Genomic DNA, 60948 nt, shown 5'->3' with positions numbered 1-60948 from the left:
GCCCCTCCACTGCTAGCTCTCTCTCTCTCTCTCTCTCTCTCTCTCAAAAATGAATAAACTAAAATGAATAAATTTTTTTTTAAAAGTCCACTGGAAAAGAGGCCCAATGAGAACATCAGAACGAACAAGGGCTTGGAGACCAGACAGACCCGTCAAAATCTCAGGGGCTTGAGGACTGGGGGAAATGACCTCCCTGGCGCTTAGCTCTCATTTATAAAATGGGTTTGAAAATCTCTGGCCCTCTGGGTTGCCGTGAAGGCTAAGCAGTGTACTAACCACCCCATACTGACGCTACTGAGTGGTCGCTGAGGCGCGCACCAGCCTGGAACTGCCCTGAGACTGCCGGCGTCGAACACAGTGCCTAGCACTAGGCGAGTCCAAGTGCAAGTGTGGAATCCGCGGCGGTGGCTTCCATTCCCACCCTGCCACCCTGGACTTGTGCTGTCTGAGCACCCAGCACTCCTGTGCATAACCCGGGAGCGCAGCAGGAGGGTAGGGGAAGCGCAGGCACAGACAGACCCGCACCCAGGAGGCTCCTCTCCCCTCCCCGTCCCCCCCTCCCCCGGCGGCTCCCACCTCCCGGCTGCTGCGCGGGTCGCGCTCCCATCCGGTCCCTCCAGCCCCCACCCTGCGCTCGCGCTCGGGCTCCCGCTCCCGCCCCACTTCCAGCCCTCTCCACTCCCACCGCTCCTCCCTCCTCTTCCTCCCTCTTCTTCCTCCCTCTTCTTCCTCCTCACACCTCCTCCCGCTGCGCGCGTCCGCGTACCTGTCGCCTCTCTAAGTCCTGGGGGAGTCTAAGTCTCTAACCGCGGCTTCGCTGCGCCTCTCGCCGCGCCTCTCTCTATCTCGCTGCTTCTCTCCGCTTCTTTCCCCCTCAGTCTCTGCCTTTCTCAGGCTCGGTTCTGTCTCCGTCGGTCCCTCGCCCGGCAGTCTGGTGGCCCGAGGTGGCAGCGGGCCCGGCGCGGGGCGCGATGAGCGGTGCCTGCACGAGCTACGTGAGCGCCGAGCAGGAGGTGGTGCGTGGCTTCAGCTGCCCGCGGCCGGGGGGCGAGGCGGCCGCCGTCTTCTGCTGCGGCTTCCGCGACCACAAGTACTGCTGCGACGACCCGCACAGCTTCTTTCCCTACGAGCACAGCTACATGTGGTGGCTCAGGTACCGACCGTGGCCCTAACCCCCGCTAGAACCCCACTCCAGTCCTAGCCCCTTCGCGCACCCTCGGCCCAGCGCGGGCTAAACCCCCGGTCCTCACCCAGGTGCCGGCCCCAACATCAGCATGGACCATACCCGCCATTTAGTCCCTCAGGCCCAACCCTGACCTTTGCCCTCATCCTGTCACCAACTCAACTCCCTCAGTAACCTCTTTCCCCATTCAGATCTAAGCTTGAACCTCACCCCAACTCCATCCCTACTTCCAACGTCATCAACTCCATCCCAACATCATACTCTACCGCCCTCAAACCAGCCCCAGATTATATACATCTCCCTGACACCATACTTCTTCTCCTGCATTCACAGGAAACCCAAACTCCGCCCCCCATCCAAATGCAAACCAGGGTCCCCATCTTAACATCAGCCAACATCATCCCTGACTTTACCCACTCTGCGGTACTGAACACCAACCCTAACCTCCCCCACCCAATCCTCCAGGCAACCCACCTCAGCTCTTCTCCCCAACCCTGACTCCAAACATAGTCTGCCCTACACCCAGATATCAGCCCCAAGTCCTACTCCTCACCTAATACCATACCCTGAGTCAATCCCAGCTTAGCCCAGCCTCAACTCTTTCTCCCCCCTCATATTTAGTCATTCTTTCAGCTACCCCTTACTGAGCACTTAGCTGTGCCAAGCTCTGGGGTGGGTACTGGGGATGTACTCCACTCCCGAGCTAAGGCAGGAGACCAAGGGATTAGAGCTGCCTCCAAGTTCATCAACAGCACAATGCTACAGCAGAAGCCAGCTAACGCTATATTAACAGAAGTGTAATTTGGGTGGATCCCCACTCATAGGACCTTAGTTTCTCTACCTGTTTAGGGATGGGGGTGCATAGGGCAGCCTCTGACATTCCTGGAACCGAAATGTGGTGCTAAGAGGACAATGGGCCCCAGTCTGTCTCTGTCTCTAAAGGCCTCATCCAGAAAATAGTACATGATCCTGAGCCTGCTCTGGAAAACAAGCATCAACAAAAATGGAGGAGGCCATCTCAGTAGACAGTGACTTTTCTGTTCCTGGAGGTATGTGACCGGAGGCTGCATACCCTTGATATGGGAAAGGACAGTCTGCTGCAGAAGCCACTCTGAGCCTCTGTCTTTGCATCTATCAAATGAAGAGCATAATAAATGATTGCCCCAATTTCTGACTAGGACCAAATGAGATAAAGAGGTGAAATCACCTTGGCATATGCCACTGACAATTACAGATACCACTCTTTCTAGACTGCTCAATCTATAATTCTGAAATCATTTTCAGATGGCCAGGTTTTCTGATCCTGCACATTTGGCTGCTATCTGTAACCTGAGGAATTATATTAATTTATTCTCTATTCCCCCGTATATTCATTCATTCATTCATTCATTCATTCATTATAGCCTTTGCTTTGTGCCAGGTGCAATGCTAGGCAATAGGGACACAGAAATCAATTATTCCCTGCCCCCAAGGAGCTCATAGTCCATTCAGAGATACAAGACATGCACCTAGAGTGTAACAATGGAGGGTTTGCTGAAGACTCGCTGTGTACTTAGCACTAAGCTGGGTGCTGAAATATGGCAGTGCTGACCTCCCTTCGAGGTACAGAGACAGTGTAGAACTTTGGGGGTGGTTAGAACTCCGTCCAAACCTTGGCTCAGTCACGTAATAGCTACGTGAATTAGGGCAATTTATCTCTGAGTGACTCTTTTTAAAGTTTATTTATTTTTTTAGTAATCTCTACATCCAACATGGGGCTTAAACTAATGGCCCCAAGTCACATACTGCTCTGACTGAGCCAGCCAGGCACCCCTCCAAGTCTCTTTTTTCATCTTCAAAATAGCAATAGGAATACATATCTCATGGAATTGTTGTGAGGATTCAGTGAAATAATGCATGTGAAAATGACTAATATATATTGCAGATGCCCAGTAAAAGGAAGTTTCTTTCCCCAGTTCATAGGTAGGGAAAGTGAAGCTTGGAGAATGGAAGTGAATTGTCCAAGATCTTCTAGCAATGTATTGGTAGACTGAGGTCTAAAGAACAGTACCTAAGATCAACTAAGAGTCAGATGAATTCACACATTCACAGCTCTGGCACATCTTCTCTCCATTTTACAGATGAGAAAATTTGCAAGGAGCTAAGTTACTATCCAGGAATGCCCTAGTGAGAGCAAGTGGCAGAGCTCAGGCCTGTCTGGCCCCAAGTCCAGGCCTGTGGCACAGCTGTTTAAATCTGGCTTTCTCATAACCCGCTCTACTCAGATCATTTGAAAAGATACTCATTGACCCTCTACTATCTTCTGGGCACTGTGTTAGCTCTTGGAGACACACAGCCCATCAGCACCTAGCCAGACCCCATCCCTCTTCTAATAACTCCTTCCCTGTACACCCCTGTTGTCCTTCCTGTTGCCTTGAATGCTTGTGATATGTGGACTGCTTTAGTGGCTCAGACAATGAGGTAGAGAGTTGGACGGAGTGACCTCTAAGCATGTCAATGTGCTCACATTCTGTGACCTCAAGAGCAGTTGAAAGGTTTAGTGTGCAGGGCTGACTCTTCCTAGGCTTGGACATAATGTGGTTCATAAACATCACAGACAGTTGCAAAGTGGAGGGGAGGAACTGAGGGTCTCCCCAGGACATCCAGGTAGTCAGTGTACTCTAACCCCTGAAACGACCCTCTGGTGTGCTCTTCAGAGTCCCACCATTGCAGAGTGGAGAGCCTTGTTTGGCTCTAGATTCCATTTGGCCTTTTTCATGAAAGTTGGCCCTTAAAAACATAAAAATCTCCAGGTAAACAATTGTTTCCTTGAATAGTGCTCAAGGAGAATTGCTGTCTTTAAAAGTGTGTCTCAGGAAGTGAAGACTCCCTGTGGAGAAGCAGCTGGTGCTATCACATGTCTGGTCCACTTTCCAAACACCCTCTATTAGTAGCTCTGTTTTTTACCAGAATGTGAGCCAAAAGGCAGCAGCCTTGCAGCAGGACAGAATTGGTTGTCAGGCACTGTATATACACCACCTCATTTAATCTTTATGGACACCCGGTGAGAAAGGAAGCTCTGCAAATAAAGAAAATGAAGATCAAGAGATGAAGGGCTTTTCAGTTTATATGTGACAGAACCCAGATTTGAACTTAGAACTGCCTGACTCAAAGGCCCTACCAAATGTTAGACTACCCTTCCCATTCTTTCCTAGAGGTCACAGTGTGATCTTTCAGAGTTATAGATCTGTGAAACCCTACAAGGCTAGCTAGCAGCTCTTCAGGGCAGGAAACTCCAACTTCACTGAAAAGTGTACTCATCCAGGTGTTCTTTACAAATTGATGCAATCGTAGAGAACTTCTATCTCTTGAGGCAGTACATTCACCTGGGGACAACGCTAATCATTTAAAGTTCATCTTATACCGAGCACACATTTCCGCCTTAGAGCCTCCCCTGTCATTTCTGGCTCTGTCCTTGGGGCCGGTTCCTCTGTCCCCAGACAGATCATCAGAGACAGTGCCTGCTTCCCGACTGATCGCTAATCTAGGATATATTCCCCCTGCTCTCTCGCCCATTCTTCAAACGATCCTGCTTTTAGAGGTAGCCGCAGATGCCCCAGGTAAAGTGTGGGGTCCCAACTGGAGCACAAGTCTTCCTTATAAACAGTGATGATATTTCAAAAAGGAAATAATGTTTAATTAAAGTACTTATAAGAAATAAAAGGTACTGCATGCTCAATGTGGAAAATGCGGAAGGGACAAGAGAAGCAAAAAAGGAAAGAAATCCTGGGAAATCAGGCGTCTAAGCTCAGATCCCCCGAAAAGACTCAGAAACGAAGATTTGAGGGCAAGTAGTTTATATGGAAAGCCATCCTAGAAAACATTGGTAGAGGGTGCGGAGAGAGGCCAGGAAGGGTAGGAGCAAATGATGGTGTGTCACCACGGAGGGTCCCCGGAGTGTAAACCTACTGAACTCTGCCAGCCATTGCAGAAATTATACCTCTGGGGTGCCTGGGTGGCTCAGTCGGTTAAGCGTCCGACTTCGGTTCAGGTCATGATCTCACGGTTCATGGGTTCGAGCCCCGCGTCGGGCTCTGTGCTGACAGCTAGCTCAGAGCCTGTCGCCTGTCTTCAGATTCTGTGTCTCCCTCTCTCTCTGACCCTCCCCTGCTCACGCTGTCTCTCTCTCTCTCTCTCCTAGAAATAAATAAAACATTAAAAAATTAAAAAGAAAAGAAATTATACCTCAGAGTAATCCCACCTGAGAACCAGGAAACTGGGTATTTATATACGTATTTCTGTCAGTCACTGCTTGTATGCTGATGAGAGAAGGAAGGCATTAAATTTTCCTGTACTTCTGACCTGCTTTGTATACAGACAAAGACTGTTCTGCCCCAAGAAAACTCTCAGGCAAAAGGATGCAGATGCTGGCATTTGAAATTCTGGCCAGAATATTCTACAATTATAAGACCCAATGGGACACAGACAGGACATCCACAGCCTGCACTACTCCCAGAGGGAGGCTGTTAGCAATTTGACATATTTCTATCCAACCTTAAAGAGGTATAATTTCGTATATGTTTATGTTTATTTAAGTTGGGATTATGCTATATATTTAGTAGTGTGTCCTACTCTTTTCACTTAACATTTTCCCATCAGAATTTATTCTCAATCTTAAATAATATTTGAAAATCTGTTTTTAATGGCTCTGTACTATTCCACTGCAGGAGTGTTCAATAATTTAGCCAGTGGTGCCTGGGTGGCTCAGTTGGTTAAGTGTCCAACTCTTGGTTTCAGCTCGGGTCATGATCTCATGGTTTGTGGGTTCAAGCCCTGCATCTCAGAGCAGAGCCTGCTTGGGATTCTCGCTCTCTCCCTCTCTCTGCCCCTCCCCCCCGCCCAAATAAATAAATAAACTTAAAAGTAATAATACTTTATTTAGCCGTGGGAAGATAGATTCCCCAAAGCTCTGAGGTGTTTCTGTTTAGTGGAAGTTAGCCATCAGCTAGGTGGGAAATAAGTCATCAGCTTGCTGGAAGCAAAATCTGGCAGAAGTGGCACGGGTAGGAGTCAGGGGCTGGGGTCAGAGAGAAGGGTGGGCAGAAAAGCTGGAGAATGAATCATAGACGGGAAGGGCACACAAACAAAGCCTGCCCCCTACCTATCTATCCCCCACTGCTAGGAGAACATCTCACAGTGCCTGACGCACAGTAGATCCTTGGTAATATTTACTAAATTCCTACTATGTGCCAGGGCTTCTACAAGGGGAGGACAACGCTGATTATATATGGTCTGACTCTGCCTTCAAGGAACACATGAGGAATATGTTGAACACCCACTATGTGCCAAGAATATTATATATATTATTCATCCTTACTACCATCTGTGAAGTACTGTGTTTTGATCATTTTCACTTTTCAGACAAAGACGCTGAGGCTCAAAAAGTATAATAATTCATCAAGATCTCAGAGTGAGTTGTTACATACCTGGCTTCTAACCCAAGTAGGTTTGGTTCCAAAGCCCTCTGCTCAGGGCTGCCTGAAGTACTAAAGGCCCTGAGTAAAGTGTTCTGGATGGATTGGCCTGGATGGTTGGGTGGGGGGAAAGATGGCCAAAGAAAGCATTGTTGAGGAGGACACATTTGAGATGGTCTTTCCAGGACAGGTAAAATTCTAATGTGGGGAGATGATGGGGAGGAATCATGTGAAACAGGAAAGAAAGTGGCTCCAAAATGAGCCAGGAGGTAGTTGTCTGGAGACCAGGTAACTAAGGCTTGACTTGGGGCAGAGGTGGTGAGGTTAGAGGGTGAAGGAACAGCAGTGAGGAGGTATTCTAGACATGGAATCCACACTGGTACGATGACCCTACTGGAGGGTGGGTCAGAAATTATCTTGAGCCTGGAAGGACAGCTGATTTTTAACTAAGGGTTACTATGTGTATTGATTTTTAAGTAACAGTATCATGGGGAGGGCTCTTTAAGACCATCTCCAGCTCCCTGGGGAGAAAGCAAGTTGAAGAAAGTAGAGAGAGAAGGAGAAGAGAAGAGAGGGAACATCGGGCGCCTGGGTGGCTCAGTCGGTTAGATGACCGACTTCGACTCAGGTCATGATCTCATGGTTCTTGAGTTCAGGCCCCACGTCGGGCTCTGTGCTGACAGCTTGGAGCCTGGAGCCTGCTTCAGTTTCTGTATGTCTCTCTCTTCTCCTCCTGTGCTCAAGCTCTGTCACTCTGTCTCTCAAAAATAAATAAACATTAAAAGAAAAAAGAAAGAGAACACATACTGAGTCCCAACTACGTGGGGGCACTGAAGCATGTCGTGTTACATATATGGTGAGTACTTGGCATATAGCTAATGCTCTCTCATGCTTAGGTGCAGAAAGTCTAAGACAAGTAGAGACAGAATAAAGGTTGAAGCTGATTCCTACAATATCTACAACACTTCTCATCTAACAGGCTGCCTCCCAAGTCCCTTCCCAACACTCAGCTCCCTCCTGTGTTCTCTCCCCAGTATCGGAGCTCTGGTGGGCCTGTCCATAGCAGCTGTGGTTCTCCTGGCCTTCATTGTCACTGCCTGTGTGCTCTGTTACCTGTTCATCAGCTCAAAGCCCCACACGAAGTTGGACCCAGGCTTAAGCTTACAGCCTACAGGTAAGAAACAGGCCTCATGATTTCCTTGTATTGAACAGGCAAGCACCTTTACAGAGAGGAGATATTTAGAAATGACATATGAAACATTTGCTTCATGAGTGTTACTAGAATATCCTGAAGCAGCAGCACATTTTTAGGAGGTTCATGGTCTGAACGTTTTCATCCCAAGCTCACATGTGCTCAGTGTTTATCAAAATAATTTGATATAGTCAAGATTCTATTTGTCACACAAAGATTAATCTGTCTTGTGGATTTTCTAAGACAATGTTTTCATCTTAGCCTTAGGGAATGAAAACTGATTTTAATATTATCCCAAACAAAATAGAATTAAGAAGAAAAATTTGCTGCTCCCCAAACTCAGTTTGTTCAGAAATTAAATAGTTATTTTTTTGATAATCTGAATTTTTGGACTACCCCTTCCTTCATTAGCACAAGCCATCTAGAGTCTCAAAGGTCCCCCACCCCAAAAAAGTGTTGCTTTTTCATAAGTCTTTATTGCACACATTTTTACGATCTCTACAAGGTATTGTGAAAGATACAAGTCCCTACTGGCAAATGATCTTTCTGTATAGTTTGGCAAAAAACGCTCAAAATGAATATTATTATCTCCATTTTACAGATGAGAGAATCAAGGCTAAGACAGATTAGATGACTTAATTCAAAGTGTCACAAGTAATAAATGGTAAGGCTAAGTGGGTGTCTGGCTGGCTTAGTAGGTAGAGCGTGTGACTTTTGATAATGGAGTCCTGAGGTCAAGCTCCACATTAGGTGGGCAGCCTCCTTTAAAAAAAAAAAATATATATATATATATATATATATATATTTTAAAGGTATGGCTGAAATTCAGCTCATGTTTTTCTACCTTGAATCATGCTCTTTCTTCTGCCCACCCAAACGGGAGTAGATTTGAATGAGTGCTGAGTTAGCAAAGTTGTTGGTTGGGTAAAAGAAGAAAAGGCATTCTGGGTTAGGGTAAATAATGGGTAAAAGTGTGTGGGCAGTTCTGGGTAAGAGTTATGCAGTGACTGGGTCATTCACCATGAGGCCCCACAGGAAATAAGGCCAGGCAGGACAGGGGAGGAATTTAAGCTAAGCAGAAGAAGCGAGGGCGGCAATTATCAGGGACGTAGAAAGGTGGGTAGTAGCTAACTTTCAGAAAAGACAGAGAGGGCTTTTTCAGTTGTAAAAGATAAGTTTTGCAACTTAACTTATGTAACAAACAACAGCATAAGAACCCTTCTCTGGTCTTGATACAATGAATAATCCTGCTGTTTGCTGAGCAATGAAAAGCAGAAGGGATGAGGGTAGAAGGATTCTTCTGGTTCCTTGTAGTCAGGAACATGGGAGGCAGTGACAAGGGAATAGGAAGAAAGCCCTGAGCATAGACCCAGACAGCCCAGGGAGACCAGAGACATCCCAGGCTTTAAATTTTACAGAGAAAAAGCATAGAAGTTAATGAAAGGCATGAAAGAAACTACCTCATGAGATATGGCATGTATGTGGAAAGGAAGGCTCAATATCATAGACATATCAGTTCTTCCAAAATTAATCTATAAATAAAAATCTCAACAAAATGTTTTATGGAATTTTTCAAGTTAGTTCTAAAATTAATCTAGAAGAATAAAGGGAGAGACTAAACAAAACAATTTTGGAAAAGAAACAAGAAGGGCACCCAAGTGGTTCAGTCAGTTGAGCAACCAACTCTTGGTTTTGGCTCAGGTCATGATCTCATGGTTCATGAGTTCAAGCTCCACATTAGGCTCTGTGCTGACAGCTTGGAGCCTTGAGCCTGCTTTGGATTCTGGGTCTCCCTCTCTCTCTGCCCTTCTCTCACTCACACGCGTGCGCACGCATGCTCACACGCTCGCTCTCTCTCTTTCTCTCTCTTAAAAATAAACATTAAAAATTTTTTTTAAAAAAAGGAAAAGAAAGGAGGGACGTAACCCATCAGATAACAGACATTTTAAGAAGATACATTGTCCGCTTGATATTGGCACAGCAACTGACAGAATTAGCAATGCTGTGCTAATTTGCACATTCGTCCCCCAGGGACATTTGGCAATGTCTGGAGACATCTTTGGTTGTTGCAACTGGGGAAGGTATCTCTTGATAGAGGCCAGCGATTCAGGGATGCTATTAAATATCCTACAATACAGAAGACAACACTCCACAATAAAGAATTATGCAACCCCAAATCAAATACTGCCAATGTTGGGGCGCCTGGGTGGCTTAGTCGGTTAAGCGTCCGACTTTCTCTTAGGTCATGATCTCGTGGTTCGTGGGTTCGATCCCTGCTTCGGGCTCTGTGCTGACTGCCAGCTCTGAGCCTGGAGCCTGTTTCAGTCTGTGACTCCCTCTCTCTCTGACCCTCCCCTGTTCACACTGTCTCTCTCTCGCCTAGAAATAAATAAAACATTTTTTAAAAATTGCTAAATACTGCCAATGTTAAAAAAAAAACCTATAATAAAAAGAGAGTCCAGAAACAGATTGATTAAAATGTAGGAATTTGACTAAAACACTTAATTTTTTTAAATAAGAGAATTGGCAAATTTGCCTTCATCAAATCCAAGTAGACATGAAATAAAAGTAAGAGAAAAGTGGAGCACCTGAGTGGCTCAGTCAGTTAAGCGTCCAACTCAGTTTTGGCTCAGGTCATGATCTCACACTTTTGTGAGTTCGAGCCTCTGCACTGGCAGTGTGGAGCCTGCTTGGGATTCTCTCTCTTTTCCTCTCTCTCTCTGCCCCTCCCCTGTTCATGGTCTCTCTGTCTCTCTCAAAATAAATAAATAAACTTAAAAAAATTGTTTTTAAAAAGACAAAAGATATATAAATAACATTACAAAACAAATGATGACTGCAAAGTTATTATAAACATAAAGATAAATACACACATATAGACAATCCTACTTGCTAAAATTTATCTGTAACCTCAAAATCAATATTTACAGTGTTTTGGAGGTCATTTGTGGATGCGGACATGTGCAGAGCAGCAAAAAGTTTGAGTTCTCCCATCAGACCCACACCCAGCTGAGGTTAAACAAGGCTATACTCTGTCTTGTTTTCAGCTCTCATACTGTAAACAAGTATATATTTAGTGCCATATGTTTTGCATTTTTGTGATTTTTGTTAATTTCACTGTTTAAAATGGTCCCCAAATATAGTGCTGAAATATTGTCTACTGTTCCTAAGCATAAGAAGGCTGCTGTGATGTGCCTTATGGAGAAAACACATGTGTTAGATAAACCTTGTTTGGGCAGGAGATATAATACTGTTGGTCATGAGTTCAATGTTAACGAATCAACAATATATATTAAACAATGTGTCTTCAAACAGAAACACACATAAAACAAATTTATGTACTGGTCAGATGACAAAACTGCTGTGACCAGAGGCTCACAAGAACCTAACCTAGCATTCCCCCAGGAGCAATGATTCAGTATTCATTAATTCAGCATTTGTGATGACTTTATAGAATATAACTACTACAGGGTGCCTGGGTGGCTCAGTCAGTTGAGTGTCCAACTCTTGATTTTGGCTCAGGTCATGATCTCGTGGTTGTGGGATCAAGCCCCCATTGGGCTCTGCACTGTCAGTGCTTGGAATTTTCTCTCTCCCTCTCTCTGCCCCTCCTCTGCTCACGCTCTCTGTCTCTCTCAAAATAAATCAATAAACTTAAAAAAATAAATGTGAAAAAAAGTTTAACAACTGAATTATGAGAATCAACTATATATAAAATAGAGATGAGGTCGATATCCAGAATATATAGGCATATCTTTAAACAAATGAGAACAACATAATCTACAAAAAAAGAAATACAAATGCTCAGTACACATGAAAAGATGCTCAGCCTGACGAATAACCAGAAGAATGCAACTTAAGAATGATGTAACTTTTTAAAACAATTACATTGGCGGGGTGCCTGGCTGTCTCAGTCAGAAGAGCATGTGACTCTTGATCTCGGGGTCGTGAGTTCAAGCCCCACATTGGGGATAGAAATTACTAAAAAAATAAATAAACTTAAAAGATCAATTACACTGGCAAAAGTCCAAAAATGGATCATATTAATAGTGAGAAGTTGGGTATGAGGAATTGATAGTGTCATATGCTACTGGTAAGAGAATAACTTGGGGCACCTGGGTGGCTCAGTCGGTTAAGCGTCTGACTTTGGCTCAGGTCATGATCCCACGGTTTGTGGGTTCGAGCCCCATGTCGGGCTCTGTGCTGACAGCTAGCTCAGAGCCTGGGGCCTGCTTCAGATTCTGTATCTCCCTCTCTCTCTGACCCTCCCCTGCTCACGCTGTCTCTCTCTCTCTCTCTCTCTCTCAGAAATAAATTTTTTTAAAAAATTATTTAAAAAAAGAGAATAACTTGGTACAACCACTTTGTGGAGCAATTTGGCAGTATCTATTGAAACTAAAATATGCATATATATACACTATACTCTATAATTCCACTACCTGCCTTAGAGAAATAGTTGCACTAGGAGAGGCTTGTAAAGATAGATCTATGATAGCTTGTTTTATTAGAAACAAACTGTCCATCAGTAGAGGAATAATGAAATATGATATCAATATTAAAAGGAATGAACTAGCTCTAAATACACCATCTCATTTGCTCTTCACAATAATGGGGCAGAGCCCAAATCTTATTGCTATCCATTTTACAGATGAAGATTTTACAGACTGAGGCCCTAAGTCACCTAGTGAGTGAGTGACAGAGCCAGCTCAACCTCCACCCTCCTTTCTCTCCTTATCCCTGTGCTGTGAAAGGAAAGTCCTCACCATGTGCCAGACACTGAAACTTTACATGCACTCTCTCATCTAATTTTCCCAACTAGGTTAATTATTGTCACCCCTTTTACAGATGTGAACACCAGGTCTCAGAGAGGTTAGATGACTTACCCAAAGGTTTATAGCTTGTAAACTGTGGAACTGGAATTCAAATACATGTGTCTTTCTACCTCCTAAGTCCTACTCTTTCTGTGTTGCCAGGCCAGGTCTGTGAGGTGTTCCTGCTTGTGAACTACTCCCCTCACCTCTCCCTATTTTATCCCCCTAAACCTTTCTGACTCGAAGGAAATATAGTTCATCCCTTGGCCGTGTGAATGAAAACTACCCTTCTACTTTTCACAGCTCAGCCACCGGGTGGTCTATTCAGTCCCTAGGGTTTGAGACAATTGTGTTCTTGCTTTTTGCTTCTTCTTTTTCTTTTCTTTTCTTTCTTTGTTTCTTTTTTAAGATTTCATTTTTGAGTTATCTCTACATGGGGCTCAAACTCACAACCCTGAGATCAAGAGTCACATGCTCTAAGAGAGTGAGCCAGACATGCACTCCTTGCTTATTTTTAAGATGGAAATTGCATTTCCTGACCTTTTACTAAGTGATAGCTTTCAGCTCTCTCTGCACTTTTCCCAAACTCAGCTCTTAGTTCCTCCCCTTCTTCATTAAGTGCTATGCTCTCCTTCCTCCCAACATACAGCGTGTACCCAGGAGCTTCTCGTCCCTCCTGCATCTGAGACAGTTAAAAAAAATTTTTTTAGGGGCGCCTGGGTGGCTTAGTCGGTTAAGCGTCCGACTTTCGCTTAGGTCATGATCTCGTGGTTCGTGGGTTCGAGCCCCGCGTCGGGGTCTGTGCTGACTGCCAGCTCAGAGCCTGGAGCCTGTTTCAGTCTGTGACTCCCTCTCTCTCTGACCCTCCCCTGCTCACGGTGTCTCTCTCTCTCTCTTAGAAATAAATAAAAAACATTTAAAAAAATTTAAAAAAATTTTTTTAATGTTTATTTGTTTTTGAGAGAGAGATAGAGTGTGAATGGGGGAAGGGCAGAGAGAGAGGGAGACACAGAATCCAAAGTAGGCTCCAGGCTTCGAGCTGTTAGGACAGAGCCCAATGTAGGGCTTGAACCCATAAAATGTGAGATCATGACCTGAGCCCAAGTCAGATGCTTAACTGACTGAGCCACCCAGGCACCCCATCTGCATCTGAGACAGTTTATAGGCCCACTGTCTTACATTCATCAGAGCTTTACCCTTACAAAGAAAGATTTTTCACTTCTGTCTCCTTCTCTGGTAGGACCTGTGGAGAGATCATTAGCCCCATTTTACAGCAGAAGGAACCAAGGCTTAGTCAAGGGAAGTGAATTAGCCAAGGCCGCACAGCTAGTGAGCTTGTGTTCCTGAGGTATTAAGCCCAGTCTCCCAGACTCTAAAGACTATGATCATTGCACTATATTTTGGGGCCATGATACCTGACTGTGGGGACAAGGGCAGCGTAGGGAGTGAGTACCTTAGTAAGAGCAGAGTGGAAATGGAACCGAGCTTCTGAAAATAGGTTCTTTTTGCTGCCCAGGCATTCTATACTATCCTAGCACACCCACCCCAACCCCATCCCCCACATTCAGGATGCAACAAAGACCATAACTTTCTTACTCTGGTACTTTGGGAGGAACTAGCTTGATCAGAAGGGTGACTGAGTTCCTACTGTTGTGCTGGGCGCTATGCTTTAAACACCTTATCCCATTTAACCTGCTCAACTACTCTGTCAAGTGGTTATTATCAAGCCTATTTTGCAGATGAGATGAATGAAGTGAGTTTAGAGGTGATATTCCAACCTAGATACATTTAATAAGATACAAAAACGGGGGAAATGAGAGACAAGAGTTCAATTCTCCCTCTAAAAGGTGTTAGAGGGAGATCATTAATCACTCACTCTCATCATCCATAAACTTGGTGTTTTCATAAAGTTAAACATATACTTATTGTACGAATTAGTTTCCTACAGCCCCTGTAACAAATGACCACAAACTTCGTGGCTCATCATAACAGAAATATATTAATTATCTCACGTTCCAAATCAGTTTCATTGGGTTGAAATCAAAGGTTCCAGGTGAGAATCTATTCTCTGCCTTGTCCGGTTCCTGGTGACTGCCAGCATTCCTTTTCTATATCACTCCAATCACACACTACATGTATCTTCACATCACTCTGTGTGTGTCCACCTCCCTCTGCCTTTCTCTTAAAAAGGCAGTTGTACTGGCATTTAGGACCCACCCGGATAATTCAGGATAATCTCTTCGCAAAATCATTAATTTAATCACACCTGCAAAACTTTACCATATAAGGTAACATTCACAGGTTTCCAGAGATTAGGACCTGATATCCTTGGGGGCCACCGTTCAGCCCACTATACCATACAAATCAGCAATCACACTCCTAGGTGTTTATCCTAGAGAAATGAAAATGATTGTCTGCACAAAACCTATACACCAATGCTCATAGCAGCTTTGTTTGTAATTGATGAAAACTGGAAACAACCCAGTTATCCTTCAATGAGCAGATGGTACAACGATACAGTGGGACACATGCAGCCATAAAAAGGAATGCACTATTGATACATACAACAACTTAAATGGATCTCAAGGGTATTATGTCAAATAAAAAAAGCCGATCTCAAAAGGTGGTATACTATATATTTCTATTTATATAACACTTCTGGAAGGACAAAATTATAGTAATGGAGAATAGGTTAGTGGTTACCAGGAGTTAGGCTTAGGAGGAAGGTCTGACTATAAAGAGATAGCATGAGGAAGTTTTTCTGTGGTGATGAAACAGTTCTCTATCCTGACTGTGGCAGTGATCATATTTCTATATATGTGATAAACTTTGACAGTACCATATACCAAAAAAAAAAAAAAAAAAGGGGGGGTACATATAAAAACTGGTAGAGACCAAATAGGATTTGTAGTTTAATTAGTCATATTGTATCAATGTCAGTCTCCTAGCTTTAAAGTTATTCTGTGGTTATTTAAGATGTTACCATTGGGGAAAGCTAGATGAAGGGTAAACTGCAACTCTCTACTATTTTTGTAACTTCATATGAGTCTTAAATTATTTAAAAATAGAAAGTTCAAAGGAAAACAAAGGAAATCTATTAGCTCTGTAGGTGAGAAGTCCAAAAGTCAGGTGGGCTTTATGCATGATTTGAATAGAAGTTCACTATGTTTTTAGGCTTGTGTCTCCATCCCTAAGATTTTCTCAGCTCTACCCTCTATTTTGTGTTGGCCTAATCCTCAGGCTGAGTTTTCTTATGGTAGTAAGTTGGCTACCAGCAGTCCCTGGGACCACTAGCTTTTTGTTTCCTTCTAGCCAGGAAGAGGAGGGAACTATCCCTTCTTTCAAGGAGGAAGGTGTGAGCTCTACTCTTATTGGACCATTCAGGTCACGTGTCCAACCCTAAACCAATGCTATGCATCCATTGCCAATCCATGTGGCAAAGGAATGGGATTACCCAATTGGCTCAGACCAACCAGGCCCCACTCCTGGAGCTGGGATAGGGCCAATACCACCCAAATATAATTGCTATTAACAGGTGGGAAGAGGTGGAATGTATGTTAGGTAGCCAACTCCAATGTCCAATACAATTTCCTTCTTGAAATTCACCCTTCCCTTAGTTTTGAAGGCATCATTCTTCCTGGATACCCCCCACTGATGGGTCTTAAAACATAGGCATTTTCTAGACAGAAGATATGAAATGTCATTCTAATCAGAAGAAATAGCATAAGCAAAACATCAGAGATGTGAAGGAATGGAACTATTTAGGGAACAATGAAAACCTTGGTGTCCCAAAGGTAGAATTCTTAAGGGAATGATGAGAGTAATGAAGCTAAAGAGAAGGAATTGGATTAGTACATGAAGAGCCTTGGATGCCACCCCAAGGATGCAGGTAATGGGAAGACATTGAAGGCTTTTGAGAAAAAACAGTACATGCACCCACTTGACTTTAAAAAGTTCTCTCTGGCAACAAACTAGAGGATATACTGGAGGGGGTCTAACTGAAGGCTGTTCCACTGGTCTTGGAGGAAGAAGATGAAAGCCTGACTGAGGTTGGTGGCCTTGAAGATGTAGAGAAATGGGTGAATATGGAAGACGGTGATTGGTGGAATCTGCAGGACTCACATTTCTGGCTTGAACACTTGATACAGTTTTCTTAAAGTTTATTTGTAAGTACTCTCTATACCCAACATGGGGCTCAAACCCACAACCCTGAGATCAAAAGTCACATGCCCTACCAATTGAGCCAGCCAGGTGCCCCTGAACACCTGATGCACTTTTTATTCAAAAAAGCAGGAATGCTCAATTGTGTCAAATGCTCCTGATAAGTCAAGGGAGATAAGGATTGTAAGTGACCTCGACATTTAGTAACAAAACATTTTGAGGCATGTTGGGGCAGAAACCAAGTAAATTGCAGCAGAATAAGTTATGAATGGGAAACAGGGAATACTAAGGCCAAGCGAGCCTTCTTTCAAGCTCATATACAAGAAGAGGAAAGAATAAAGCAGTAGCTGAAGAGAGTCATGGAATCTGTTCTTAAAGAAGAGAATAATGTATATTTAAAATTTTTCCAGCACTTGTCTGCATTCTAGCTGTGTAGTCAGCCTGTATATTCATCTATAAAATGAGTTTTTAATAGTACCAACCTTATGGGTTTATGGTCAAGTCTTCATTTTTCCTAACAAGTGTGTATTGTCTGTCTCTCCCAGTAGACTTTAAGTTCATTAGAAACACTGATAGCTCCTAGTGAATGATGTAGTATGTTAATAAATATTTGTTAAGCGAATGATGAATTCAAAACTATGAGAATAGTCCTCCAAGGTAAGCACTCAGGGAAATTAGCCAGGGTGTATGTGACTGGGGGGAGGAAGGTCTGCACGAGGAAACCCCATGCCTTCAGCCTGCTGTTTTCCAGACCACAAGGAGGAGGCACCCCCTGACTTCCATGGTGGGAAAACAGGCGATTTGATGGAAGTGCAAGGAGTGAGCACCCATGGGCAGAATCACCCTTTCCTGAACCCACAGCTGGACTTCAATGAGGAGCAGGCTACGGACCCCAAATGCCTTCTCCAGCACTGCTTCATGGCCACAATGACTGCCAGTGACATTCCAGGCAGCCCTGAGGAGGCCTCTGTCCCAAACCTAGACCCATGTGGACCAGCCCCATAAATATCCAATAAATGTCTCTAAATCATCCTTTTCTGGAGCCTCTTTTCCATGAAAGGTGGGGGTGGGGTGATCAAAGGGACCTTGGAGCCTGGGAGGATAATTGAGGGCTTTCCCCAGCAATCCCACCCAGGCCCTGTTTTGCATCCACTTATACTGCTGTGCCTGGCCTACTGTGGGCCTAAGACAATTTAGACATGAGTCCCAGGGAAATGGTCAGTAACAACTCCATGGAATCAGAAGGAAGCCTGGGGCCTCTGGAGGCTCAGAGGAACCCCTCACCTAACTTAGGAAGCAAGAGAAGTCTGACTTGGTCTTCCTGTCACAGAGCAGGTGTACCTAGGCTGCCCCGGAAAAAAGGCTGGGACCCAGAGGCAGGTGACTTCTACCTCTCCTGCAGCTCTGCCCCAAGGAACAGAATGAGAGGGAGTATAGAGTACTCCCAGCCCAGCCACATTGATTATCACTTAATTTCTTAGTTGGATGAAAGAGTGAATAAACAAGAGAGGGAAGGTGTGGTTAACAGACTGAATATAGGCTGCACAGTGTGGACACCTGTCCTGTCTGGTCTTGATAAAGTCCCTAACTCTCCCTCAGCCTCAGTTCCCTTGCTGGGTTATGGTGAGTGTTCAATGAGATGATGGTTATGTTCTATCTTCATAAACATGGAAGTGCTACAAAGACTTTTTTAAAACTACAGATAAGTGTTTTTCCATATAATATAATAAGTAAGAGCAGGGACTCTGGAACCAAATGCCTGTCCCTGCCCTTACTTGCTAGGTCACATTTGTGCCTCCGTTCTCTCATCTATGCAAGCAGGTATAATAGTAGGACCTGACTTATAGAGTTTGAGGGAGGATCAAATCACTTAGTCCATGCAAAGTACTTAGAACAGTGTTGGCAAATGGAAAGCACTATGTATTAGCTATTGTCATTATATTGTTATTATTATTATTATTATTAATTTTATTGTTAAGGGATCTTAGGGCAGATGGCTGACTTCACTCTTCTCCTGGCTGTTCTCTTTATCTTAACTTTGCAAGTGGCTTTATTTTAGGCTTTGCCCTGGGAGTGAAAGGCAAGGATCGAGGAGATCTGGTGGCCACTGAAAGCAACTCTTGACATTTCTGAGAGTGACATGAACTGCTGCTAGATTTGGCAACAGGGGGATGGCCACTCTTAGATATTTGCGCATGGGGCCTGAGCCAGCCAAGGGCACATGGTGGGGTGGCAAGGCAGAGTGAGTCACCTGCAGAAGTGCCCTAGACTGAAAGTCAAAAGACCTTGGTTCTGGTCTTCATTTGTTGTCCTATGTGTGCATGCATGTCTGCTTGTGTATATGTCTATGTGAGTGCACATGTGTGAGTGCATGTGTCTTTTATTTTGTGTGTGTGTGTGTGTGTGTGTCTTTTATTTTTAGCACTCTGAACCCAGCACCTTTATCCACTTATTGTATGTATATCCCTCTATTCTGTGCCAAGACCTGTGCAGGTTGCCAGAAACAAAAAGGAATCAGCCACAGCTGCTGACCTCAAGGGGCTCACCTGGAGAGCAAGGAGAGCCAACAAAAGGCAGTGGGCCCAATGGTGGCCCTTAAGCAGTTCGAGTGAGGAATTAGTGATGTCTGAGCCAAATCATCAAAGATGAGTCAAAGTTTCCAGGCGAGACAAGGTCAGAAGACATAATGTTCAGAGTACAACCTGTACCAAAACAGAGAGAGCCTAGCACATCTCAGGAACTTCAAGTCATCTGTTGGAGAGAGAGCTTAGGGTACTTTTTTGTGTGTTTGTTAAGTGGGAGTGGGTGACAGACGGGAGTTTTAGTCACTGATGTTTTGTATGACCTTCCACAGGACAGATCCTGCATCTCTCCTTAGTATCCCCAGCAGTAAATTTCAATTTTCCTCTGAACTTTCTGTGCTGGGTCTTTTGGGAAGTTACAAGGGAGAATCCAATACTGCCTGTGCCTTTAGGCTGCTCATGGTCTGACAGGGGGACATAATCTGTAAATTCTAAAAACTCAGGTGGTCATCAGTGGCCTAAGCAGTGGTTCTCAAACTTGAGACTGCATCAGAATCAGATGGAGGGCTTGTTAAAACACAGACTGCCAATGAGAAACAATGAAATCTGGCCATGTGTAGCAACATGGATGGACCTTGAGGGTGTTATGCTGAGCGAAATAAGTCAGGCAGAGAAGGACAAATACCATATGTTTGCACGTATAGGAGGATTAGGAGGAACTTGACGGAGGACCAAGGGGGAGAAGAAGGGCGGAAAGGGTGGGGGAAGGGGAGAGAGGCAAACCATGAGAGACTCTTGAATGCTGACAAAAACTGAGGACTGATGGATGGGGGGGGGAGGGGGGGATGGGCATGAAGGAGGGCACTTTGGGGATGAGCACTGAGTGTTATGTAGAAACTAATTTGACAATAAACTATTTGTAAAAAAAAAAAAAAAACAAACAGACTGCCAGTACTGCCTCTCTCCCACCTCTTTCCCACCTTGGAGTGTCTGAATCTGTAGGTCTGGAGTAAGTCCCCACAATTTTAACTGGTTCCATGTGATGATGCTGCTGCTGCTGGCCTAGGTCCCCCTTTTCGAGCATGACCAGCAAAGAAAAACAAAGAGGAATCAGCTGGAGAGATTAAGAGCCAACCGCACACTGAGCAGGGCGCTGAAGGCCCAGTAGAATATCCTGGCAGGAGCCTATAGGGGTGAGGTGGGGATAGGTGGAAAACAGACTGTGTGTGTTGCTTTTGCTGACCTGTACATCCCAGGCCCCATAAAGCTCTTCCCATCCCCCATGTTTAAGGATCTCCCATTTGAATTCAATCAATCCTCAGAGCTGGCTCTCACTGGGGTTGGCTTGTCTGAGTCTGAGGTCAGAAACAAACTGCCCACCCTGTGCGATGGGAGCCCCTTCCCCCAGAGCAGTTGAGGAGGAAGGAAGTTGGGTGGGCTGACGCATAGACAGAAATAGTCTGAGCTCACCGCTGCTCCCAAGCACACATCGACCGGCAATTATCTCTTGTAAATTGCTTTCCTGGTTATGTTCAGAACTTGTGTGTGTGCCTGCCTGAGAACAAACACTCGGAAGGCACAGGGTGAAGGTAGCTAGCTGGGGAGTGGTCTCTAAATGAAGGGGAGCCCAAGTCTGAAGCTTCAGCCAAGAATCAGGGAACTGCTGAATCTTAGAACTTGGAAATACTAAAACTTTGCACTTGCCTTTATAATACTCTTGTCAGTTACTTTTCAGCCTCTCCTCAAACATTCTCATTTGTTTATTCCTTCAACATTGACTGACAGCAATTCTCTGCCAGGATCTGGGCTAAATGAAGTCCCAGTCCCTGTCCTCAGGGGCTCACAGCTATGGCATCTACAGGAAATCCCCAACACAGCTAAGGGCTTCAGGAAGTGATGCCTGAATTAAGTCCTCAAGGACACAGTGACAGGTGGAAGGGGGTTTGTGGTGCAAGATGGGGAACAGCATTCAAGGCACAGGAAAGAGCATACACAAAGGCGCAGAACTAGGAATGAGCATACGGTGTTTCTTTTTTTTTTTTTTTAAATGTTTTTATTTATTTCTAGGAGAGAGAGAGACAGTGTGAGCAGGGGAGGGTCAGAGAGAGAGGGAGTCACAGACTGAAACAGGCTCCAGGCTCTGAGCTGGCAGTCAGCACAGAGCCCGACGCGGGGCCCGAACCCACGAACCGCAAGATCATGACCTAAGCGAAAGTCGGACGCTTAACCGACTAAGCCACCCAGGCGCCCCAAGCATACGGTGTTTCAAGGGACAATAAATGGTTCAATTTGGGTGGACACTAGAATCAAGGTGGGATGGTAAGAGATGAAGCTGGAGGGGTATGTGGGCCAAGTCCTGAAGCCTTGACCATATTAAAGGGCTTAGGCTTTATCCTGAGGGCAAGGGAAGTGATGGCAAAGAGTTTAGCATGGGAAGGAACTTGGCACCTTATGTGATAGTTTGCTTTCATGTTCTTCAAGACACTGAAGTAAAATTTGTTACCTGGGAGCTGTGCCTTGAGGGCCTATTGAACACTGGCCCCTTTGATTCCTGAAACCTCAGAAGTCTGAAGGACAGTGATAGCTCCTGTGTCCACAAGAAGTGCCTCAGGCCCTGCACTCTGATCAGGAGGAGGAGGCCATTCCACTGTCATATATGACTCTGTTCTTCCTGGTCTTTGCCCACTTAGCTTAGGGGCCGGAGCCTGGTACAACCAAGGCCCAGGCCATAGACCAGAGCCCAGAAGAGCACTGTGCTTTGCTCTGTCCCGGAGACCTGGGAGGCTCCCATGTGCAGAGCACTAACAAGGGTATGAATGGCTCTTTACGTGCCTTCTCCATTTCTCATAGGATCAAGGCCACCCAGTGTGGAAGGTCCACTCAGGGAATGTTGACTGAGGACATCTTGTGGGCTCGGCACTCTGACAAGCCCTTTATTTAGGGTAGAAGATGCAGCTCTGCCTTTGGGGACTCACCACTAGGGATGAAGAGTAGGTTTGACCCATAAAACCCCAGGGGAGAAGTCAGAGACTTCAAAAGCAAATGCTGAGCTGTGGGTTAAGAGTCATTAGAGTTGCAGAGAGTCCACAACAGAAAAAAATAGTCTGGAAGCCTTTATGGAGAAAGAAGGTGTTGAGTTTGACCTTGATGGATCATGGCAATACTTGAAGGTTCTCAATGAGGTAGAGAAAGTGTTCTATAATATCAACTTTATATTTAAAGAGAATATTACTGGGGCGATTCAGTGGCTCAGTCGGTTAAGCATCTGACTCTTGGTTTTGGATCTGTTCATGATCTCAGGTTTCATGAGTTTTGATTCCCACATCGGGCTCTGTGCTTGCAGTATGGAGCCTGCTTGGGATCCTCTCTCTCTCTCTCTCTCTCTCTCTCTGCTCCTCCCCCCACTCACACTGTGTCTCTCTCAAAATAAATTTTAAAGGGGCACCTGGGTGGCTTAGTCGGTTAAGCGTCCGACTTTCGCTTAGGTCATGATCTCGCGGTTCTTGGGTTCGAGCCCCGCGTCGGGCTCTGTGCTGACTGCCAGCTCAGATCCTGGAGCCTGTTTCAGAGTCTGTGACTCCCTCTCTCTCTGACCTTCCCCTGATCACACTGTCTCTCTCTCCCCCCTAGAAATAAATAAAACATTAAAAAATTTTAAAAATAAATAAATAAATTTTAAAACTTAAAAAAAGAAAAGCAGAAAGAGAGAGAGAGAATACTACTTGTGGCTCCAAGGGTTTTGGACAAGGTAGAACATTCCCCAGCCCTACCCCAGCCATAGTCATTCAACAAACATAAACCTAGTATCTTTTGTGTGCCAGACCTCACCCTGAGCACTAAGAACAAAGTAATGAGTCAGTCAAAATTCCTGTCCTCAAGGAGTTCTCAGGCTATTGGGGAACACTGATAACTTAAATAGGCAATTATAATATAGTGGTAAGTGTTTTGTTCCTTCATCATTTGAAAGATGGTTATGCTAACTGTATACATGGTGTTACATCAGTGCAGTGGAACTTTGCCACCTCTTCAGTCAGGCAGTGGAATATATTTTCCCATCCTTTGTTTCTGTGCTAACTCTGTGATTTGCTTTGACAAACAGCAAGTGGCAGAAGTGACATTGCACCCCTTTTGGGTCTAGGCCTCAGGACACTTCGCAGCTTCTTCTCTCACCTTCTTGGAACACACACAGTGTCACTACGTAAGGAGCCTGGGCTGGCCCGCTGGAAGATGAGACCATGTAGAACATATATCAGCTCTCCACTAAGGCCCCCTAGACCAACCAGCTCCCAGCTGAGTGAAACTACATGAGTGGCCCCAGGTGAGATCAACAGAACCACTAGCTAACCCCAAAGTACCAATCCACAGAATCATGAGCAAATAAATGGTTATTGTTTTAAGCCATTTGTTTTGGGGTACTTTGTTACATAGCAAGAGATCACTAGTACAGCTCTTTTCACATATTTTGTCACAATTGTGACCATGTGTGTATGTCTTCTCCATCGGTCTGTGAGCTCCTCCTTAGAGGAAAGAAACTGTCTTTGTGCTGAATATCTTCTGTTTACCACTCCGGATCCATTCTCTTCCCTTCTCCACTTTGCTCTTTACCTAAGAGGGTTACACAAAGAGGCTAGGTTGCTCCCTGGAATTTGGTAGGATCTGGCCAACTGGAGTCTTAGGAGAGTACATATTCTCCTAGCTTCCTCCCTGAAGGTTCACCATGGGCTGCATCTCTGGACCAAGGGATGTAATTTCTGTATCAAGGGATATAATTCCAATCAGGTAGCCCCTACAACAGCTTTGTCTCCAGATTCTAGTAATTACTCCCTTCCCTGCTCCTTCAGGCCAAAGGGTAGTTACTAGTACCCTAACACAATTGGCCCTGGAGTATTTCCCTATTCCTTGTCCCTCTATTAAATAATCCCTTTATTAAACTCTTGTCAGGGGCACCTGGGTGGCTCAGTCGGTTAAGCGTCTGACTTTCGCTTAGGTCATGATCTCACGGCTCGTGGGTTCGAGCCCCGCGTCAGGCTCTGTGCTGACAGCTAAGAGCCTGGAGCCTGCTTCAGATTCTGTGTCTCCCTCTCTCTCTGCCCCTCCCTCGCTCATGCTCTGTCTCTGTCTCTCTTTCTTCCTCTCTCTCTCCTTCAAAAATAAACATTTAATAATTTTTTTTAAAAAAGTTCTCTCCAAGATTCTCTCTCTCCCCCTCTGCCATTCTCCCCCTCTCATGCTCTCTCTCTCTCTCATATATATATATATAAATATATGTATATAAAATACATATGAGAGATAAAATATATAAAATACATATATTTATATGTATATATATATGAGAGAGAGAGAGAGAGAGAGGCTCTTCTCAAATTACCCAGTTTGAAAATGCCATCTATTTCCTTCTGATACCCTGAATGATACTGTCTTATTCCTTAATCTATCCCCAGTTGCCATTTAACTTACAGTATATGCTCAATAAATGTCATTTGGGGGCTCCTGGGTGGCTTAGTCGGTCCTGGGTGGCTTAGTCAGAGCCTGGAGCCTATTTCAGAGTCTGTGTCTCCCTCTCTCTCTGACCCTCCCCTGCTCACACTGTCTCTCTCTCTCCTAGAAATAAAAAAAAAAAAAAATGTCATTTGGTGGAGGAATGAAAATTTCAAGGAATTTACTGTTAAAGTTCTACTTTGATCAGAAAGACTGGGGTCTGGATTCTGATCCTGTGGCTTCCTAGATGTGTGGCCTTTGGTAAATTTTTCACTTCTCCAGAAGAGTCTCAGTTTCCTTATGAGATAAGGATAATAAGGTATTTGGATAACAAATACCAACACTCCAGGATTGTTGCTCAGTTTATAGATAATGTTTGTAAAATGTTTGGCTCATAGTAAATGATAAATAGGACTCCGGTGAGGAGGTTGGAAGGCTTTCATAGCCATTTTCCTATTTCATTCTCATTACACCACTACAAAGATATCTATCTATCTATCTATCTATCTATCTATCTATCTACCTATCTATCTACCCATCTATCTTAGCAAATGATGACCAGGGAAGGAAAACAACCTGCAGAAAGGCCACACACTGAACTGGAGACAGTCAGAATTTGAATCCAGGTTTCTGGCTCTTGGTTCAGTGTTCTTTTTGCCATACCTGGTGAGGGATGAGGAAGAGACATGGCCTCAACACACCTCTCCAATAAGCCAACTGGGAAAGAAAACAAAAAATAAAGTGGGACCTCCTAGGAGAAGCTGACAGGGACCACCTGCCTCACCCTCTTCTTCAACAGAACTTCCTAAAATTTTTCAAGAAAAGGTCATAGTCCAGCTGCCTACCCACTGCTGAGTAGGAAACTTGAGAATGAAACCATCCTTCTGGAGACAGGATGAGGAAAAGCCATGCTTGGCTGGGAAGCCATCCTCCAACAAGGCTTCCAGAACACTCCAGGCCTTGGTGAGTGAGCATTTCTCTGGGCTATCACAATACCTGCACATAGTAGGTGCTCTTTAAACCTTGTGGAACAAAAGAATGAATGTGTCTATCTGCATAAATACTTGTTCTGATGTGGGAAACAAAGGCAAAAGAAAAGAAATTTCCTTACAATTTATAGTCCATTGACAATCCTTGAGACGGGCAGAGTGACCTTCCTCTCGAGGCTCAGCTGCCTCCATTTGACAATTTGCTAAGGGCAAAAAGGCAATCATAGGCTGACACCCCCCCCCCCACCGGATCCTATGAGTCTATTTTAAATATACAGAAATTCCTTTGGAAACTTCCTTTATCTCTACCCCACAAGATGCATGTTGACAAACATACTTTGAGCATATGGCCCACTCATATACATATGAAGGATCTCATGACTGAGGTTTTACTAAACGGTAATAAATGACCTTTTGCTGACAATAGCTAGCCTCCTCAGGGTCCTGGAAAACTTGTTTCCAAAATACCTTTGAGGCTAGTGATGTTCCTAACCCCCTCCCAACTTCTAAGTATATAATCAGCCACTCCTCATGACCCCAGTGCCATGCTTTCTGCCCACAGGTCCTGTCCCTGTGCTTTAACAAAACCATCTTTCTGTACCAAAATCATCTCAAGAATTCCTTCTTGGCCGTCAGCTCTAAACCCCAACATATCTCTACATCAGTTCCACAAATACCAGTGCTCACCCTACATATGTTGGGGTAGGGGATTCAGAGACATATCAGACAATGCATGGGCCACATGGTGGCCCCATGTGGGATCAGATCACATGATTCTCGTTTTAGTATTCACCATCTCTGGTATGTTTGTTAATAGTTTCATTGAACACTGTCAGAGCTCAAAGGGCCCTCTGAGACCTATTCCTATCAACTGTCTCATTATACAACTGGCAAAACCAAGGTTCAGAGAAACAACATTCTGGTACAGAGAGGGGCACTGATTAGAGGTCAGGACAGCTGGGTTCAAACGAGGGCCCTGCCAGTGACTTGCTGGCTCCACTCGTCCTCTCCCTGGGCCTTATTCTCCTAAGACTGCAACGGGGGCAAGAATCATGGCGCAGCCCCCACTGGGGGCAGTTCTAGGGCCCAGATGCGTATCTCGCAGGAGGCCTTTTTCAGAAAGGAGGGAGCTTCCTTTGTGAAACGTTCATTTTCAAAACCTCCAGCGAGGGTTCCCAAGCCCCGCCTCCTCTCAAGGCTGCTCTGTGTTTCCATGGAGACTGTAAGCCCCTCGCAGCTCCCTGCTGTTCTGAACCCCTCCCCCTTCTCCATCTCTCTCAGCTCTTTCTTCTGTGGCTGCAGATCTCCCCCCACCCCCTCTCCAGGCTGATAAGCTCGAACTTCCCCGAACAGGAATTATTATCCACGTTTGAAATCTGGGAAAACTGACCCAGAGAAGGGGAAAGACCTGCCCCAGGATACCCGCAGCCTTTTGGTGGCAGAATCCCAAACACTCTTCATTTCCTGCACGGGGCGCACCAGGCGTGCTCCTATCTAGAGAGCCCTATTGTTCCTTTCTACTTCTTTCTGCATTTTTGGTAGTTTAACTTTCTATTCTAAGAAATTCAGAACATGTTCTGACTAAACCCGGAGTGACGTGAAGTTCAGTCTTTACATTAGTGACTTCAAATCTATTCTTGGGTAAGTTGTTGAAGTCCTTGGTGAACTGAAATAGTGCTGGATGTTAAAACCTGCCAACAAGCTACTGCAGGATGTACCCGCCCTGACTGTGCAGATGCAACAGAGAGCATCACATGTTAGAGCCTTGCAATTTTCCAGAATGCATCGAGAAAGCCAGTACAGGACCATGCAGAGTTAAACAACAAACACCTGAGAATTTGGACACATTCTGCCAAGTAGTTAAGTGCTCCTCTAACTCTAAAAGACAAGGGTATCAAAACATTGGCATATGGAAAATAGAATTCATCCTGCAAAGCTGACTTCAAGTCCCAACCTGCTCATTTTGATCTTGTGCACATTACTCAACCTGAAAGAATACCACCCCCTCCCACGTGATGGCTGTGCTAATGTGAAAGGACTTGGGAAAGTGTGATAAGCTCACCAGATGTGTTATTTGTTATTAAGTGGACCTGGAGAAGGATCTCCTAAATTTTTTCCCAAGGGCCTCCAACTGTCAGATTGTTAGATTCTGAAGTTTTCCATGATTAACATGTGTGATGCTCCAGGTCTATGATTCTAGAATCCTTAGCCTGATTCTAATCCCAGAACCCTGTGAGTCTGATATTCTCTGATTCCATGCAGAAGTGAAGGCAAGGTCTGAAGCCAGGCAGGGTAAAGACCCAAGTCGGCATTTTAGGCACCTGGGGAGGAGCAGCTATCCCTGCTGTCCAGTGTCTGGGCTCATGGAACCATAACCTAATCTCCTCAGACCTGCCTTCAGCTTATCACCTTTCCTCCAGCCAGCATGCGTTGGGGCCTCATCACCTGTATGATCCATATTCATCACACATATCCCTCCATTAGGTCCAATTAAACCACTTGGCCAACACTGCAGGAATCAAAACTTTGCTCAATTAGTAGGCCCAGCAGAGGGGGCCTCAATTTAGGATGGTTCCACCTGTAGCCCCCCCCACCCCGCCCTTACCCCATACTGTGAGCACCATCCTCCCTTTTCCCTCACACCCATTAGCACATAGCTACAGGAGCATTCCTTTCTGCAGCCTCTGGTACATGGTGTTCCTCCCCGATGGTCTCACAGGCAGCTGCTGACTCACCCAGGTCGCTAATGCACCGGGTACCCATGTATTCTGATGGGGCTGCTTCACTAGGGTGCACAGCATGGGCCCATGTGAGCTTATATAGGTGGACACAACAAGGACACCAGCTCTGGGCCACAGATGTGAGACCCGGCTCCCAGGCGCACGACTGATAATAGGGTTACATTGAGCTAATACCTTCCTCTTTGTCTAAAGAGAGTATTCTGGCCCTGTGGGCATCACAGGATGTTCTGAAGCTTCTGAACAAATGTATCAACACTAAATTGTTCAAGAATTATGTGTTGTGATGTAAAGTGATATCTAAATACAATGCACCATGAAGATGTTCATGGTCAGCCCCGTACCAGCACCACTGCCTAGCTATGTGACCTCAGGCACGTCATTTTACTTGTCTGAACCTTAGTTTCTGTGGGGGGTGGGGGAGAGGGGTTTTGAGTGCTTGGTATATACTGGGCACTGTGTCTGGCATGTTACATGGTTTACTCTATACCAGTCAGGATTCTCAGTTGCAAACAGCTGAAATCATCTCTGGCAAAACTAAGCATAAAGGAGCTTCATTGGAAGGCTATTGGATGGTACACAAATGATGAGGAGACTAGAGAGCCAGATAGAATTCAGGGGTAACTGCCAAAGCCCTCCGCAGAAACTGTTTAGGACAGACTTCACGTCATGCTACACAGCCACTTGCTGCTCACCACGGCACTGCTGGGCTCTTGTCCTCACCACAGCCTCCCGATGTAATCTCTGTCCTCTGCCTAACTCCCACCAGACTCAAGGCCCAGGTAAGGGCATCAGCTTGGCTCAGTGCAGACCCACATGGGTCAGGGGAAGAGCTGCTGCCCCCTTCAGCTTCTGTATAGCTTGGAATTCCTCCAAATAGACAAAGTATTTGGATGCTGGGCATCAGAGAGGATTAGTGACTGTTCCAAGCTCACAAAGTCAGAGCCCAAATCATATCCAGGTCTCCCGCTTCCAGGGTCTGCTCTATCATATGGACTTTATTTCAAAGGAGCAAGCTGAAAGCAGGACATTCAAGATTCAATACAGACACAGAATGCCAAGGCAAGAAGATGCCTCAAGACTCTTTGCATCCTTTCTCCCTTTTTACTGATGGGAAAACTGAGGCCAAGAGAGAGGAGATGCCCTGCCCAACCTCACCTAGCACTGTCTGTACAGCCTCTGTACAAGAGCCAGGGTTTGAATACAGTTGTCTTGTCTCCCAGTTTAGTGAACATTGCTCACACCATTATGGAGCTCATTTTAACTGAATGGACAGAAGGGGAGTAAATGGCCCACTCAGCTGTTGGGATGAGGCTTAAGTGTGGGCCCAGAAAAAAGGACATAGCAGCAGGACGGCTAAGAAGTAGGAAGCTCTGAACCTCCAGAAAATCCTGCTCTCTCATAATCAGGAAATGTCTCCAAATGTTAAGAGCCAATTATCTTATCCTGGTTGGAACTGATTGATACAGACTTAAATTTGTAGGTTATTAGAATAGTTGGAGAGAGGGATCTGAAGGCAATTAGATTAGACCTGGACAAGATCAAACTTATGTGGCTCAAAGAGCTGGACAGTCTGTGATCATTAGCGCCTTTGTCTGAGGCTCACACCTAGACACTGGGAAATTTCCATGTGCCTTGGCTCTTGAGGCAGCCTTCCCACCATACAGATGCCCCCTCCTGCCTCTCCTGACTCCATCCAGAGTCAGTTCAGATAGCATTTCTCTAGGAAAAAATTTTTTATTCTCATGCTGGGTTGGAACCTACTCTAGTCTCCTGCAGCCCCTACAGCTTTCCTATGTATGTCACATCAGTGACCACATTGGGTTGTCATTGTCTATGCACCTGTCTCCTCCATTACAGACTGTTAACTCCAGGGTATGGAAAAGTCTGCCACAGAGAAGAGTCAGCAAATGTTAGCTAATTGAATGAATGGATGGAGAAAAGAGGGAGAGAACACCCAGGAACCCAGTCCTCTCCCCAATTCCTCCTCTATTCCCACTCTAAACTCCAGGCTGAGGGATATCAGTCTCAGTCTCAGTCCTATCCCAGCTTCTGGATTTGGCCTTTGGATCTAGTTTGTTTTTTTTTTTTTTTGTTTGTTTGTTTGTTTGTTTTTTTGTAATGAAGCCTCAACTCTCCCCAACTAACTCTGACTACAAGGATCCTGAGTTGCCTTCAGTCTAATGTTTCCAGACAATGAACTGCAGTCCTGAGAGCCCCACCTGCAGGCAGGTTTCTGGCCAGCAGCTTAGTCAGGCTACCCTTGAAGAGAGGACCAGAAAGAAGAAGGGACATCCAGTAGCCATAGGCTGTCATGGCCTCTGTGCAGGCCCTGACATCTCAGTGTGAAGCTGACAGAAGCCCATGAGCCAGCCAGGTGCCCATATGTGAGAAGCTCTAGCAGCCAACTAGGTCTTTACTGGACCCTTATAGGGCACTAAGCTGAAGACCTGAGAGTCAGAGTCTGAATCAGAGGCTCAACACTGAGGTAAAACTAAGCAAGGAGGATACCAGAACATCTGGAAGGAGGTGTTTTAGGGACCCAGTGACTTTTTAGAGACCCAGTGACATCAACATTCCAGAACATACTAATATCCTAACACACGAATATTCCAGCACACCACAATCTGTCACCTTGCCATTCCCTTATGGGTGACATTCCACCCCTGCAGCATTCCTCTGCCATTCCAACGTTCTGCCCCACCAACATTCCTCCATACCAGCACTCCAACATTTTCAAATACCAGCACCACAGTTGGAACTTTCAACCCTCCAACTTTCTTCTACTATAACCATTTATTTGTCTCTTGGCTCACTTATACCACTGGCTCTTAAAATTTGGGAGAACACAAACTCTTTTAAGAAATTTCTTAAAATCTCTGGCTCCTTCTTCCCCAGGAAAAAATGTATACATACACATCATTTTGTGTATTGTTTCAGATTTTCAATGACCTCAACAGGATCCAAGGACTCCAAGGTAAGAACTACTTAGTTTTATCGTGCCTTAATCCAGAAAGACATTTAAAATAAAACAAGATCTAAGTTTAAGATAGGATAAGACAGGAAAAAAAAAAAAAAAAACATGGTAGGGACAAAGTGAAGCCTGGAATGATGCAAAAAGTGCAGAACATAGTGACCTACAACAGCTAAATTTGTATCCCACATATTTAGCTCTAAGACTTCCAGCAGCCAAGGCAAAAAGGGAAACCTGTTCACTTACACAGTTCACAGTGTTCATGAGATAAAAACAAACCACTTACTCTTTAGGGGACATACAACTATTCTTAGTATGAAGACCAGAGTTTCTCCTGAGTCCTCATACAGAATGATGTAATGGACCCATGGCCTCAACAAGTCTCCCTCACAATAGACCCAGAGATGTGTTCTGTAGTAGAGTGACCAACTTGTCCCAGTTGGCCTGGCACTTTCTCAGTTTTAACACTGAAAGTCTTGTGCCCCATGAGTCTCTTTGGTCCCAGACAGACTGAGATGGTTGATTACCTTATTTGTGAGCTATAGTTCAGTCAAAGCTTACCTAGGGTAAACTTCTAAAGTATCATGTATAATTAAAATTATCCTTGGAGGGGCACCTGGGTGACTCAGTCAGATGAGTGTCCGACTCTTGATTTTCAGCTTGGGTAATGATCCCAGGATTGTGGGATCACTGAGCATAAAGCCTGCTTAAGATTCTCTTTGCCCCTCCCCCCACTCACTCTCTCTCTCTTAAATAAAATAGTAAAAATAAATAAAATAAATATAAAATAATATAAATATATGCAATAAATAAATATAAATAATAAATAAAATTATCCTTCAAAAGCCTTACAATTGTTCAAGCAAATTACAGAACCCACCTCCCATAGCACAGCCAATTATTCCCCTAGCAACAGAAAAGACTGCTATTTCTTTGGTGGTGTATCTGAAGAGACTGGCTTGCCGTAAACACTGGAATAACATTCGCTGTGGCAAAATGCACACACACCAAGGATTTTATGAGGCATGTAGGAGCTGATACCAATGGAAGGAACAGCAGATTTACCTCTCCCATAACACACTCTTCCCAGGAATATGCTGAGTGAAATCATATTTAATATGTTATTGGTCCTTCTCTTCCCATCTGTCTCTTTTCATTCATAAGTATAATTGAATTTCTGTAACTCAAAAAAAAAAATAGTACCTATCCCATAGGGTTGTTGTGAGAATTAAGAGAGTTAATATTCATAAAACACTTTGAAAGAGTAGTAGGCACAAAGTGTTTGCTCTAATTGCTGTTAAATATAGATAAGCTGGCACTCTACTGTATGTGCTACAGCAATCCTGGCTATAAGTTGATGGCAATTTGGGAGAGAGATTCTCTGGCAGGTACGAGGGTTAGGACCCCAGCCCTCTGTAACTCTCATTTCATTGAAAGCATACTTTCTAAACTTCTAGAGTTGCTAAGGGACTGCCTGCCTTCAGATAGTTCTTCCCAAGCACTGGATCTGAGTCTTAGGTCCTAAGTATGAGTGGCCGTGAACATACCCTGCCAAGGGTTTTGCCCTCTCAGTACACTCCTTGGTTTAGAGGATCCCCAAATACCAGCTAGAGAGTAACAGCTCACTAGCTCCCTCAGTGTCCAGATTGTACACACTTCCCACGCAGTCTGCCCTGATGTTGGGGGCTAGTCCTGCCCAGCTGGGGTCTGTGCAGAGGCCTGGCATAAGTACTGAGCTGTCTGCCACACAGACCAATGTACCACTGCATGTGAAAACACTGCACACCGTGAAGTGCTATGCAAATGGGAGAGACTAGGATTAGAATACAGTGGTACTGGGTTCAGAGGCCAGAGAGATGATGAGACTGGGGCTTGGGCAGTGCCCGCAGGATGAAAGGAGGGAGCAAACAGGCAATTATTTCAGACGGCTTGGAATGAGAGACACTTGACAGTTAACATGCTAAGGCCAACAATCGGTAAGAAATCTCAAGCAGTAGGGTTCCTGAATCCTTCTCCTGGCAGAGTGCACATTTCCCTGAGAATCTCAGAGAGAAAAGGAATAATAATTACTTGATTAGTTTACCAAAAACTCAACAGATGCCTACTCTGATCTATGCACTGGGCATAATGGTCACGATGTCTGACCTAACTCCTAAAGTGGGTTCTCCTTGAAACTTCCTTAACACTTGTTGGCTCTACCACTCACCAACTCTGTGGACCAGCAAGCCATTTTCCTCTTCTAAGACTCAGTTTATCTATCTGTTAAATTAAAATAATACTGAACAATACCCATACCACAGGATTGTCCTGACCATTAAATAAAACAATAAATACCTATAATGCTTAGCATATAGTGCTGAGCATATGTCCCACACTGTTCTAAGTGTTTTCCACATATAAACTCATTAAAAAAAAAATAACTGCAGGAGGTAAGTACCATTTTTATCCCCATTTTCCAGTTGATGAAAGGAGGCACAGAGAGGTCAAGTCATTTGCCCCAGATCATATAGCCCATCAGTGGTGGAGCCAGGTGTGAACCCAGGCAGTAACAGCTCCAGAGTCTGTGTTCTTGACCCCTTTGCTAGCCTTCGTTTTTTTCAATAGGCTCTATGCCCAGTTTGGGGGCTTGAACTCATATCAAGAGTGTATGCTCTACTGACTGAGCCAGTCAGGAGCCCCGATCCCTCACACTTTCAATGAAGTACTTAGCATAACTCCTTGCACATAGTAAGTACCCAGTTGATGTTAGCTGCCATTATTATGGTTATATTTTTAATATCTTTAATGAGGTATATTTTAAACATTATGATTATATTTTGACTTAATATCAGGACACACTTCCTCTCACTGAACTGAAATCTCCCCCAGAGCATGCCCCTCCTCTGTGAGCTCCAGTTGTACCCCTAGAATCTCTTGAAAGCCTGGCTTCTTCCTTGCCCCATTCTGCCTGCCGTGTGGGTGTGATTCTCATTTTATCAATGAGAAAACAGGCTCAAGCAAATGGAGATGCTCTCCAGGATCTCTACTGGCTCTCAGATCTTGTGGTTCTGAGCACCTGGGCCCCACCCTGCTGAAGTAGTATCACTTTGAAACCTAATGTCATCTATTACCTCTTCTTCTCAGGCCTCAAGAATATTCTCTCTTCACAAAAGCAGGTTGGAATCCTGCTCTGCTACATACTGTTGTGACATTGGGCAATTTCTCAGTATCTCTGAGCTCCAATTTCCTCATCCAACATCCTAGATGTCCCTAGCAGGAGGTTCCCTCCTCCAGGAGGTGCCCTGTACACAGTGGGCCTTTTTTAAGTGTAGCCATAATTACTCGAGCCCAGAGCAGCTTCACGGTAAAAGTTTGCTGCTGCTGATGTCTGGTGTCCTAGAACCTGATTGGAGGCCACTGGCTCAGGGAGAATAGGGTCAGCTGCTATTCTTGGAGCTCATGGAACCTAGCTGGGTTTCAAATTTCCTCAGAAAGCCCCGGCCCAGCAGCTCTGCTGGTTACATGAGCAGTGAGATCTGACCTCAGCATGTTCTCCTGGGCTCTCTGCATGGCTCAGACTGGAGAAGTTTGGGGCACAGAGCATACTGCAGGGAAACCACATCCTCCTGAAACTGGCCTCAGCCTTTTAACTTTTGTTCAGCAGCATCTGTTTGGTGCCCAGAAGAGCCCTGGATGCTGTTTTGGGATTGCCCAGATATTGCAAAGAATTTTCAACATCTGGATGACAGGCAGCCTCAGGAAGTGGGAAAAGGAGTCAGGAGACGGGCAGGACTCCATTTTAATCCCAGCTGCACTACTCTCTGGGTCTGTGTCTCTTTATAAACCACTTTGTCTGAGCCTCAGTTTCTTTGAGAGTTTCGCACAGGGCTGCTGAAAGGATTAGAGACCTGGCACATCGTAGATGTGAGCTCCTAAATAAATGACAGGGAACATGTCTGATTCAGTCCATTCTCAGTGTTGGTTAAAGGGGTAATGAATTACAGAGGGTACTGAATGGAAAAGCCTCTCATCTTTCACCACACTCACCCGTGACCTCAATCCTCACATGGAATCAGTTTCTTCCGCATCAGCCCTGACAGGTAAACATTTACCCTTGGCTCGCATATTCCTGTGATAGGAAGCTCACCTCTTCCTAAGGCTTCCATCCACTGGGCCTAGCTCTGAGGCCTGTCTCCTTGCAGCTTCCATCTATCGGGCCCACTTGTGCTCTCTGGAGTTGTACAGAACAAGCTTTGCTCCGCTTCCAGAAGATAGTCCTCCAATGATTTATTACACAATTAAAATGTGCCAGGCATTGAACTAAGCATCCCACTTACTTTATCTCATTTAACCCTTTAACCTTCACATTAGTCCTAAAAAGGAAACATTATCCCTACTTTAGTGATAAGGAAAATGAAGCTCAGAGAGGTAACATAAACACATTTGTTTGTAGCAGAAAAGTGTGTATATCCAGATCCTTCTCCAAAATGCTGCCTTTTCAATGCTCAATGAATGGATCCACCAGACGATAGAATTTGTGCCTCAGAGTCCCTTCTCTTTCCTTCAGTAAAGATTTTTTAAGTGTCTTATCTGTACTGGTATTGAGCTAGGCGCTGGGAATAGAGATGAGTTAGACATAATACATGCCCTTGAGGCACGTATAGCCTGTTCCAAACCATGTGAAAAAAAAACTTAGTAGTACAAGGAGACCCTGGGGGTTAGAGCATCACAGACCCTGGGGGTCAAGGAGGGCTTCCTGGAGGAGATGACATTGGGCTGAGTTTTGAAGGACTATTAGGAATTGGCTAGGGTTGTGTCAAGAGGGGCAAAAAGCAGATGTTTTGGTGGAACTGCTGTGTAAAAGGCTGAAGCTGTGGAGCCCAGACTGCAGAGGGTCATGGTGCCAAGCCAAGGAGCGAGGACTACATACCAGTTGAGTGGGCCATCTGCTTTAGTATGTGTAAGACCCTCCTGGGGTTTGCATGTTTAAACTCCAGACTTTTATTCGGTACATCTAGGTGGGTCCAAGAATGTATTCTAAATAGGTGCTCCAAGAGAATAAGGAGTAGAGGCCTTCACGGCTATAAGGGACATCTTTGAAGGATTTCAAAGAGAACAGAATTCTTGGGGTGCTTAGTTGGTTGAGTGTTGGACTTTGGCTCAGGTCATGATCTTGTGGTTCATGAGTTTGAGCCCCACATCAGGCTTGCTGCTGTCAGCGTGGAGCCTGCTTTGGATCTTCTGTTCCACCCTTCTGTCCCACTCCGACTGACACTCTCTCTCTCAAAAATAAATAAGACGTTTAAAAAAATTAATAAAAAAAAAAAGAGGACAGAATTCTTAGTCCCTGTGTTTGGAGCCTCATAAACACAACCATGAAAACAAGAACTTAAAATGATGAGTAATTCTTAGCATCCAAGAAAAAAAAGGTGCCAAAGTTGGACTTGTGGTTTGTTAGCCATGAGGATATTAAAATTGGTTTCTTGGCATTAAGTTTTTGAGCACATACTTTAGGGCACTGTATTGGGTCCTTTTCCTCCATTATTTTAAAACCTTCTTTTGGGGCGTCTGGGTGGCTTAGCCAGTTAAGCGTCCGACTTTGGCTCAGGTCATGATCTCGTGGTTCGTGGGTTTGAGCCCCGCATCGGGCTCTGTGCTGACTGCCAGCTCAGAGCCTGGAGCCTGTTTCAGTCTGTGACTCCCTCTCTCTCTGACCCTCCCCTGCTCACACTGTCTCTCTCTCTCTCTCTCCCCTAGAAATAAATAAAACTTTAAAAAAAAAAAAACCTTCTTTTTAAAAAAGACACCTTCCTGAACACAACCCAAGAAAGAGTATTGATCCATCATGTGTCAGCTCCTGCTTAGTTAGGAACTTTTCTTTGTTTCTTTTATTTTTGAGACAGAGAGAGACAGAGCACGAGTGGAGGAGGGGCAGAGAGAGAGGGAGACACAGAACCTGAAGCAGGCTCCAGGCTCTGAGCTGTCAGCACAGAGCCCGATGCGGGGCTTGAACCCACGAACCGTGAGATCATGACCTGAGCCAAAGTCAGACGCTTAACCGACTGAGCCACCCAGGCACCCCAGACAGGAACTTTTCTTGATGAGCAGTTTCAAAAAGAGTACACCCCTGTGGGTTACACCAGTTCCTAGATATGAAGATGAGTCTGGGCCTGATTTGTCTTAGGGTGGTTGGAGGCTGCTAAGGTGCTGTTCATCTCAGCAAGCAGCCACTGATGGTCTAGCATGTTCCAAGCCTCATTCTGGGCACTGAGGATAGACAGGAAGCCAATCAAGCCCCTATTCTCTAGGAACTCACCATCCTGTGAAAAGTGGAGACCATCAACACACAGATAATTATACTGTGTGATCAGCACTGTGACTGATGAAATTAGGGGCAGAAAAAGCCTCTAACCAGCTTGGGTGATGAAGGGAATGCTTCTGAAGTGTGAAAAGTGTGAAAAGATGAAGAGCATTCTACTTAAAAGCCAGAAAGGGGCAGGGGCCCTCGCACTCTGGCGCTGGCATAGGGGAGAGAATCGGGTGGGGATCAGGACTTGGGAGGAGTGATAAAATAAATCTCCGGAGAGAGGAGCCAGCATCATAAATGCATGGCAGTAAGAAACAGCCAGGGTGTTTTGTTGTTAATTTTTTTTTTTTTTTGGCAGTGGTGCAGAGACTACAAGCAGCTCCAAAGTTAGGAAGAAGATGGAGCTAAATACGGAGGCAGGGAGGCACTGTATCATGGGGGTGGGGAGACTTATATGTTAAGCAAAGAATTTTAGCTTTTCCCCCTCAGACAGTGGGGAGGCCTGATTTATAAACTGTAATACAATCACCATTCCTTAAGCCTGGGGAGGGGCACCAGCTGGGAATAGTTTCCACTCCAGGCCCCAGCAGGTGCAAGTCTTCTCAGTGACTCTCTCCACTGGGGCAGTAGAGGAGGAGGAGAAAGAGGAGGTGGAGGAGGAGGCATCGGAGGCGGTGGCAGAGGTGGCGGTATCGGCAGGAGGCACGCCCCACCCCCCCACCCCTTTCTCCAGGCCTGTGGAGCAGCTGTTTTAGGCCCTGAATACCTCTAGAGAACCTCACCATCAGCTCCCTGGATATTAAAAGAATGGCAGCAAAGGCAGACTGTTGTAAAAGTTAGACTCCTTCACAAGTTAACACTTCCACGTGGAGAGAAAACAATTACCCAATTATAAAATATGGTCCCATAACAATCTTTTATCCCCATGTGATAGGTAACAAAACTAAGACCCAGAGGTCAGATAACTTGTCCAAGGTCACACAACCAATAAGGGCAAAACTCAAATCAGAATCCAGGTTAAGACCTTTAGACCTAAGATCTGGAAAGAGTCTGATACCTCCCCTCCTCGATCCAACCCTAATACAGAATTTTAAAATAAGAGCTCTAAGCTGCAAAATCAGTATCAGGAAGCCAAAAAGATTTCACCTTTTTTTCACATCAAGTGATTACTTCATGTTTTTTAAAAATACAAAATTATTTTATTGATTTATATTTTCTCATTCTTTGTTAGGTGCCCTAATTACTCATGCTTATTAGTATGCCTTTGACTAATCCAGAGTTGTCCACATCTGTAGGATCTGAAATCTAGGCATTTTCTCTCTACCATGCTGCCTCTCACAAAATTTTTTCAAGCAATTGCGTAAAACTTTAACAAATTAAAATGTAATTTATTTCTAAATTTTAAAAACTGACCAGTTCAAAAAAGTGTTTTTGTCCCCCTCCTCATTTCACTGGCTCCACATCAATATGAATGGGACCCCCATCCCCACCCCACCCTGGCTCACCCAGGAACCCAGACTAGAAATTTGGGTTCTTTTTTAACCTCAGCCTTGATTCCACCCCCCTCCCACCCCCACATTGCTCTCCAATCCATTTTCCACACTAGGGTGATCTAATTTCCTACTCAAAACCCTTCAGTGATTCTGCATGACCAACAAGATAAAACCCAAATCTTTAGGCCTTCCATCTCTGAGCCTCTTGCTTCCCTTTCCCACAACACTGAGCACTGCACTCTGAAATTTTAGTGAGAACACTAATGAGAACACAAACCACTAGTCAATTAGGAAACTTCTTCATTAGACTATCCAGGCCAAGCCTGGCACAGAAGAAAAACATTAGAAATAGTTGCTAATGATGATTCAAATGCCTGCTAGCCAGAGGACACGGTAATGAGTAGCTTGCTGTGACCAGAATCTGAAAACCCATTTTCAAACCTTGTCTCAAACATTGCACAAAAGGGAGAAACTCAACCATGCTGGCTCTTATCAACCCATTCCTACCCAGAGCACTTGGGTATGAAATGGCCTTGGGACCTTTCTGTGCAGTAAATTCTTAGTCTTTACATTTTAATAACTTTTGTGAAGTGTACATTTTGAAACTGTTAATGCTTACTCTGTTGTTCCCAGCCCCATCTCAATATATGATTCAAGGAAGGCAGGTACCTTGGGTCCCAGGCAGGAACTGGTCCATAAAAAAATAACCCAGCACATCTGCCACCAAAAATCAAATTAACTCTTCAAAATTACAATACCAATAACTTAATTGGAAAGATGCAATTCTTTAAAAGGTAATTAAACAACAACACTATTGGGCCAAAGAATGCTAGTAGGCTGTAAAGGATAGTGATGGGTAATTTTTCCTCTGCCATGTTCCAAAATGCATTTCATGAAAACATACTGCTTTTATAACCAAAAACTTCAAAGCTTGCATTAAAAAAATTAAATGTTCACATTTTTTAAATTGTGGTAAAATGCACATAATATGTACCATCTTAATCATTTTAAAATGCATAGTTCAGGGGCGCCTGGGTGGCTCAGTTGGTTAAGCGACCAACTTTGCCTCAGGTCATGATCTCACGGCTCATGAGTTTGAGCCCCACATCGGGCTCTGTGCTGACAGCTCAGAGCCTGGAGCCTGCTTCAGATTCTGTGTCTACCTCTCTCTCTGTCCCTCCCCTGTTCACACTCTGTCTTTCTCTCTCTCTCTCTCTCTCAAAACTAAATAAACATTAAAAAAAAATAATAAATATATAGTTCAGTAGCGTTAAGTACTTTCACATTTTTGTGCAAGTCATCTCCAGAACTATTTCTTCCTGCAAAATTCAAACTCTATACCCATTAAACAACTCCCCATTTTTCCCTTACCCCAGCCTGTGCCAACCACCATTCTACTCTCTCTCTGAGTAGATTTACATACCTCATGCAAATGAAATGACACAGTATGTCTTTTTGTGATGGTTATTTCACCTAGCATGTCTTTTAGGTTCATCCATGTAGCATGGATCAGATTTGCCTTCCTTTTAAGGCTGAGTGATATTCCATTGTATGTATATACCACATTTTATGTATCTACTCACTCACTGATAGACATCTGAGTTTGCTTCTACTTTTTGGCAATTGTGAATGTTGCTATGAACACTGGTGCACCCAGAAATGGAATTGCTCGATGATATGGCCATTCTATGTTTAATTTTTTGAGGAACCACTATATTGTTTTCTGAAGTGACACTATCATTTTACATTCCCACCAACAATGTATAAGGGTTCCAATTTTCTCCATATCCTTGAAAATGCTTGTTGTCTTTTTTTTTTTTTTTAAATAGAACAGCCATCCTGACAGGTGTGGGATAACTAACTCATTGTGGTTTTGATTTGCATTTTCCTAATGATTAGTGATACTGAGCATCTTTTCATATGGTCGTTGGCCTACAGAGTTTATTTCAAACAAAACAAAAGCTACTTCACATTTAAAAAATAAACTCACTTTTTAAAACTTCTCTGCTCCTGGGAAAAAGTCCCTTTCCTCCATCAACTTGAAAAACTGGCGGGCTGAGTTTACAAACCTTCATCCACACAGCATAACTTCCTTCTAGAACAGTTGCAAAACTGGAAGCCCAAAAACAGTATGTGGTGACAGAGGAGTCCTGTTATTGCAGGAAAATGACAAGCTTGCCCCCTAGTGACAGGTTAGGAAGATAATAGAAAATGCAAAGGTTTATCTCAAAAAGAAGCACAACCACCACAAAGAACATAATCTCTACCCTACCCAAAATCCAGAGAGAAACTAATAACACAAACTACTAATCAATCACAATAGTTTATTCACAGAGACAGTTAAAAAGGTCCAGTTCTGAGGGATAAAATGTGTCACAAAACCCTTGCTTACAAATCCCTAGCTGAAGTTGCCTTGGGAATAATTTGGCCTTCAGCGTGATGAGCAATGCCAGGTGAATGGACTGGGGATGCTAATTTTCAACTGTGAATGCCTCCACTAAAGCACAGCTTATATTTCATCCAGTTTGGCAACCCTGAAGCATAATGACCTTTAACCTTTCTGTTGTACACCCCTCCCGATTTCTATGAATTTATTGAGATCTGACTCTAAAGGCAAAAAGGAAGCCCATACCAATGATATTACATAAGTCAGAGGGTGGAAGTCGTGACTATTTAATTGTTCTTAGCTCCTTAAGCCCTTTATTATGTAAATCAAGATACTTTCTGATTTTCAAGACCTCCCAACTAAAATAATAATAATGATAATAATAATGTCTAATTCCTTTAGGCACTGTGGCTGCTGATATTTTCCAACTTCCTGCTCTTTGTCACCCCTCTCCAACCCCCACAATCTCTACGGCTCTCTAGTTTGCTGTTTTTCACAGAGCTACAAGACTTTGAGACATAAAATCCCATAAATGTGTGTGTCTTCACAGAACACAACAGATAAAAGAATACTGACTGAAATAAACATTTCAGGCTACAACCTAGTAGGTGACACTCTGGGGCAATGGGTCTATGTAACCAGAGCTACTGACATTTAAGTCCCAAGTCTTCCTGCTCCAGCAGGTTGACCTTCAAGGGCTACGTAAGACATAGGAGGAGCCAGCCTCAAGCTGTTTGTTGCTTAGGAGCATGGGCCATACTACCCAAATGTCAAAGGCTGGACATTTTTCTGCTGTTCTTTGTGCAGCTGCCGGGCCCGGTTTTTTAGCACCTCAGCCTTTTCCTCATCTTTATCTACACCATCCCCCAGCCTGTACATGCGGCTGGCATTGGCACAGGCCCAGACGTGGCCCAAGTCACAGGCTTTCATTGAGTATTTACATGCGAGGCCCATGTCCTTGGGAAAGCCAGGGGCACCCTGCAGGAACATGGCACTGAGATTGAAGCAGCTGGAGGCATAGCTGCCTTCACAGGCCCTTGTGTAGTAGTCTCTGGCCTTCTCCAGATCAGGCTGGCCATCTTCATTGACCTGTCCATCATGTGCCAAGAGACCAACGTTGTGACATGCCTCCACAGACTTCCTTCCAGGCTTCTCACATGCCATCAGAAAGCAGCTGGAGGCAGCTTTCAGGTCCTGGGTCAGTCCACCTGGGAGGAAGGAAAGGGAAGAAAACAATAAACCCAACCAGGGCAGAACCTACATGCCAACGTTAGAGACTAATTCCTGAATAAAGTTCATATATTTTGAGCTAAGGCAACATGAAAGGAAGATGGCCTGGTATAGTGCACAGACCTTCTAGCCTTGGAACCTTTTGTTCAAATTATATCTCATGAGGCAGGCCACCCCTAACGGAGGTGAGAAGTGGGAATTATAAGAACTACCTCATGGGGTTATAGGGAGAATATGTGATCCTATAAGCATTTCATTAAATGTTCATTAATTTAAATGTATATTGAATATATATTATTTGCTAACTACTGTCCTAGGTTCTGGATAATAAACACAGTCCCTACCCCTGTGGATCTTATAATCTAATGAAACAGATATTTAACAGCCACACAACCTAAAGTATGATTTTAAGTGAGACAAGCATATGGAAGAAAAGTCCAGGATGCTATGAGAATGTATCATGGCTCTGACCTAGACCAGGAGGTAAGGTCGAGGAAAGCCTCCTCAAAGAAATGATATTTGAAGTGTAAGATAATGGGAAAAAAAGAAGGAAAAAAATGGAGTAAGGATTATTCTAAGCAGGAGGAATAGGTTACAAAGAGAAAAGGGGCTCATATGGCTAGAACTCAGAAATCACTAGGGGAAAAAAGCTGTCGAGACAAGCAAAGGTCAGATCACAGAAGGTTTGATGCATCTTATTAAGGATCCTGCACTTTATTCCAGGAATTATGGGAAATTGCTAATGGATGATTCTTTTAAAATGTTTTATTTATTTCTGAGAGAGAGAGAGAGAGAGAGAGAGAGAGAGAGAGAGAGACAGCATGAGCAGGGGCGGGTCAGAGAGAGAGGGAGATACAGAATCTGAAACAGGCTCCAGGCTCCGAGCTAGCTGTCAACAGAGCCCGATGCAGGGCTCGAACCCACAAACCGTGAGATCATGACCTGAGCCAAAGTTAGACGCTTAACCGACTGAACCACCCAGGCACCCCTAGTTTTTTTTTTTTTTTAATGGAAAATTTCAAATCCCTACGTACTATCACCCAGTCTCAAAAAATACACACTATCCTTTAACATTATATTTTAAAAGAAATCATTCCAAATCTACCACCTAGAAATAACCATCATTATCATTAAGAGAATACCATTCCAGTTACCTTTGTAGTGTATATTCAGATTACATGCTGGCTAGCTGAATGGACAGCTAGATAGAAGCACATACTTTGAAAAACTGGATTACATATGCTAATTTTATTTTTTAAAGTTTATTTACTTATTTATTTCACATGTGTGAGAGTAGGGGAGGGGCAAAGAGAGAGAGAGAGTCCCAATCAGGCTCTGTGCTGTCAGCACAGAACCTGACGTGGGGCTCACTCTCATGAACTATGAGATCATGACCTGAGTTGAAATCAAGAGGATGCTTAACCAACTGAGCCGTCCAGGTGCCCCTTAACTAAATCCTAGAAGTACTAACTCACAACTATAAAAGGTGAGGATACTGGCATCTCACACTTCTCCCATCTTTCCTCCCCCCTCTTCTATTTTTTGTCACTTCTCTGTTGTCTCAATTTGGGAAGACAGCATAGCACAGTGGTTAATAGAAGCTTGGGCCCTGTAGCCACAACACCTAGGCTCCAGTCCTGGCTCCATTCCTTGTTGGCTGTGTGACCTTAGGCAAGTTGCTTAACCTCTACAAGCCTCCATTTTCCTCACCTGTAAAATAAGAAAAACAGCATCTACTTCATGTTAGAAGCTTAAATGTGTTTTTACAAAAAGCCTGGCCCATAAGTTCCCAGGAAACATTGTGCTGTTTTTATACTCTAAAGGTTTATATTATTTACATTCTATTCAGTAACCCTAATTAGCCCAATAGTCATTCTAAATGGATTCTTCTCATCACCAGTCTTTTCATTAGAGTTTCTCCATTCCTGAATTGCTTGTTTTGATTAACTTCTTTATTGGTTATCAAATAGATTTTTCCAGAAAAACACATTCACAGATTCGATTTCCTCTGAGTTCTTTCAGTTTTGAGAGTGTATTTGTGCCACCTTTATGTTTAAACAAGGTATTGTTAGGTCTTGCTTTTATGTCCAGCCTAACAATCTATGCCTTTTACTGGAGTGTTGACTTACATTTAATGCAATTGTTGATTGTAGGTGGGTTTAAATCTATAATCTTATTTATTTCCCATTTGTCCTAAATGCCTTTTGCTTTTTCTCCTATCTTGCATTCTTTGGAATTGTGTATATCTTTTTTTAAAGATTTTATTTTATTTTTTAAGTAATTTCTACATCCAACATGGGAACTCAAGCCTGAGATCAAGAATAACATGTTCCACTAACCAAGCCAGCCAGGTGCCTCAAACTGTGTATTTTTGAAAATTTTTAAAAATATTTATTCATTTTTTGAGAGAGACAGAGACAGTGTGAGCAGTGAGGGGCAGAGAGCAAGGGAGACAGAATCTAAAGTAGGCTCCAGACTCAGAGTTTGTCAGCACAAAGCCCGACGCAGGACTTGGACTCAAGAAATGTTGAGACCATGACCTGAGCCAAAGTCAGACGCTTAACAAAACTGAGCCCCTCAAACTGTATACTTCTTAAAAAAAAATTTTTTTAATGTTTATTTTGAGAAAGAGACATGCACAAGAGTGGGGGAGGGGGAGAGAGAGAGAGGGAAAAAGAGAATTCCAAGTAGGCTCCACAATGTCAGCACAGAGTCTGACATTGGGGCTTGATCTCATGAACCATGAGATCTTGACCTGAGCTGAAATCATGAGTCAGACACTTAATCAACTAAGCCACCTAGGCTCCCCTCATCTTCATTTTTAAAGACATTTTTGCTAAAGTAGAATTCAAGTTGGATAGTTTTTTCTTTCAGCCCTTAAAGACGTTGTTTTGTCTTCTGGCTTATGTTGCTTCTGATGAGAAGTCAGGAGTTGTTCTCACCACTATTCCCTTCAATGTCTTTCTTTGATTGCTTTTTTTTTAAAATTTTTTGAGAAACAACACACATGGGGAGACAAGCAGGAGAGAGGGGCAGAGAGAGAGAGAGAGACAGAGAATCTTAAGCAGGCTCAAAGCTCAGTGTGGAGCCCAACATGTGGCTTGATCCCACAACCCATCATGGCCTGAGCCAAAATCAAGAGTTAGATGCCCAACTTAATGAGCCACCCAGGTGCCCCTCTGATTGCTTTTAAGATTTTCTCTTTATCTTTGGTTTTCATCAAATTGGTAATAATGTGTCTAGGTGTAATTTCATTGGTTATCTTGCTTGGGTTCAGTGAGTACCATGGATCTGTAGACTGATATTTTCCATCAAATTTGGATATTTTTCTGCTGTTATTTCTTTAAATACATATATATTTTGCCCTAATTTCTTCTCTTTCTGGAACTTCAATACACATATGTTAAGCTGATGAATACTGAACCCTACAGGTTGAGGCTCTGTTGTTTTTTTTTTTTCCTCATCACTTCATTTTGGGTAATATCTATAATCCTATATTCAAGTTCACCAATTTTTCAAATTGTCTATTTTGCTATTAAGCCGGTCAAGTAAACTTTTCATTTCAAATATTATGTTTTTTTACTGTAGGATTTCATTTAGTTCTTTTTAAGTGTTAATTTCTCCAATGCAATTTCCTATCGATTCACTCATGCCCATCTTTTAGTTAAACCTTTAAAAACAATTATTATCCCTGTTTTAAAATATTTAACTGTTAAGTCCAACATCTCTGTCATATCTAGGTGTTTTTGTTGACTGCATTTTTTCTGTTTAGCAATTTCTTATTTTATGCTAATCACTGTACATGATACTTTGTTCAATCTGGATTTTGTTGTATTCCTTTGAAGATTGTTGAATTTTTTGTTCTGGTAGCCAAAATCCCAATGGCACTTGTTTTTAAGTTTTGTTAGAACAGATATAGAACAGTCTTACTACTAGGGCAATCTCAGTTGAATGTAGTGTTCAATGTCTCTCCACTCTGGCTGGTTGGAATTCAAACCACTCCCATTACTGTGAAACCTCTGGAATCTCTTCTCAGTTCACAGCTCCCCAGCAGCTTTTCACTGAAGGTCTATCAGTCTCCCTCTGTGCATGTACTGCTTAACATTAGGCCAAGGACCTAAAAGTACTTCTATATGGATTTCTGCAGTGCCTCCTTGGTATAGCTCCTTTCTTCTCTAGTATCCCATCCCTCAAATTCCAATTGCTTTATTCACCAGAAACTCTGACTTCTGCCTCATCAGTTCAGCAACACTGCCATGCTCTATTTGGCTTCTATCTCTGTGATAGTCTGGAAGGAACTTCCAGGCAGAAAAAATAACCATGGATGGGCTCACAATTTATGTTTCCCTTTTCTTGAGGATCACAGTACTGCACTGCCTGCTTTTCAATGTCTGACAATAGTTGCTTCATATATTTTATCTAATATATGGTTTATATTCTTTTTTTTTTAACTAAAGAAAAAGGTGGAATTTAATCTTCATTTAAAGGATATTGCAAGATATGAAATTCCATACAGAAGTAAGAAACCCATTGAGAAGAGAAGCTTCAGGCAGTATACGTAACTCGGAACTGTTCAAGTATAACTGCGGTATAAAAAATGCTATATATTATATAGCAAACCACATTTAAAAAGAGTTCTGGAGGGGGGGGCACCTGGGTGGCTCAGTTGGTTAAGCATCTGACTCTTGATTTTGGCTCAGGTAATGACCTTATGGTTGTGAGATCTTATTCCATGTTGGGCTCCATGCTGAGCAAGGAGCCTGCTTAAGATTCTCTCTCCCTCTCTCTCTCCCTATTTCTGCCCCTCTCCCCAACTTTTTTCTCTTTCTCTAACATAAAAATAAAGTAAAATTTAAAATTAACATGTTTTTGGGGCACCTGGGGGCTCACTTGAGCACCTGACTCTGGAATTTGGCTCAGGTCATGATGCCAGGGTCATGGGATTGAGCCCTGCCTCAGGCTCTGCACTGAGCATGGAGCCTGTTTGGGAGTCTCTCTCTCTCTCTGTGTTCCTCTTCCCCACTTATAAGAGCACTCTCTCTCTCTTTAAAATAAAATAAAAATAAAAATAAAGAGTTTTTAGTAGAGAAACCATAAGACAAACGTACAGCAAACATAGTACACAACAAATAACTCTCTGCCTCAGCTACACAATCTAAAAGTTAAAGGTTCCAGGTCTGCAATCCTGAACTTAAGAATATACAGCATTCAGAGGTAGTTTCTGGGGTCTGAACTCACGAGCCATGAGATCATGAAGTGAGTCGAAGTCAGATACTTAAATGACTGAGCCACCCAGTTGCCTCTGATTTATAAAGCCTGACATCCCTATGATAATTCCAAGTAGAAAGGTCTAATAAAAAATCAGCTAAATGTGCTCTGGAGCTTTTAAGAGCAATCTAGATTAGAGATAAAAGATTTGTTTGTAGGGCGCCTGGGTGGCTCAGTCAGTTGAGTGTCAAACTCAATTTCAGCTTAGGTCATGATCCCAGGGTTGTGGGATCAAGCCCCATGTCAGGCTCTATGTTGAGTGTAGAGCCTGCATAAGATGTGCTCTCTCTCCCTCTGCCCCTCTCCCCCACTTATGCTCTCTCTCTCTCAAATAAATAAATTTTTTTAGATAAAAGATTCATTTGCAATTGTCATCAACTTATCTGAGCTTTCATCTCCTTCTCTAGAGTAATCCCATTTTTTAGAATAGGAAATTGAAGACTCTTAAACAGAAGGGGACAAAAATTATCTATTGTTACCACTACCTAAAGACCATCAATACTTAATTTTTGTATTTCCTCCTAGCTTTATGTAGTTTTTTATGTAGTTTGGTCTGTGGGGTTTTTTTTGTTTGTTTGTTTCATTTTGTTTTTTAAAGTAATCTCTGTACCCAAGATGGGGCTCAAACTCACAATCCTGAGATCAAGAGTCTATTGACTCTATTGACTGATCCAGCTAGGAGCCCCAATTTGGTCTTTTTACATGTTATAATCATGACCCTTCTTCACTCCCCATTAGAAATCCTTCTTGGGGCACCTGGGTGGCTCAGTTGGTTAAGCGTCGACTTCAGCTTGGGTCATGATCTCACAGCTCATGGGTTCAAGCCCCACATCAGGCACTGTGCTGACAGCTCAGAGCCTGGAGCCTGCTTCAGATTTTGTGTCTCCCTCTCTCTCTGCCCCTCCCCTGCTTGTGCTTTGTCTCTGTCTCTCAAAAATAAATAAATGTTACGGGGCGCCTGGGTGGCTTAGTTGGTTAAGCTTCTGACTTTCGCTTAGGTCATGATCTCACGGTTCGTGGGTTCGAGCCCCGCGTCGGGCTCTGTGCTGACTGCCAGCTCTGAGCCTGGAGCCTGTTTCAGAGTCTGTGACTCCCTCTCTCTCTGACCCTCCCCTACTCATGCTGTCTCTCTCCTAGAAATAAATAAAACATTAAAAAAAATAAATAAATAAATAAATAAATAAATGTTAAAAAACTGTATATATATAAAAAAAGAAACCCTTCTTAATATCTGTTTTATTGGCTGCATATTTCCTCAAAAAGACATGTGTCAGAGTTAACTTCTGCTTCTTTTCATAGGACATGTAGATTGCTTCACAAAAATAGTTCAAAGTTGATTTCCTATATGAAAACATTTGGCCAAAGTACTCCTTAGGTGTGCACACTCAAAGTGTACAATCCAAAGTAACGTCTTCAGCACAACCAGACCTGTTCACATTGCTAAATGTGTTACAATTTAACAAAGCAGTCACATCTATTCTCATTTGATGCTCAGAAAAATCCTATGAAGAAGGTATGAGTGGACTTCATTACTCTAATTTTCTCAACAAAGAACCTGCTGCTTATGGAAAGAAAAGGCCTTGCCTGATGCTACACTGTCTAAAAGTGGGTTCTCTGGCCTCCCACTCTTTCCCTTGCCCCAAGCTATCCTTGGTAAAAAGAAGAGTTTTTAACCAGTCTGTGTCAAGAAAGGACACTGGGTGATTTTTTAGGAAAAGAGGGTAAAAGCAAAAAGACTGGAAAATTCTTTGGCTCAGATCTAGGCAGAAAGAGTCAACAGTTTTGGCTTTTAGACATGGCAGGGCCCAAGGTCTGCTAAACAGCAATCCAAAAGGGCTTGAGTAGCAAGGATCAGCTAACAGGATCTTCTGTGACCACTTTGGTTTGAACACCCAGAGAAATTCAACAGGATTAAGTACTGATCTCTAAACACTCTGTGTTCTTTCACACCCGCATACCTTCTCTCTGCCTGAGATAACTGTTTTTACTACTTCCACCAAACAAACTACATTCTGTCCTTCAAGGACCAGTTTCAATGCCACCTCTTCTACGACAGCACCCCCAGCATCAACACTGAACCCACACTCCCAGCAGGGACCGCTACAGTATTTTTATGTCTCTCTGAAGATGCTTCTCAAGCTCTCCCAGGAGTAACAGGTATTAGTGTCCTTCTTCCCCGCCTCTACTGGTCCCTATGTAATTCACTCTTTTATTGAAGATAGTAAAAGTGTGCTCATTAAAGTACTATTTAAGAGAAAAAAGTCTCAATGTACAATCATTAATCACATACATTTGTCTAATAAGAGAAAATAATTTCTCCTATTAGGCAAAATACTAAGAGCCTCTTTCGTTTCCCTAATTCAATAAGGAATTCAGGGGCGCCTGGGTGGCTTAGTCGGTTAAGCGTCCGACTTTCGCTCAGGTCATGATCTCGCGGTTTGTGGGTTCGAGCCCCGCGTTGGGCTCTGTGCTGACTGCCAGCTCAGAGCCTGGAGCCTATTTCAGTCTGTGACTCCCTCTCTCTCTGACCCTCTCCTGCTCATGCTGTCTCTCTCTCTCCTAGAAATAAATAAATAAATTAATTAATTAATTAAATAAAATAAAAAAATAAGGAATTCAAAGTCCTTGTGAAAAATACAAATATAAAAAAATGGTATATAGATTACTTAAAAATAAAGGGGTGGGGGATGCCTGGCTGGCTCAGCTGGTAGAGCACACAATTCTTAATCTCAGGATTGTGAGTTTGAGCCTCATGTTGCGTGTGGAGATTACTTAAGTCGGACATTCACCAGCTCAGCTCATGATCTCACAGTCTATGAGTTAGAGCCTCACGTCAAGTCTGCTGCTGTCAGCCTGTCAGCACAGAACCCCCTTCAGCTCTTCTGCCCCCCTCTCTGTGCTCCTCCCCCACTTGCACTATCTCAAAAATAAACAAAAGAAAGAAGCATTACTTTTTAATGGACAATTTAACACTCCATCCACTGGAGGTAACATTATTTATTTTAACTAAGCTGCTACTGTTGGCAAACAGGTTTTGGGTTGTTGTTATTTTTTTTTAAATCATTAATATAATGAAATTATGTATTACTTGTAAACTGTGAGTTAATTAAAAATATTTTGCCAGATAAATAATACTATGGAATCTTTTCACATAACTTTTATTTGCATTTCCAGTTATTTCCTTAGGAAAGGACTCTAGGAGAATTATTAGGTTAAAAAAAAATGCCTCTCTGCTCCATCAGGGGAAGCTGATATTCCCACTGATGCTAAACTTTCTTCGAAATAGAGACTACTACAGGCCCCAGATTCCACATGAAAGCAGAAATAGTCCACACAACTCCAGAGAATTAAAAAGACACTGTCTTCATCAAACTTTCATTGAGGATCTTTCTAACCAGGCTTGGCTGGGCATTGGGCACAAGGGATCAATGAATCATACCATCTCAAGAAGTTCATGTAGTGAGCAAAAAAGCCAGTTGCCTGTCAAAGCTCATATTCTCTATTTGTGGTGTTTTTAAAATATGCCCATAGGATGAGCACTGAGTGTTATGTGGAAACTAATTTGACAATAAACTATTCGTAAAAAAAAAATATATATATATATATGCCCATAAATTCTTTGCTATTCCTTCCTTCAAAAGCCTGGATGTTAGTTCTCTCCTGTTAGTGTGCGCTGGACTGATTCACTTCCAACAAACAGAATGTGATAGAAATGAAAACATGACTTCCAAGGGTAGTTCATAAAAGACACTGTGGATTCCATCCAGCTCTCTCTTTTGCATCACTCACTGTGGAGGAAAGCAAGATGCCATGTCAAAATGACACATAAGCAGCCCCCTAGACAGACTCCTGTCACAAGGAACTGAGGTCTCTTGATAACAGCTAGAAAGGAACAGAAGCCTTTCCTAACAGGTGAGTGAGCCATCTTAGAACTGGAAACTCTAGCTCCAGTCAAGCCCTCGAATGACTACAGCCCCAGTTCCCTGGCTAATGTCTTAACAGCATCCTCATTAGAGGCCCTGAGGCATATGGCTAAGCCAATTCCAAATTCCTGACCTATGGAAACCATGTGAAATAATAAGTTTGTTGGAATAATTTCTTATTTAGCAATAGATAAATTAAACAGTACTCACTACTATAGCGATAACTGCAATTAGGGAAGAGGAGAAAAAATATGGTAGAGAATTAATTACTGGTCCCTTCCTCTGTGCCAAGCACATGCTGATGTCTTTGCCTGCATTATCTCATTATACTTCTTTAATATTACTTAAATAGCAAGCACTATTTTTTTCTCCATTCTACAGGTGATATAACTGAGGCAGAGTTAGAGTGACTGGGTCAAGGTCCCACTACTTATTAATAAGGTCTGCCTAACTCGAAAGGCTGTGTTCTTCCTCCTATCCCTCTGCTGAACTCTCTCCAAATCTCCCTACAATGTGCTTCCCCATAGCCTGGCCAGTGAAGACCCTTCAGCACGAGGCTCAGGATGTGATGCCAGCACTATTATCAATGACAATGACCAAAGAAAGCAGGCAATGCCTTACCTTTTCCGGTCACATAATAGGCGCCCAGTTTATAGCAGCTATCACTGTGTTTGTTCTCTTCACAGTTGAACTTCAGCACCTTGGCAGCCTCCTCAAAATTCTTCTGGATCCCTTCCAAATAGTCCACCAACCGATAGCATCCTGTGAGGAGAAGGCATGAGCTGTTCTTCATGTGGGGTTGGGGGGGGTACTGCTGCGCAGCAGTTGGGGGGGGCGAGGTGTGGCAGGCCAGAATGTATCTTTCATTTAGGAGCAGCTTCCTAAAGGTGTAGAAAGATGACCTCACTACAAAGAATGCAGGTGGTATTCAGCCATTCTTAAAACTGGCATTGTCTGTCCTTAGCCATGGCTGAGCGGTGTACATGCTGAGGAGCCCATTGCTGCTATTCTGACTCCACCACTCCCCAGCCATTCTGGTGGAGCCCTTCTGCTCCCTGTTAGCCGGGGCCAGGACCCACTGACTTCCATGACTGAAGTTTTGCTACCTTTGGAACTTCCCAGGAAGTTTAGCAAAAAAACACTGAAAACCAAAAGGGTCCATGGGCTAGTCTTTGTAGTAGCAAGAAAGGGGTGTTTCCATGACTATATTTCTCAGCCAGGCTGAGAATAGGAAGCCCAAAGACTGAGTAGAAATGGTAGCTACTAAAGGAGTTGGAAATAGACTCTTTCTTTTTAGCACTCTCTAGTCCTAGTGAGCCTCTTAAAATCTCTCTCCTGTCCCTTCTTCATCCTAAACGACACTCATCTCATTAATTTTCCTTCAACAAATATTTGGGCATCTATGTGCAGCCATGTACCAAACACTGTTCTAGACGGTGGGAATACAGTTACTTCCTCTCCTAAAAATTACATTCTGGAGGAGGGGAAAAAATAAGTAAATAGGTGAGCAAGATGCATTTATATTTTTTAAGATACATTTAAACAGTAACAAATGTTATATGATTGAAACATAACAGGATAAGATAGTATGTTGTACACACTGCTGGAAGGAAAAGTTATAAGACTGGGCAATCAGGGAGGACCTAGGACTGTGATATCTGAGCTGAAATGTAAATAACAAGAATGAACTAATGATTTAAAGACAATGAAACAGGAAGGGGGCAGAAAGTCCCAGGCACAAGAAACAGTAAATTAAAAGACCCCAAAGAGGGAATAAGCTTGGTACAAATAAGGTATAACGTGGCTGGATCAAGGAGAAAAGGGGTAGGAAATGAAGAGAGAAAGACAGGGACCAGATAACAGGGCATTGTGGAACACAAGAAAGAGTGAGGATTTTATTCCAGGTCAATGGCAAATCACTTGAGGATTTTAAGAAGGGTAGTGATAGGGTTGCCTGGGTGGCTCAGTGGTTTGAGTGTCCGACTTCGGCTCAGGTCATGATCTCACGTTCATGGGTTTGAGCTCAGCGTCAGGCTCTGTGCTGACAGCTCAGAACCTGGAGCCTGCTATGGACTCCGTGTCTTCCTCTCTCTCTGCCCCTGCCCCACTTCCGCTCTGTCTCTATCTCTCAAAAATAAATGGGTATTGGGGCACCTGGGTGGCTCAGTCAGTTAAGCATCTGACTTCGGCTCAGGTCATGATCTCACGGTTCGTGGGTTCAAGCCCCACGTCGGGCTCTGTGTGGACAGCCAGCTGAGAGCCTAGAGCCTGTTTCTGATTCTGGGTCTCCCTCTTTCTCTGACCCTCCCCTGCTCAAGCTCTCACACTCTCTCTCTCTCGGAAATAAAACATTAAAAAAAATTTTTTTTAAATAAAGGGGTATTTTAAAGAAATTAAGAAGGGCAGTGATATGATTTAATTTGCACTTTTAAAAGGTTATTCCAGGGGGCACCCGGGTGGCTCAGTCAGTTAAGAGTCTGACTTCAGCTTGGGTCGTGATCTCAGTTTATGATTTCGAGCCCCACATTAGATCCTTCATTGACAGCTGGGAGCCTGGACTCTGTTTTGATTCTGTGTCTCCCTCTCTCTCTGCCCCTCCCCTGCTCATGCTCTGTCTCTCTCTCAAAAGTAAGTAAACATTAAAAAATAAACTATGTTTGTATATGCCCAGATGAATATGAAATAACAAAATGCATGAGGGGGTACAATCCAGTAACGGTGACAACAAACATGTTGTCATTTAATAGAACAAAATGAAAATTTAACTATCAGTTTGAGGACAAAGAACAGATTTTAAGGGAGTCAGCATGCAAACAGAGAATCAAGTTAGAAGATTATTTCAGTTATCCTGGTAAGAGATCATGATGACTTCAAAGGACAGTAGGTATAGTCACTATTGCCTCCTCTCGAGCTCTGCATCAAAGTGTTGCAGCCCGTCCTTGCATGCCCACCCTTCCTCATTCCAATGCTTGGTATACTCTCCAGAGTACGTTACCATGAACTCTTTCCTCAAAAACACGCATGGTTCTCCAGAGCCTACAGAATAGTTGAAATGCCTTACCTTGGCATTCAAGGCCTGACACACTTCACTCTTCAATCTTATTTCTAACTACAGTCTCACTTCAACCTTCCAGAAGCATTCTTTACTTCTCCCCCCGCTCCATAATCAATGCTTGCCCGCTCCTCCTGAGCTCCCCGGAGAAGCACTCCCCAACAATCCTGCTCCTCAGCGACTCCCACTCCACTTAGGACACAGGAGAGCCCTCAAAGAACCACCCTGGGTTCTTGTTCAGCCATCATACTGCAGAGCCACCCTGGTTAGTTGGTCAGCTTCAAGAAGTAGCTATATCATATTCTGGAAACCAGACTGCAAGCTATTAAAAGGTAAGACTAGGGGTGCCTGGGTGGCTCAGTCGGTTAAATGTCTGACTTCAGCTCAGGTCATGATCTCGCGGTTGGTGGGTTCAAGCCCTGGGTCAGGCTCTGTGCTGACAGCCAGCTCAGAGCCTAGAGCCTGTTTTGGATTCTGTGTCTCCATCTCTCTCTGACCCTCCCCTGCTCACGCTGTCTCTCAAAGATAAATAAAACATTAAAAAAATTTTTTAAAGGTAAGACTAGTGTCATTTCTTTTTTTTTCATAAACCATTCACCTGGTGGGTGAGCCCACACCAGGCTGCTCCGGGTGGCCTCCTTTGGACACCACTATCCACCCACACACTCAAGTCAACTCAATGTTCCCAGAACACAAGAGGCACATTCATGCCTCAGGGCCTTTTCACTAGATGTTACCTCTGCCTAGCATAGATCTCCCTACCTTCTTCAAGGCTTTGTTCAAATATCACTTTCTTAATGACTACCTCTGACCACTTAATTCAAAACTGCCCTCCTCTACTCCCTACACGTCAGTCTTTTTTCCCATTGCACTAACGGCTAGATTCTAACACACAATTTCATGTATTTCCTCACGTTTATTGTCCAATTCCCTCCACTAGAATGGAAGTTCCAGAAGGACAGGGAATTTTATCTGTTCACTGATGTATCCCCATCCCTCTACCTCCAGCACCCAAGCATTTCTCTTCGCACGCGCCCCGGCCTCCAGGCTCGGTCCCTCCTCGTATTCCGCCGCTGCGTTCCCCGCAGGTCCTCGAGGAACCCAACCCGTTCCTCCCCAACACACACAACGTCGTCATCATCCCATCGCGTCCCGACGAGTCTCCGGCCGGAGACCCTTCCAGCGGTTGCTAGTGACCCGTCTGGCCCCGGCCGCTTCCCCTCCCCCATGCGTCCCCACGTGTCCCCAGGCTGCGCTGGCGGCGCTCACCGTTCGGGTCCTTCTCGCGGTAGCATTGGTAGTTGCACTCCACCTCCATGTTCTCCAGAAAGGACTTCACCTGCTCCTCGTCCTGGAAGTCCACCACGCCCGCCATGGCCCCAGCTAGCTCCCGACTTTAGCCGGCCGCTCCTCCCCTGAACGTTCTGCACACCCGCCCCCCGGTCACGTGAGCCGGCGGAGGGGCGGAGCCTGGGAGGGGAGGGCCACGAGGTCTGCGCTCTCCGGTGTCCCGGAAGGGGGAGTGCGGCGAACCTACGTCCTTGAGCCGTTGAGGCCTCAAGCTTTTATTTTTTTTTTAATGTTTTTATTTATTTCTAGGAGAGAGAGAGAGACAGCGTGAGCAGGGGAGGGTCAGAGAGAGAGGGAGTCACAGACTCTGAAACAGGCTCCAGGCTCTGAGCTGGCAGTCAGCACAGAGCCCGACGCGGGACTCGAACCCACGAACCGCGAGATCATGACCTAAGCGAAAGTCGGACGCTTAACCGACTAAGCCGCCCAGGCGCCCCAAGGCCTCAAGCTTTTAAACCTTTAGCTTAAAACCTTTTTTCATTTTTTTTTATTCTTTTTTTATTTTTTTATTTTTTTATATTTTTTTATATTTTTTTATTAAAACCTTTTTTTTTTTAAAACCTTTGGCTGCAACGTCTCTTGTTCACTCCTTTCCTAAAAGTGATGACAGTCTTTCTGCAGCACTTTTTTTCTGTGCCAGCTTTGTGCCCTAATGATTTTCTGCCTGCAGTTTATTTCTTCATTCATTGATTCGTTTGTTCGGCAATCTGTAAGTGCCTACTGTGTGCCTCACCCAGGGCTTGGTTCCAGTAACACAACAGCTAGGAAGTATGGTCCCTGCCTTTAAAGAGCTTGCAGTTTAGTGGGAAGATATTGTTTATTCATTCAGCAAGCATTCTGAGCATCTACTCAGAATTTGTGTTAGGTATTGCTATATGTTAGGTATTGCTGCACAAACCAATATTCTGAAGTCTGTGCAATGACAAGTCTGGTTCATCTGTATTTTCCTCCCAGACCTATCCCCCACCACCCACCCCCAACCCGAATGACCTAAGAAATGAATGGTAATGGAAGATTATTACTGGAACACAGGAGCTACAGAGGTTATAGTAATAATTCTATTATAATAGCTACTCCTTAAACAGTGTTGAACTTTGTTCCAGATTCTATTCTCAGAGATTTTATCCAAATTTCATTTGATTCTCACTATGACCCTCATTGTGACACCATGGGGAGGTATTATTATCCCCGTTATGCAGATGAGGAAACTGAGTTACAGATAAGTAAATTGTCCAAGATCGCACAGGAAGTGAGAGAATAGTGGTGTGATAAATACTTTTTTAAATAAAAGTGCATATGGTACAAGAGGAACATGTGAAGGAGATGGGCCAGAGGAAAGAAACTTCACCTGGTTTTTGCTTTGTCTTGCACAGAATCATCAGTTCCATAAAGCCTAGACTGAAAGCTCTCCAAAGACAATCAGATCCTGTTTGTCTTTGAGTCCCAGTCAGCCCTGTTCTAGAATCCTCAGTGGTACTTAATCCATGGTTTCTCATCACCTACAGCACTGCTTCCCCAATGACTCCACTATTAACCTATCCCAAAAGGCATCAGAGAGTGGACTACTTCCAATGGCTTCCTTATTGGTGGGCAGGTTACTGTAACTGGGAAATGTCTTTGAAGTCCAAGTTTTATTTTATTTTGTTTTTTAAATATTTTTAAATATTTATTTCTGAGAGAAAGAGCACAAGTGGGGGAAGGGCAGAGAGAAAAGGAGACAGAGAATCCAAAGCAGGTTCCAGGCTTTAAGCTGTCAGCACAGAGCCCAACGCAGGGCCCAAACTTGTGAACCGTGAGATCATGACCTGAGCTGAAGTCAGACACTTAACTGAGCCACCCAGGTGCCCCCCCAATTTTATTTTTAAAATTCTTATGATTTCACATTAAATCATATATTAAAGTCCATAATATATCTTTTATAGGAAAACACAAGATTGCCTTCTCCCAAGCCCTTCAGTAAAACTGACATTCCAAGTGATATGTCACATTTTCATGTGGTTTCTCATACCTCTGATCACCTTGGAAGACCCCTCAGTACTCATAATCCTGGAAGGGAAACCCTGACCTTTGATTTTGAGCCCAACTTCCTTATCCTGGCCTTCAAGGCTCTGGTACAATCAGATTCTAGCTTCATATCATACCTCTCTTTCCCCACACCCCATTCAACCCTCTGATCCCTGAATAGGTCCTCGGTTTGTGTCCCTGTTTACTGCTGCTCTCAAGGCCTTACCCTCCCTTCTCTGCTCAAATCAGAGATTCTCTCCTCTGTAGAGTCTTCCCAGGTGCAACAGCCACACATCCCCCAAAATAGATTTAAATACTCCCACTTCAGTGTTCCATACCATTTTTTATTCTGGTATAATATAGTAGGAAAAGACTGGCTTTGGAGGACAGACTTTTTTTTTTTTTTTTTTTTTTTTGAGGACAGACAGATCTTAATCGGAATCCATGCGTGTCCCATGTTCACTAAGTAGTTACCTTGAACCAATCACATTTGTGAGCTTGATTCCTCTTCTGTAAATGAAAATCCCTGTGGCTGTCAATAGGACTAAAAGTTCATGTGTGCAGTATGCTTAGCAGAGTGCCTGGCTCAGAGTCATTCCTGTTCCAGAAATGTTTATTGTCATGCCCATAATGGTATGAAAGTCAGTGTACCCCATGACACTGTGAGCTTTTGGGCCCTTGTGCCAGTCACAGGGTCAAGAACAGAGAAAGGCTTGGTGAAGATGATGTAGATAGCCAAGGTCAGGGGCATGCCACAAATACTTTTCCTTTAATCATTTGCTTAGCTGAATTACATTAAAATGAGCCCACCTGGGCAGTAGAGGGTGATAGAGAGTTGGGGAAAACATGGAAGACAGTCTGGGCCAAGTATGAAGTCACATATTTAAAAGGAAATTTAGTGTCATCAAAAAGGTAGCCAGCTTCTTTTTTTAGTCTTGTCCTTATCTCCATAGATTTATTCCTCCTTATTCTTATAAATGTTCATGTTTACTTTTTAAACTTATTTAATTATTCAAGTAATACATGAATACATGCTTTTTGTAAATTAACCTCATGTTTTTTTTAAACACTTGTAAACAGTGTCTACAAGCTGTACCATGCTTAACAAAAAAATGATATCATTTTCATCTCTCAGATCAACACAGATTGGCATCCTGTGTTAGGATGCTGCGACATGGCCATTCTCATATAGTATTGGTGGGAATGTAAATTAATGTCTTCTTTTTGGAGAGCAACTCAGTAACATTTATTAACATTTAAATGTGCTGATATATATTTTGAGGGTGGGAGAAAAAAATTGCAAACCACCTATCCCACAATGGACTTGTATCCTTGAATATGTAGAGAACTCCTACAACTCAACAATAACAATATATTTTAATTTATTTTATTTTATTTTAATTTTTTAAGTTTATTCATTTATTTTGAGAGAGACACAGTGAGTGGGGAGGAGGAGCGAAAGAGGGAGACAGAGAAGCTCAAGCAGGCTTTGAGCTGACAGTATAAAGCCAGATGCAGGGCTCGAACTGACAAAACTATGAGATCACAACCTGAGCCAAAATCAAGAGTAAGAGGCGCCTGGGTGGCTCAGTCAGTTAAGCATTCAACTTCGGCTAAGGTCATCATCTCACAATTTGTGGGTTCGAGCCCCGCATCAGGCTCTGTGCTGATAGCTCAGAGCCTGGAGCCTGCTTCAGATTCTGTGTGTGTCTCTCTGCTCCTCCCCTGCTCACACTCTGTCTCTCTCTGTCTCAAAAATAAATAAACATTAAACAAAATTTTTAAAAAATCAAAAGTTGGTTTTTCAACCTAGTGTCTGACCACCCAGGTGCCCCAGAAGACATTTTAAAAAATAAGCAAAAAATTTGAGTAGACATTTCACCAAAGACATATGGATAGGTAACAAGCACACAAAAAGACATCCAGCAAAGGGGTGTGTGGGTAGCTCAGGTGCTTGGATGTCTGACTCTTGATTTCACCTCAGGTCATGATCCTGGGGTTGTAGGATTGAGCCCCGCATCATGGTCCGTGCTGGGCATGGAGCCTGGTTAAGATTCTCTCCCTCCCTCCCTTTCTCTCTCTCTCTCTTTCATTCTCTCTCTCCCCCTTTCATTCTCTCTCTCCCCCTCTGTCCCTCTCCCCAGCTCATGCACATACTCTCTCTCTCATTAAAAAGAAAGAAAGAAAGGAAGGAAGAAAGAAAGAAAGAAAGAGACATCCAGCATGGAGAAATGCAAAAAAAAAAAAAAAAAAAAAAACCCAAAAAACAAAAAACTGCATTGAGATATCACTACACAACTACTAGAATGGCTATAATCAATAAGACAAACAATACCAAGTGTTGATGAGAATATAAAAAAACTGGAACCCTTATATACGTATCTGTTTGGAATGCAAAATGCTGTAGCCGGTTCATATTTTTTTTTAATTTTTTAAAGTTTATTTATTTTGAGAG

The 60948-nt window shown here is 43.7% G+C and overlaps 2 protein-coding genes and 1 non-coding gene across 4 annotated transcripts; 1 reads left to right on the top strand and 2 right to left on the bottom strand.

The window, feature by feature from the left end:
- Positions 1-735: 735 nt before the first annotated feature.
- Positions 736-17832, top strand: SHISAL2A (shisa like 2A). Of its 2 annotated transcripts, none has more exons than XM_039239062.1 (3): positions 736-1153; positions 7671-7810; positions 17552-17832. In XM_039239062.1, exons 1-3 carry the CDS (start codon positions 972-974, stop codon positions 17803-17805), a joined length of 576 nt encoding a protein of 191 aa, XP_039094993.1. In that variant the 5' UTR covers positions 736-971; the 3' UTR covers positions 17806-17832. The 2 variants fall into 2 exon arrangements, with proteins under 2 accessions (XP_039094993.1, XP_039094983.1); XM_039239052.1 differs by having other exon boundaries at positions 17537-17832.
- TRNAK-UUU lies at positions 16820-16892 on the bottom strand. Its single transcript has one exon. It is a non-coding gene; the product is annotated as a tRNA-Lys (tRNA).
- Positions 17833-41584: 23752 nt separating the features above from the next.
- On the bottom strand, positions 41585-56568 carry LOC120235570 (cytochrome c oxidase assembly factor 7). The gene is made up of 3 exons (XM_039237971.1): positions 56409-56568; positions 52709-52849; positions 41585-42874 (listed from the first exon to the last, which is right to left on the bottom strand). The coding sequence occupies exons 1-3, from the start codon at positions 56512-56514 to the stop codon at positions 42426-42428; spliced, it is 696 nt and encodes a 231-aa protein (XP_039093902.1). The 5' UTR covers positions 56515-56568; the 3' UTR covers positions 41585-42425.
- Positions 56569-60948: the final 4380 nt, after the last annotated feature.

This window comes from Hyaena hyaena, unplaced genomic scaffold, assembly GCF_003009895.1.
Source record: "Hyaena hyaena isolate Hyena2069 unplaced genomic scaffold, ASM300989v1 scaffold_5, whole genome shotgun sequence".
Classification (NCBI taxonomy): Eukaryota; Metazoa; Chordata; class Mammalia; order Carnivora; family Hyaenidae; genus Hyaena; species Hyaena hyaena.
The sequence above is the reverse complement of the archived record's forward strand: the minus strand, read 5'-3'. Positions and strand labels throughout refer to the sequence as shown.

Coding starts and splice junctions, on each gene's coding strand:
- LOC120235570 (XM_039237971.1), bottom strand. CDS start 56,514: ATGGCGGGCGTGGTGGACTTCCAGGACGAGGAGCAGGTGAAGTCCTTT. Junction 52,850..56,408: donor CCGCGAGAAGGACCCGAACG/GTGAGCGCCGCC, acceptor TTCTCCTCACAG/GATGCTATCGGTTGGTGGAC. Junction 42,875..52,708: donor CTATTATGTGACCGGAAAAG/GTAAGGCATTGC, acceptor CCTTCCTCCCAG/GTGGACTGACCCAGGACCTG.
- SHISAL2A (XM_039239052.1), top strand. CDS start 972: ATGAGCGGTGCCTGCACGAGCTACGTGAGCGCCGAGCAGGAGGTGGTG. Junction 1,154..7,670: donor AGCTACATGTGGTGGCTCAG/GTACCGACCGTG, acceptor TTCTCTCCCCAG/TATCGGAGCTCTGGTGGGCC. Junction 7,811..17,536: donor CTTAAGCTTACAGCCTACAG/GTAAGAAACAGG, acceptor CCATGCCTTCAG/CCTGCTGTTTTCCAGACCAC.